This window comes from Puntigrus tetrazona, chromosome 15 (genome assembly GCF_018831695.1).
Source record: "Puntigrus tetrazona isolate hp1 chromosome 15, ASM1883169v1, whole genome shotgun sequence".
Lineage (NCBI taxonomy): Eukaryota > Metazoa > Chordata > Actinopteri > Cypriniformes > Cyprinidae > Puntigrus > Puntigrus tetrazona.
This window is the reverse complement of record NC_056713.1, coordinates 5,426,866-5,498,954: the sequence shown is the minus strand read 5'-3', so window position 1 is coordinate 5,498,954 and position 72,089 is coordinate 5,426,866. Positions and strand designations below refer to the sequence as shown.

General features: G+C 39.7%; 8 protein-coding genes across 8 annotated transcripts; all 8 read right to left on the bottom strand.

Moving 5' to 3' along the window:
* Nucleotides 1-895: 895 nt before the first annotated feature.
* On the bottom strand, nucleotides 896-3,770 carry LOC122359388 (olfactory receptor 52D1-like). Its single transcript, XM_043259674.1, has 2 exons — nucleotides 2,934-3,770; nucleotides 896-931 (listed from the first exon to the last, which is right to left on the bottom strand). The coding sequence occupies exons 1-2, from the start codon at nucleotides 3,768-3,770 to the stop codon at nucleotides 896-898; spliced, it is 873 nt and encodes a 290-aa protein (XP_043115609.1).
* Nucleotides 3,771-10,702: 6,932 nt separating this feature from the next.
* Nucleotides 10,703-11,650, bottom strand: LOC122359440 (olfactory receptor 4S2-like). Its single transcript, XM_043259741.1, has one exon. It carries the CDS (start codon nucleotides 11,648-11,650, stop codon nucleotides 10,703-10,705), a length of 948 nt encoding a protein of 315 aa, XP_043115676.1.
* A 4,281-nt stretch (nucleotides 11,651-15,931) lies between these two features.
* On the bottom strand, nucleotides 15,932-16,849 carry LOC122359541 (putative gustatory receptor clone PTE03). The gene has a single exon (XM_043259868.1). It carries the CDS (start codon nucleotides 16,847-16,849, stop codon nucleotides 15,932-15,934), a length of 918 nt encoding a protein of 305 aa, XP_043115803.1.
* A 9,056-nt stretch (nucleotides 16,850-25,905) lies between these two features.
* Nucleotides 25,906-26,823, bottom strand: LOC122359538 (putative gustatory receptor clone PTE03). Its single transcript, XM_043259865.1, has one exon. The coding sequence runs from the start codon at nucleotides 26,821-26,823 to the stop codon at nucleotides 25,906-25,908; it is 918 nt and encodes a 305-aa protein (XP_043115800.1).
* Nucleotides 26,824-32,869: 6,046 nt separating this feature from the next.
* On the bottom strand, nucleotides 32,870-33,796 carry LOC122359384 (putative gustatory receptor clone PTE03). The gene has a single exon (XM_043259669.1). It carries the CDS (start codon nucleotides 33,794-33,796, stop codon nucleotides 32,870-32,872), a length of 927 nt encoding a protein of 308 aa, XP_043115604.1.
* Nucleotides 33,797-43,581: 9,785 nt separating this feature from the next.
* LOC122359383 (olfactory receptor 6N1-like) lies at nucleotides 43,582-45,476 on the bottom strand. Its single transcript, XM_043259668.1, has 2 exons — nucleotides 44,558-45,476; nucleotides 43,582-43,598 (listed from the first exon to the last, which is right to left on the bottom strand). Exons 1-2 carry the CDS (start codon nucleotides 45,474-45,476, stop codon nucleotides 43,582-43,584), a joined length of 936 nt encoding a protein of 311 aa, XP_043115603.1.
* Nucleotides 45,477-54,107: 8,631 nt separating this feature from the next.
* Nucleotides 54,108-57,696, bottom strand: LOC122359382 (olfactory receptor 6N1-like). Its single transcript, XM_043259667.1, is given in 4 exon segments — nucleotides 54,108-54,353; nucleotides 54,924-54,994; nucleotides 56,779-57,606; nucleotides 57,609-57,696. Coding segments are annotated over 4 exon segments (1,233 nt in total).
* A 5,596-nt stretch (nucleotides 57,697-63,292) lies between these two features.
* LOC122359381 (olfactory receptor 52E8-like) lies at nucleotides 63,293-70,034 on the bottom strand. The gene is made up of 4 exons (XM_043259666.1): nucleotides 69,478-70,034; nucleotides 69,113-69,430; nucleotides 65,696-65,771; nucleotides 63,293-63,547 (listed from the first exon to the last, which is right to left on the bottom strand). The coding sequence occupies exons 1-4, from the start codon at nucleotides 70,032-70,034 to the stop codon at nucleotides 63,293-63,295; spliced, it is 1,206 nt and encodes a 401-aa protein (XP_043115601.1).
* Between the last annotated feature and the right edge of the window lie 2,055 nt (nucleotides 70,035-72,089).

The window sequence follows — 72,089 nt, the reverse complement described above, 5'->3', positions numbered from 1 at the left end:
AAGCATGCAAATTATTGTTCGAGAGGTGCCTCTCGCAGGGCGGTAAGCACCTACTATCTAAATCTGTCATAACGTTTTAATTTTTTTTTTTTAAAGAACGTTAGCTTTCTTTCTTTCACACATGCACACAATGCAGTCCTTGAAGACAAAAGACCTGAGGATGTTTGTTTCATGTCTATTTATAACTTCCAAGTACGCATAATGAAATTATGTCACCTAACCAAGGTTACATGAGCCAAACTTTGGCAAGTCAAACAAAGGATGCATCATAGAGAGTAGCTTTTGAAAGGTTTATATTTTGAAATTACTTCATGAACTACTTTAAAGGTGCTGGTCATTTAATTAGAATCATAAAAAAGTAGATTTATTTCACTAATTCTGTTCAAAAAGTGAATATATAAGTGTATATTATATTCATTTATTACACACAAACTGATATATTTCAAGTATATATTTCAGTTTATTTCTTTTAATTTTGATTATTATAACTGACAACTAAACAAATTCAGTATATACCATATAGACCAATACAAAGAAAGGATATTTAGAAATCTTGGCTAACTAAAAAGTATGAGCCTGTACAGCACTTACTACTTAGTTTGGGCTCCTTTTGCCTAAATTACTACAGCAATGCGGTGTGGCATTATAGGAGAGAACCTTCTAAACTAACAACATGTTGTCACACTGCATCACGTAACACCAGTCCCAGTTCCCAGGATCAAGCACCGCCCACACAATCTCCTACTCAACGTACCCGTGAACCTTCCATTTCATCCTCGGCTGGAATCGAAGTTACAAGCACACTTCTTCTGGTACTCTCTCCTTCATTGTTCGTGGTCTCCCTGTGCTCCAAGGATGTGTACCCCATTTACCTGTGGATGTATCAATACCTGACTTAAGGAAAGTACTCCTTCATCCGTTGAAACATTCTCTGTTTACGATCTTACCTTATGTTCCTGTGGATGAAGATGTCTCCACTGTTCCCTACTTACAGAATTCACCCTTGTATATATTGTGCACTGAAATAAATACCACAAACCTTATACCTTCTCCTTCTCTTTTGTGTGTGGATGTGACATGTTTGTTATACCCTATTCCATCTAAACTATTAAAAGAGCTGCCTCCAGAAGTCATAGATCCTCTTTTGACTATTATTTATTCATCATTGTCATTATGTCCCCAAAACCTTCAAACTGGCTATTGTTAAGCCTCTAATGAAAAAAAAGAGAAAAGTGACCATACCATAGTATTGGGACTGCTCTCATTAGAGTTATAAATTACCTGCTTCTATCATCTGATCGTGGTTGTATATCTTTATTCTATATTTCTTTGTGGCCTGGTGCATTACACCAAATTAAAAAACTAACAAGATGCATATCCGATATAAAAAACTGAATGATGAGTAATTTCTTAATGGTAAATTCTGAAAAAACAGAGATGCAAATTTTTGGACCCAAAAACCCACATGTAATAACCTAGAACACTGTCTAACACTTGAGGGCTGATCTGTTAATTCTTCTTTATCAGTTAAGAACCTAGGTGTGCTGTTTAACAGCAATCTTTTCATTTGAAAACCATGTTTTTAGCATCTGTAACTTAACTCAACTTAATTTTCCATCTCGAAAACGTATCTAAATTGCGACCCATGCTCTCAACATCAAATGCAGAAATATTAATTCATACGTTTATGACCTCAAGGTTAGAGAGTTGTGATGCTTTATTGGGTGGTTGTTCTGCGCACTTGAACAACCTTCAGCTGTTTCACAATGCAGTCCTTACTAGAACCAGGAAGTATGACCATATCAGCCTGGTTCTGTCAACACTGCTCGGCTCCCTATCAAGCATCAAATAGATTTTAAAATCTTAATTACTTATAGAGTGAGCTCTTATCAAATAATAGTCCTCCACATCCGCTGCATTTCCAAAACTCTGGCCATTTAATAATACCTAGAATATCAATATTGACTTATTAGTATATGCTGCCAATACAGCATTCTTAGTATATGCTGCCAATACAGCGACAGGAGCCTCATCCCTTATCGCCATCTTGCCTAGCACTGGCCAGTGAGAGTTGCAACTTCACTGGCATTGTGCATTAAGATTTCAGGCACAATAAGAAGGAAGGGAGTGTCCAAGGCATTTCACATCACACCTTGTTCCTGTCTCTCAGGGAGGTTATAGTAACAGGAGACTTTCCAATGTGTTTCTACTTCATTGATAAGTTGAAGGACAGGTCTGTACAATTCTTGCTGCATCTGAGTCAGCTTTCTTTGGCAGTGGTGCTACATCAGAAAGCTGACAATTTTAATAGCCTTCGTATGGATGTTATGGCTGGCTGGTATGGAACAATTTTTAACCATTAAATTAAGTACATGTGCACAAGTAATCATATTGCTGCAGCATATGTGACAAGGCAATTGACCTTTGCCTTGATTTTCCCAAATCCTCCATATACCTTTTTTTTTTTTGCAAGGTATTTTAAACACTTTGATTAGCTGGTTCTGGTTTGTGTGATTAGGGTTGAAGTGGAAATCTGCAGGACATTAACTATCCAGGAGCAGGGATGGAAACCTCTGAAATACTACTTATTACTTGTTGGCTAATATATATATGGTTTTGTACGTTTTGTTGTATGTACAGACAATAAAGTAAAATGGTACTAATGTATGCGTCATTACCACACAATGAAATAGTACTTTTATTTTAACTTAAAATGTGTTGTTTTACACATCCTTGTGTTGTTAAAGCTGTGCAATGCAGATGTTTTATTGTGGCTGGAACCCTTCACTTCACTTCATCTAAAATGTACAGCAGATTCTTAATTTAGACATTTTCATTTCACAAACATTGTGAAACACAGAAGGCGGTGAGGTCAAATGAGGTGAAATTCATTTAAATATATTGACTTGTTTCTTGAAAAACAGTCTAATTACTTGTTGCCGTACTGCTGTCAGATTTAAACCATAAATAAGAGGATTTAAAATTGGTGGTACGAGTAAGAATTCCAGGGCCATGAAATTGCGCAGACTTTGGTGCACATTCCTTGAACCATAGCGACTGTACAGTACATCAAACATAAATGCAACTGTGACATTGATCAGTGCAAGCAGATGAGGTACACACGTTTGTATGAATTTGTGTCTGCCTTCTATTGATTTCCTGCACTTTCTGATTAAGTAAATGTATGAGCAAAATATCAATATTGCATCTCCAAAATATGTAAGAATAACAATGTACCCAAACACATTATTTACTGTTGTAGAAAAACAAGAGAGTTTTGCAACTGCCCAAATCTCACAATATAACTTTTCAATAGTAATGCCACATAAAGTAAGTCTGTATAATAACATAATTAGGAAGAACATGCAAACAAATGAATTCAGCCAACAGAAAATTATAAATTTAAGAATTTTGTCTTTTGTCATTATGGAATGATACTCCAGTGGTCTACATAGTGCCACATACCTGTCATATGCCATTACTGTTAATGTTGAGTAGTCACACATAAGAGATGAATAAATGACAAATATCTGAATCATACATCCAGCATAGGAAATCACATGGTCCTGCGCTAATAAATCATACATAAATTTAGGGTAAAATGCAGAAGTGCCAAAAAGGCCATTTACACACAGATTACATATGAACAGATACATTGGCTCATGAAGCTTCTTATGTAAGAGTATAGTAATAATTACAGTGACATTACAAAAGATTATCAGAGGATAATACAGAGCAGTAAAAGATAACAAAACATATCTGTTCTCCATTGTTTCATTCAGACCAGAGAGTGTAAATACAAAAACACTGGACTCATTCTTAAGTGGTGGCTGCATCTTGAATGATATACAGTTGAGGATTCTATAACTGGACAGTTATTGAAAACTAAATAGGTAGTTAGAAGGGTGTTGTCATAGTAAGAAGTTTATAAATGATAATACACTCAGTTAAGAGCAGCTGAAATCTTACCAAGTTCTCTGTTTTGTGGTTCCTGTAGTGTTTTGCAAAGGTTTGATTTGGTTCACTATATATGGATACTGGTCTCAAGCTAATTGCCTTGATAACATACAAAGAAAACAATTTTAACCCTCTGGGGTCAGAGGGTGTTTTGGGGGCCTGGAAAAGTTTTGACATGCCCTGAAATTTGTGCTTTTTTCAGTTGATTATGAACATATAAGTGGTTAAAGTCTAACACTGTAAACAACACAAACTGGTCTACAATAATAAGTTAGTAGGAATTATGTACATGATTCTGGTTTTGAGAAAGCAGTGCTCATGCATAGTTAGTGAAAAACACAAATTTTGAAGTCACTCTCTAAAGACTAATTTCTCTCAAGATAAATAAATACCCACATACATTAAATGTGTTCTCTCTATTGCATGTGTTGGAATTATTGTCCAGCATAAATTAACCAGTCACTTTTATTTATATAACACTTTTTACAATACACAAAGCACTCCAAGGTAAAACAAGTACACTTCCATAATGTAATTAAAGTGCTCTATTTTTGCACACTAATTTTGTACTTAATATACTAAAAAAAAAAAAATTTAATAGAGCATATTATGGAAAAAAGAGCACATTATGGAAATTTACTTGTTTTTTTTACCTGGGCTGAACAATATCAAATAGGAGAATAGAGTGATAGTAATGTATAATGACAAGATTAAACACTGATTTTTTATTAAATGCAGAGATGCAGAATGGAGCAAAAAAACCTTGGGAGAAGCCAGACTCAGTTGGGGGCCAGTTATCCTCTGGCCAGACGACAAGCACTTAATTTTCTAGTTAAGTTTTATACGCAGCCATGTCAGATTGTGTAAAGACTTACCCACAAGGCTAATGTAGGTGTTCTGGTCTTTGATGAAGGTAATTTCTTGGTGCTGATCCACCATCTGATCAGGATACAAACTGAAAAACAGAATAAAAAAATAGACTAATATTAACATAGATGCTATTCTTTTTATGACGACTAGGTGCTCTTCCCAAAACTCAGAGTGAACGACAACATAGTTGAGGTAAGCCACATTATAGACCTGGTGCGGTCTTAACACCACATCCATAATCGTTTGGAAGGTAGCTGAAGCCCTGTGAAGTTTGAAGGGAACGGTCTGGTTCTGCCAATGGCCGCTGGGAGTGTAAAATGCAATCTTTGGTTTCGCATCTTCAGTTATTGGGACCCCTTTGTGAAATCTAGCGTGGAGATGTACCGGGCCCTTTCCAAGCGATCCAGCAGCTTATCCACTCATGGCATTGGGTACCTGTCAAACTCTGAGATCTCATTGAGGCATCTGAATTTGTTGAAGAAGCAGAGAGTGCTGTGGGGTTTTGGGACCATGATGATAGAGCTAGACCATGGGCTGTTAAAAGGCTTGATCACCCCTAAGCTCAGCATCTGCTGGATGAGCCTCTGGTGGCATGCATGTGTTGGAGCTCTGTAAAGAGAAGGCTGAGGTCTACAAGCACGCGCTCTCTCTGCAAAGGCCATGAGCTGGTCTCCGGTCCTGAGCAATTTCTTTAGCAAGTTCCTGGCTGTCGCACTCAGACCAGACCGATTTTCTCAAGCACAGTATATGGACCCTGCCAAATAGCCAAAAACTTGCAAGCTAAATTTGTGACTGGAACCAGGACCATCACTCAGTCTCCCTGCTGGAATTTGTGGTGCTGGGCTGGGCTGGGTGGTTGTAGTACCGCTCCTGCGCTTACTGAGCCTTGACTAGATGTACCTGGACTAAAGTCAGTGTCAGACAAAGAGGAGTTTGAAAGTAGACATCAAAGTAGACATTAGAATTATGGGAAGGAGACTCACCACCTCTCCCACTGTCCAAGGCCAGAAGGGCAGCGTGTCGTCTGGATCCTGGATGTCATCAGCCCCCTTTTGGCCTGACCTGCTGTGTGGCACCGACGAGGAGGTGGTAAAAACCGGCCAGTCTCTTCCAAGCAGATTGGACACTGGAAGATTGTTTAGCACCCCCACCTCTACCAGCCAGCCATCCAGGCCAGCTGAAATCGTGACCCTCCGGGCTGGTACTTGGTGCACTTCTCCTTGCACACAGATAATCAGGATAGACGTCTTTGATTCTTATTGAGGGTCCAAGATGTGGGAGTGCACTAGGCTTAGATTGCTGTAAAGCTTTAACTGGCCGCCTGTTGACCTTTATCTCTGTCTCCAGTGCCCTCGCTGGCAGGTCCTGGTATACAACACTGCTGGCCAGCTAGGTCTTTGCTGGTGGTTCAGGGACTTCCGTGGGTATGGGCTCGCCTCACAGAGCAGGGGCAGCCAGCCTGCTTACTGGTCATGAGGTGCCCTCCGAGACACCTCTCCTGGGAGCTCCAGACTCTCTATGTTGGGCCGCCTCTGCCAGTTCCACTGCCTTCACTATCTCTGTGATGTGACGTGGTTCTGCATGCCCACAACCTGACAGTGAGAGCAAGGGAGGGCTCAGAGAAGCCGGTCAATGACAACACACTCTACCAGAGTGGCACTGGGATCCCCATCCAACAGCGAGCCTCGAATGTTCAACGGCTTGAGCTCAGGCTGGGAGGCGGGGCTTGTACTCCCACTCATGGAAAAGCTGCACAGCACAGATTGAGAAGAGCCCCATGCAGGCGAGGATTTAAAGACGAGAACCGACAATTAAACAGAATCAAACTGGCACTTAAATACACACAGGCACAGCTGACGACAAATTAGACAATTATCAAAGTAGGTTACACGGAACACATGGCACAAGACAAAAACATCAACAAAGGAGTCCACATGTATGACATATCGCACTGGAGGGAGCTCTTGGGAACAGTCTTTCAGGGGGGCCAGAACCAGGAACTCAGGATACAGGGGAGGTGAGTCTAAACCACATCTCCAGCTCTTCTTGGAGCAGCCCCAGATATATAATCAGCTCATCCTCAGCTGAGGTGAGGCAGGCATTCAGGACGGCTGGACGGAACCAGCGGGCATTCAGGGCAGCTGGACAGAACCAGGAACTCAGGATACAGGGGAGGTGCCAGGTCTAATTCCAGGTCCACATCATCCAGCTCTTCTTGTAGATCCAGCAGCCCCAGATATATAATCAGTATAGTTAATGGTTTGTTAATGGGGTAACACTTTACTTAATGGTGTGCATATTGGTGTCTTGTACTTGGTGATGTTTTTCAGACCTTTACACACAGAAGCTGTGTCACCAGAGGAGAACTGAGTGCGAAGCTTTTCCGAATAATTCCTCTTTGCCACTCTGATCTCCTTTTCTAGTGTGTACTTGGCCTGTCTCCCCCCTATCCTGTGAGCATCTTCTTTGGCTTGACGGAGCTGACTGAGTTTAGCAGGGAACCATGGTTTGTCATTGTTATGAGTTAAATAAGTCCTGGTAGGAATGCATATGTCCTCACAGAAACTGATATATGATGTTAACATTTCTTTGAGCTCGTTCAAATCTGTGGCAGCAGCTTCAAAGACAGTCCAATCAGTGAGAGAGAAGCAGGTTTGTAAATCCCACTCTGCTTCGTTTGTCCATCTTTTTACAGTCCTAAGTATAGGTCGGTATGAGATGGACCAAACAGTGAACAGAAAGTCCCAAGGCAGCTCATTGGACAGAGTGATATGCATCATTTAGTACGGTGTAGCAGTGATCCAGTATATTACTGTCTCTGGTTGGACAAATAACGTGCTGTCTGAATTTTGGCAGTTCACGTGGAAGATTGGCTTTATTAAAGTCAACAAGAATGATTAAAACAGAGTGCTGTTGCTCAGTCTCTGAGATCAGATCGGCGAGTTTTTGTAAAGCCAGGCTCACATGCGCTTGCAGAGGGATATAAATTCACATCAGAATGAATGAGTAAAACTCCCGCGGTGAGTAGAAAGGCTTACAGTTAATGAAGAGTGCTTCTACATCGGCACAGCACATCTTCTTTAACACAGTTACATCTGTACACCACCTTTCATTGATGTAAAAGCATGTTGCGCCGCCGCACAATTTCCCCGTTAATTCTGCGTCACGATCCGCTCTAAACTGCTGAAAGCCCAACCGACTGTCTGGAATGGCGTCATTTAGCCAGGTTTCCGTGAAACACAGAGCAGCAGAGTTTGAAAAATTCCTATTAGTCCGGGTGAGCAGAAGAAGTTTGTCCATTTTGTTGGGTAGAGAGCGGAGGTTCGTTCAAGTGAATGCAGCATTGCTGCTCCGCTAACTACGATGTTCAGCAAAACGTCTGAATAATCAAAAAACGGTGAAAGACTTTGTAGAGTGGTCTGCCGAATGTTCAGCAAGTTCATCCCTGGTAAAAACCATGGTGTTTGAGAAACAGAAAACAGGAGAAACTAACAAAAACAATACAAGCACTTGAGAGCTAAGCACTGTGGCTGCCATTCGCAGCGCCATCGTGATCGCTTCTTGGTTTGTCTTTCGAAAATGTGACTATAAAAAAAATGCTACAGATTCAAAACTATAATAACCTTGAAATGAACCACTTAATTTTCATTTGAAAAGCATTCAGATAATATTTTTAAAAAAGCTTATCAATTATATCGACATGGGTTGTATGGGGCACTATCTGATAAAATACCCTGGGATGCCACAGTACAGACACTGGTTGCAAGGCATCATGCTTGTTCCATGCAAGGGATGCATTGGGCATCCAACTTCATGGACTCTGGTACTGGAAGGCAGGCAGCGGTCAGGGACATCGGAGGGTGAGCAGTTTCATTCGGAAGACAATCAGACAAACACTGATATACTCAAACTGCTTTCTGTAGGAAACTCTCTATGATTACAATGTAGTCATATATGTAGCTATTTGTGCTCAAGTCCAGTTGTATGATATTGATAAAATAATGTCTGTATTTGTAAACGTCTGTAACCCTCATTCCCTGATGGAGGGAATAGAGATGTTATGTAGTGACGATAGATTGCGATCTGTAAAGCCATATTCAAGTCAAATAGTTTATTTTTGGACTGCACTTTTGATAATAAACTGCACTTGGGTTCTTCTAAGCTTGCCTTCAGTGGGCAGTATGCTGGTTCAACTCTCTTCCTTTGAAAAGCAAAAACAAACTTTTAAGGATTATTAATGTGGTGAGTTAAATAATTGGTAAAATTATAAAAATCTTTATCTGATCTTTTTACTGTGGCATTAAAAATGTAAGCCTCTAAATAAAAAGTTTTGAACTGAACTGAATTTAATTTTACTTACATAATTACAGTATTGCTATTTACAATACACCTGCTGGCTGATTTAGCTATTTATCGTTCCCTTTCACTTTGCTTTATTTGATGTTTGATTCATTGCTGGTTCCCTTTTCTGTCATACTCTGGTGTTCCTTTTGTGCTCATGCACACTCTTCAAAAACTGCATCAATGCATGCATCAATACATACAGTAAATTAAAATGCATTTATATTTTCATAGAATGGAAGAAATAGATTGTACTGCATGTTAGCTTGCTTATTGTGTCTAAGAGCATAATTTAAATAAACCCATGTCTTACTAACAAGAAGCTATATTTCAAACCAGGTTGAGAGCTGTAGTTCCAACTACATAAGCTATTTAATCACTCCACATTAAATTATAGAACTATTAGTTTCAGTGAATCAAGAAATTACAAAAAAATAAAAACAAGCAAAAAAAGAATATTATTTTAAAACAACACAAGTGTTGTTGTTGTTTTCACTTAGGTAGCAATTAGTAATAATAAACATTTACAATTAAAGATAAAAATTTTAGCATAAAATCAGGATGTTGGATAAGTCTTAGCTGAATCCATTGTATACATCAAGTGAATTCCACATGAATATAATAGTTAATATCACAGTTGCTAGAAACTATAACGTTAAAAAATGTTAACATTTAATTTTAAGGATGAATTGTCACAATTAACTAGTAGCAATATATGTTGGCTATGTATTACTGTGTATTAGTGTGTTATGTTATGTTAGTAATGTTAATTATGCAAACATATTTTAGATCCCTTAATCCCACACAATAACCCAACTTCACAAATACCTTCCCAACTATAAATAAGCAGCAAATTTTATTAAGAGTGAGTTTAAGGCAAAAGGCAAAAGGTTTTACTTGCGCCTTTAACACCATCTGTTAGTACTGTAAGTAATGTTGCTCCTGCATATCTACTAACTTTTATTAGATTGTTTGTGTATTAGTAGACTGATTTAGGGTTAGAATAAGTTGACATGATCTTGCAAAGTTACTTGTAGTCAGAGTGTCTGTTAGAAGACCATCACAATAAATAATTTGCTTATATTAAGAAGACTAATGCTCTAATGAGAGTTAGGTGACATGTACTGTAGGTGCAACATTAAGTTTTTGTCAACATAATGTTTAAAAGGCAACATCAAAATTAAGCATTAGCAAAAGTCATAGGTAATAATTAATAATCAGAATTGGTCCCTAAACTAAAAGTGTGACCATAACAATAATACTTCATGGAATAATTGTTTGTGATTAATATAGCTAATCACTCTGTGTCTATTAATATATCAATGTTAACAATGTTAAAAATCAACAGGTCAGTCAAAGCTGTACATATTTTATTGTGGTTTAGTCTTCATCTCATACCTAAGATGAACACCCCTTAAACAAAATAAACCTCTTGAGGTTTACCATCTTATACTTAAAAACAACAGCTCAACAATTAATAACAACGGTCAACATTTTCAAAAGCTCAAAACAGCATAGACTTTTGACAAAATATTCACTCAGATATTCCCACTTGTTTCTTGAAAAACAGTCTAATAACCTGTTGGCGCACTGTCGACAGATTTAGTCCATAAATAAGGGGGTTTAAAATGGGTGGTATGAGTAGGAATTCTAAAGCCATGAAATTACGTAGACTTTGAGGAACATTTCTTGAGCCATAACGACTGTACAGTACATCAAAAAACAATGCAATAGCCACAATGAACAATGAGAGCAAATGTGGCACACATGTTTGCATGAATTTGTGCCTGACCTCTATTGACTTAATGCATTTTCTGATCAGTTGAATATATGAGCAATATATCAATACTGCATGTCCAAAGTATCCTATAATAACAATGTACCCAAACACATTATTTACTGTCGTAGAAAAACAAGAAAGCTTTGCAACTGCCCAAATCTCACAATACAACTTTTCAATAGTAGAGCCACATAAAGTGAGTCTGGCTGTTAATACAATTAGAACAGACATGCAAAAAAATGGAGTCATCCAGCAGAAAAGGATCCATTGAAGAACTCTCTGATTGGTCATTATGGAATGATACTCCAGTGGTCTGCATATTGCCACATACCTGTCATATGCCATCACTGTTAGTGTTGAAAGGTCACATAAAACAGATGAATAAATTACAAATATCTGAATCATACATCCAACATAAGAAATCACATGATCTTCAGATAATAAATCATACATAAATTTAGGGTAGAATCCGACAGTGCCATAAATCGCATTTATACACAAGTTACATATAAAAATATACATTGGCTCATGAAGTGTGTTATGTGAGATTATAGTGAAAATTACAACTATATTACACAACACCATTAGGGGATAAAAAAGTGCTGTTAAAGAAAAAAACAAATATCTGTTTTCCATAGTTTCATTCAGACCAGAGAGTGTAAATACCAAGACTCTAGACACATTCTCCAGTGGTGGCTGCATCTAGAAATGATATGCAGTTATTATGCAGAAATTAGTAGTAGTAGTAATAGTGTTAGTTTTATTGTTACATTATTGCAAGACTTATGTATACTTTATTTATTATTACTTTGCAGAACAGGTGAAATCTTACCATGTTCTCCGCTTGCATGTTTCCCATTGTGCTCCGTAAAGATTTGATTTGGTTTTGCTATATATGAGCACTGGTCTCGTGGCAATTATCTTGATCAGAGTTTTTGAAAACAGTTTTAATAAGCTCTCCAAAGGCTACTTTCCTCTGAAGTTAAAATAAATACATGTCTATGACAATCTATGCTCACTGGTAGAATTGTAGGTGGGTGCTGAGCCTATTAAAATTGAGTTGACGTCAAGATCTTGCTCCTGGCAAACGCTATGTCAAGACTTACAAAGTTACATCACACAATTTTTTTTAATCTGTAAGGCTGTTTGACCCGAAAGTAAATTAACTTCAGAAGGCCTTAATTAACCCAATCAGAGCCATGTTGTGTATATTTCTGATGGATATAAGCTCATGGCAGCCATTCACAGCTATTAAAAGGCCTGAAAGAGCCAGAATGTTTATTGATTGTGTCTGAAAGAGTAAAGTCAACATTTTTGAATGTCTTTATTTGTTCAAGTGTTGATGGAAAAAAAAAAACATTTATTGAAAATAAATGTTGGACAGTCTATCACAACAAACTAAAGGTCTGTAAAAGTGAATTTGTACCTCTTGGAATTGGATGCGAGCCAACCAGTACAAAGTAATAAAGTGTGTCACATTCACACTGTTCAGCTCATTAAAGGCTTCAGTGCCAGATGCTGGGTTAGTCGCAGAGGCTTGGGAGAACATGCTGGAAGGTCTGCTAAGAGAGCAGAATAATACACCAGTCTGAAGAGAACAAGGGCTTGGACAATGAGCTCTGTAAAATGCCCCATAAGGAAGGGTATGATCTTCCGAATGTTGTACAGGGTAAATCTACTGGACTGAGCCAACTGTAACACCAAGGTTGTGTTGGCAGAAAACGTCTCCAGGTTATGAATATAACCATGGTTCCTTGAGGGAACGAGACACTGCATCCAAAAAAGCTATGGGAACGCCTCCTGCATCACTATGCTCTGAATTTGCTGTAGAATCTGTCCAAAGGAAGGGCGTGAAGTCCTAGGCAGGTGACGTCAGCGACCAAGAAAGCATAAAAGCATGAGCAGCAAAGCCGGAATTAGCTTCAAAGTCATGAAGATCTGCGCTGGCAGGGATGCCGGAAGTATGGCAACAGGATGGAGTGTTATATTTGTAACCTTCAGAGATGTGATTCCAAGTAAGAACACAGTCCTAATACTGAGATGGTGATCAGAAATCTCTTCTATGGACTCGAAAGGGGACTTCTAGCACCACTGCCATGTCCCATGTGGGGACACAAGATCATACCGGCGGTCTCAAACTCAGCGCACCACGGAGGAACCACATTACTAGGTTGTGTTTACCCACAGTACCATTGGATGGTGAGTGGTAAGCTGTTAATGTCACAACGTCCACCTTCAGTGTGGAGTGGGATAACCCTGCAGAGAACCTAGCCTGCAGTTTAACTGGGTCTTGCTGGAAAGAAGAACTTTCACTTCAGGGCATTTACTTTCTTCGTTGAGGGAGTTCTGGGTTAGAGCAAGGTCTCTACCACCTCAGCTGGGAGACCAAAATCTATGAGCTGTACCCCCTCAGGGGCCACACTCACAGTTTCTATAAATCCAGGTAGGGGTGCAGAATGGTGCCCCCTGCTTGTGAGAGGAGATCAGGTCAAAGTACCATACTTGGGCTACTAACAGTAGGCGAACACCATATTAGCACATCTCATCCGAACTCCTAAAAACAGTACGATGGGCTGTGGTATTAGAGAGAGAGAGAGCGAGTGTGATGATTAACCTTTGCACAGAGATTGCACAATGCTTGCATAAATGCTATTGTATAAAAACTTGCCCTCATCTTTAGCTTGTCATATCAAACTTTAAGTGTGTGGGACAGACAACAATAAATAAGACTCACAGAACATGAAATTAAACAGCCACACAGAGAGCGTGATCTGAATGACATAAAGCTGACACCAGCTTTGCCTTTATACTTTCCTGGTCACTGACGTCACCCGCCCAGGACGTCACGCCCTTCTTTTGGACAGATTCTACATCAGATTCAGGGCATAGTCACGCAGGAGGCGTTCCCATAGTGTTTTTGGACGCAGTTCACGTTCCCAAAAAGGAACATGAGCAGTTCTGTCTTGTCAAGGTTGAGTCAATGGTCATTCAACATCCAGCAAGACATTTCTGTCCAGGAGGTAGAGCAGCAAATGATGTGAGCAGCAAACATCTGAACATCCAGCTGAAAAAAAAGGGAGAGATGTGTGTCATTACAATAGCAGTAATATAAAAGCATTTATTAGTAATGTATTATATTTATTAACATCTATGTTAATCTATTTTACCAGATTCCACTGCCAAGCAAAGTAAAATAAATGGTCACCATAGGCAGCCTGTTATTTCCGACAATACAGTCAAGCACAAACTCCAGACATAAAATTATGCTTTTTTTTATCTCTTATTAGATCAAAGAGCAAAGAAAAAAAAGCCCACCCAATCAGAAGTTGATCATTTTAAAATTAACGCAATTATGCAGATTGTGAGTCCAATCAGGCAAACAGAAGAGCAGGTCCTTGAATCGGTAATCAGGTAGAGGCAGGCAGAGATCATACGCATGGTAGGTAATCAGAACAATGAGATTGAATGCTTGCTAATGCAGTAGAACTGGCAATACTTCACATTGAGCTAATGGAGGGCCTCTGGTTATAAAGCCTTCAAACAGGAAATGGCCATAGAAGAAGCAGAGTGAGTGAGCACAGTTGGTACTCGGGCGACAGCTCCCTCTGCTGGCTTGGCGTTACACACTATAGCTTCATATATTTATTTAAAAATATATGTTTATTGCTTGTTTTCATGATTAATTTATTGGCATTCTTTTATTTTTTTCCTCTTCCTATAGATGCAGATCACCAGCCAGCGCTCAGCTTTAGCCTTACATTAGCCCATAGCTTGTAATAGTGTTTTCTAATTTGAGAGGTACAGGAACTTCTGCGTCATTTTGTCACGTCCGTGAACAAAGAAGCTGTTCTCAGCAAGTACAGGCTACATGGTAATACACTCGATACTGTGAAATGAGCTCATTCATGGAGCACAACCCACGCATATGATATAATTCCGCAAAACCTACTGACTGCAGAAATGAGGCCAGAGGGCCTCACCAGAGGGCACCCTCATCTAAGTATTAACTCTCACCGGATTCCATTAGCCACAATTTTGCAAAAAAAAATTTTCTTAAACACTTTAATCAACTACAATAATGTGAAGAATGTTAAGAAAATTAATTAATAATTAATAATTTTGTAAGGCTACGACCGATTCACGACCCCTGACCTATGGGAATACGACACCTACGTAAGCGTCCATATATATTCTCAATATAACCAGCAGTTTTTGCGTTCCTCAATATATATATTTAATCTGTATGTGTATAAATATACATATTAAAGACAAATGATGTTAGTACTGAGCACAGCATATATCAAAAAGGTGACAATGACTATGTTTAATAATAGTAGACACAGCTTACAAATAAATGTGGGTAGTAAGTTTGGAGTAACAGCAACGTAGGCAGTAATTAGTAATTATGGTCATCATAAAAGGCAGGATGTCGGAGCAGGCAACAAACACACAGAATATATAATTCAAACAAACCATTCAAACGGTCAAGATAACAAAAGTCAAACAAGTCAAAACCAAGCAATACAGTAAGAAATTAAAGCACAGAATATACCATGACAACACAAAACTTCACACTAACATAGCATGATCATTGTTGATATTGTCTATGAAATGCAGGAGAGATGTGAATGAAACAGTAGAGGCATATCGTTTCTGGGAAATGTAGTCCAGGATTCAATACTCAGGTGGGGGGACCTCTGGTGGTCACTGAGAGAATTTTCAGGGGTAATATTCATGACAAGAAACATAAGTTTATTTTCAGATGTATCCACTTTACAGATGGAACAATGTATATTTATTATTGTTATATAGGCCTTATGTAAAAAACTATTACATTAAAACTGCATATGTTGCTGTTTCAAGCTTCCACCAGCTGATTTCAATACAAAAGCATATTTGTTTTGTTTCTAGTTTTATTTTATTTGATTTTGCAATGTTCTACTTCAGCAACGTAGTAGTGCTCCTCATGGTCAATCTAAAAAACTACTTGAAAGGGTTAATGAGATAAAAAACTTTTTTGCGAATATCAGGCAGGTTTAAAGCATAAACAAGTGGGTTGAGGATGGGTGGTATGATAAGAAACTCCAGTGAAAGAAAAACTGACAACCCTACAGGAAGATTTAAAGTCACAACCCGACTCAAAGTAACATCAGAAATAACTGCAACTGAGAAATTCAAAAGGACCACTATATGTGGAATACATGTTTGATAGGCTTTGCCTTTGAATTGTGATGAGCTTCTTTGACAAATGATAAGAATTTTTATATAAGAATATAAAATTAAACTTAAAGGAATGACAGAAGTTACAATTATTATGAACATACCAAAAATATTATTAATTAAAGTGTTTTCACAGGAAAGCTTTACTATTTCATAACTGTGACAGTATACCTTAAACAATTTGTTTCCACACATTGCTAGTTTTGTAGTTAAAAGACCAGCGATGCCAAGCAAAATCATTGGATAACTTAAGTTTATAATTATTAAAATAGTTAGAAACTTTGGTGTAATTATGTTGTGATATTGTAAAGGTTTGCAGATTGCAGCAAATCTGTCAAATGCCATTAACATTAATATTGTATACTCATTTGCTGCATATGTGAAAATGACAAAAGACTGGAAGAAACATGCTTCACGGGAGATTGAGTGTATATCAGACAGTAAGTCTGTCAGTACTCTTGGGAAAAAGGCAGATGTACCAAACACAGAGTTGGCAGACAAACATGAAATCAAAATGTACATGGGCTGGTGTAATGTCCTTTCCAGAAATATTGCAAGAATAATAAAAACATTAAACAATATGATAGCACAATACATAATAAATCCCAAACTGAATAAAGCATATCTTAAATTCCCAAGGTTTTCAAACACAGTGAAATAAAAAAATGTTGAATTTTCCATTTTGCATTAGCCAAAGTGTTCTGTCATTCACCTGATGAAAAAAAATACATACATACAAGTTAATATAAGAGAACAATACAGTTACATTTGCTACATTCAACAATTTACAGCATTTAATAATGTAGGTAATATACATTTGTGAATATTCTAGATTTATAATAGATTTATAAGATTAATTAATATGGTAATGAATTTTGAACAAACATTAATAAGCAACAACACTAAGCAAAAATATATTGCATATTTACATTATAAACTTAGATTAATAAATGCTGTAAAGAATTGTGTGAGAACTTTAATCAGTCTACATTTTATTAACAAACAAAAATTATTCACATCAGTCAAATATCAAACATTCACCTGATGAAAAAAGTTCCTATGATTTAACTTGAGATCTTCTTAGCCAAGTTGTCTCATATAAACTATAAGAGAACATGTTTAAATCTGTTACATCCAACAATTTACAGCATTTAATAATGTAGTTGATATACATTTCTGAATATTCTAATAGACTTCTAACATGAATTATGTCATGAATGGTCAAAAAGCAACATCATATGTATTTACATTGTAAAGTTACATTAATAAATGCAGTAAAGAACTGTGTAAGAACATATAGTTTCTTTTGGTGTAATCAGTCTACATTATGTTAATTTTAAAGCAAATTTATTTATTCACATCAGTCAAATGTTTAGTAACTTTTAAAATGCACATTACATGATTTAAATACCTTGCGTGATACCTTGAAATTATTATCTTTTCTTCATTCATTGTGTAAGAATAAACCCCACTGTATTTTAGAGGAACTGTGGGTCACCAGTATATGCTAGTGTTTTTATAGGATCAAACATGTCTCAGGAGGACCATCTGTTCTTTTGCATTAAGTGCACATACCCCTCTTAAATTTTTACTTTACTATACAAAAGTATGTGTAATTTTATATATATATATATATATATATATATATATATATATATATATATATATATATATATATATATATATATATACACACTGTATATATATATTATTTGTACTTTGTACTCAAGGACCATTGGACATTATTCAGAATTACTGGACATTATATATTAAACTTCAGAAGATGGCTGCCAGCCCTGAGCCACTGCACAAAATGGCCACCACACCAGAGGCTTCAGCCCTCATGGAAGTCAAACCTCAGTCTTCAACCACCATGGATGCCTCCTGTATTTCTGAGTGTCATGATATCCAATTTGGTTGGCTGATGTTAGGGCATGCAGCAGACGTACCCAGGGCTGCAGCACAGGCCAGGTCTGAGACTGTCAGCTTGTTCCGTAGATCACCTGAAGGATGTCTGCAAGTCCTTGTTCTACCCTGTCATGGCTATGGAAGTCGTCTCTGAGTCCTTGTTCTGCTTAGCCATAGCCTTGGAGGCCTCCTGTAAAGTTTCACCCTGCCCAGACATGACTGTAGAGGCCATTCCTAAGTCCTCCTCTTGCCCTGTCATGACTATGGAGGCTGTGTGGCTTGTGTACTGTACTATTCTTGTGCCTCTCCTTCACTATACCTGTGTAGTGCCTAACCAGCAGAGTGAGCCGTCGCCCAAGTACTAACTGTGCTCAACCATCAGACGTCCTCTGCATCTACTTCCTGTTACTTCCAGTCAAAGACTGTAAGCTTTGCCCTCCCTGACAAGTTTGATGGCACTGCTAAACAATGCAAGTGTTTTGTTCGCCAAGTTAGAGTATACTTCAATAATCAGGGAGAAAGATTTGAATCGGAGGAAAAGAAGTGTGCTTTCTTGTTAACCTTATTGACTAGCAGAGTGATTGATTGGGCAGCAGCCGTTTGGGACTCGGACTCACAAATTAAATACTCGCTCAACTATTGCATACAGCAACTCAGAGAAGTGTTTGAATGTCCCACTGGCGGCCAAGCTATATCAACCCAAATCATTTGTACCTCCCAAGGCAACCAAACTGCCACAGAGTATACAATTGAATTCAGAACCCTAGTGGCTCAGAGTGACTGGAATGATGTCGCTTTGAAAGCTATGTTTCAGCGTAGTCTATGTGTTGAACTACAGACAGAGCTAGCTTGCAAAGGAGAGGATATGTCTTTTTCTGGTTTCCCCACTTCCTGAAGGAGAGAGAGAGAGAGATACCGGCAACTGCGTTTGTGTTTGTACTGTGGACCTCCGGGCCATCTAAGTGTAGAATGTCCTCAAAAACATCATTCCACAACTAGGGTGAATATTGAACACTTCTCTCTGACCTGTAATAAGATTTTCTCATTGCCCGTTATCTTCAAGATTGACGATTTATCTCTTGAATTGACAGTGATAATAGATTCTGGAGCTGCCCTGAATCTAATTTATAGTAGCATCATCACAAAATTTAACATTCCCATTCAACCATGCACTCCACCTATCAAGACCACCCAAGGCAATCCACCCATTCCAAGTCATCACAGATCACAAGAATTTGGAATATATCAAGAGCACAAAATGCCTGAATCCTTCGTAAATGCCAATGCTCTCTCTAGGCATTACAATCCTCAACCTGAACATCATAACCCAGAACCCACCCTCCCACCATCTGTCATTGTGGCTCCCAATTCCTGGGATATCATGGAGAATTTACAACAAGCTCAACAGCATGACCCACCTCCAGCTCAATGCTCTCCAAACAAACAGTGTGTACCATCCGGCCTCAGACAGCACATTATGCAGTGGGTCCATACGTCCCTCATTTCCCATACCATTTATCTGGTTCAAAACACTTTCTGGTGGCCCACCATGTCCAGAGACATTACCACGTATGTCAAGTCCTGTCCTGTCTGTGCCCAATCCAAACCCCCTAAGGAAATAACCTCTGGTCTCCTTCAACCATTACCCATCCTACAATGCCCTTGGTTCCATTTATCCATAGACTTTGTCACTGATCTACCAATGACTTCACTACCATTCTGGTTATCATTGATCAATTCTCCAAGTCACGTTGCCTCATACCCTTGAAAAGACTTTGCACAGCCATGGAAACAGCCCTAGCCCTCTTTCACAATGTCTTCCGAGTTTATGGACTTCCAGAGGATATAGTTAGTGACTGAGGTACCCAATTCAAGAAGAACTTACTGCATTTAAGAACTTACTGCAGCAGAGAACAACATAGATGATCGGAATTCCTACCCTGCATAGAGTACACACGAAACTCACTGACGCACACTTTCACTGGCCTCACCCCCTTTCAATGCGTCCTGGGGTTCCATCCTACCCTGTTCCCATGGTCTGGAGAACCCTCTTCTGTTCCATCTGTGGATGGCTGGATTCTACATAGTGAGAAGGTGTGGGACAGTGCTCACGTCTGTCTCAAGCGAGTTATAGGCCAACAGACAATGTTGCCCACACCCCCCTACCAACGAGGTCAACGGGTCTGGCTCTCAACGAGGGACATCAAATTGTGGCTACCAAGCAGGAAGCTCAGTCCGAGGTATGTTGGCCCCTTTAAGGTTCTTGAAAGAATAAATTAGGTCACTTACAAATTAGAGCTTTCTGATAACTATCGTATCTCTCCATCTTTTCATGTTTCCCTCCTGAAACCGGTCCACTTGAATGCTGACCCCGGCCATGAGACCCTACAACTGCCACCACCACTGAATATTGACAGGGCTCCTGCTTATCAGGTAAATGAGTTACTGGACTGAAGAAGAGAGGGTCAGATCTAATATTTGGTGGGACTCCCATAATATCTGTCACCGCTCAAATAAACAAACCCAACTGTGCCTATAGTACAGTACTATAGATTACACAATGTTATATTATATATCTCAAGAATCACACAACAAGGAGAGCTCAAAATAAAGACCCCGGAGGGTGAATTTATTTTAGTGACAATACAAGGAAGTGCTGAAGTGGTGAAGGCTCAGCGCTCCGGTGATTTAAGGTGCTCTTTATCCCAGTCTCCGTGGTGCCGTAGGTGCTCTGGTGCAGAGGTCGGTCACACGCTGCTGTCTGAGAGGGAAAGAGAGAAATAACATTAGTCCGTTTGCCATGAAGTCGTAGCTCAACCCATTGTTCCTCCACGTGGGGCTTTATAGCCCTAACTTGATGATTTGCAGGTGTGACCGATCTCTGATGATTAGTGCAGCCAGGTGTCCTGCTGTAGTGGCGCTGCTGGGCTTGCTGGGCTTTGCTCATGCGGTCCTGGACTAATGGCATGACTCGGTCGATTCGATCTCTCATCAACATGTTCAATCACGGTGTGGTGGGCTGCCGGCTGCTGCTCCCAGGCCTCTTTGACGACATCTAGGAACCCACGAGGTTGGCGGTCAAAGAGGAGCTAGAAGGGGGAGAAGCCAGTCGCTTGAGGCACCTCCCGGATGCCGAACAACACATAGGGGAGCATGAGGTCCCAATCTCTTCTATCTTCAGCTTCTACACACTGTAACATCTGTTTTAGCGTTTTTGTTGAACCGTTCGACAAGTCCATCAGTTTGTGGGTGGTATACCATGGTCCGGAGTTGCTTCACCCTCAGCAGTCGGCAGAGGTCAGCCATTAGACGGGACATGAAGGGGGTACCCTGATTGGTCAATATCTCCCTGGGGATGCCGACTTGGCTGAAGAGCAGGAAGAGTTTGTGGGCGATGGACTTGGCCATGGCTTTGCGCAGAGGGACTGCTTCAAGGTACCGGGTGGCGTAATCGACAACCACCAGGATGTGTTAATATCTCCGGGCAGACTTTGGCAGCGGCCCCACAAGGTCCATCCCAATGCGCTCAAAGGGCACCTCGATGATGGGTAGTGGGATTAGCGGACTGGGGGGAGGAGTCCTGGGCGATGTGCTCTTGATCTCGGCCTCAAGGCCTGGCCAGTGAAACCGGTCCTGGATGGTGTTGGCGGCGTCAAGGTGACCTGCCATTGGGTGAGAATGGGCCAGCTCCAGAACAGTCTCCGTATTGCAGCGGGGCACGGCTAACAGTTTCTTCTCCTCCCCCCTTCGCTCGGCGACGCAGTAAAGCAGACCATTTTCCACAAAGTGCGAGAGAGAATGGGGCCCAGGCCGCACCTCCTTTCCTTCCAAAATCCTCACTTGGGGCCAGTAGTGTTTCAAGCGGTCATTTTTTTGGGCCCGGGCAAGGGAGCCCCCTTCCATCACCTGTTGGAAAATATCCAGAAAAGGGTTAAAATTTTGGCTAGAAGGGCTGGTTGACGGCGTGGTCCTCGGATCGGTTTCTGCCTTCGACGGTTACCTCGGGGGCTGGCAGGCTGGATGACGGTTGACAATAGGCGATCGAACCCCGGCCAGTCTCGGCCAATGAGCACAGGAATCCTTCAGTTTCCCCACCTCCACTGTCCAGGAGCCCAGAGCGGAACGAACAAGGACTTGCCGTGTGTCTCCGTGCACACACATGATCGGCAGGAGAGTTTTGCTGTCACATTGGGGTCCCGCCACTAGAGGCTGCAGGCACTGCCGGAGTCGAGAAGTGCCCAGTAGGGCAGTCCATTTAGGTCCGCCACTGGACCTCCGGTTGGAGGACCAGCATGTAGAATGCACGCCATCCTCGGTGGGCATGGGTTCAATCGCAGTGCAAGGGAGCCGCTGGCCTGTTTACTGGCCGCAAGGTGCCCTCTGGCGCGCATCGCTCCTGGACCACCATCCGGCTCCCGGGGGTTGAGCCGCATCTGCCCGTTCAATTGTCTCGACCAGCTCCAGGGTGCTGTTAGGATTCCTCATCCTCACAGCCTGTCAATGAGTTCAAGGAAGGGCTCATAGGAAGCGATTGACGACAACATGCTCCGCTACCTGGCTTGCTGATGGTGACTCCTCCAGGAGCCAGTGTTGGGCCAGTCGTGTGAGCTCAGCGGCCTGAGCCCTGGCTGGTTGGTGGGGCTTGTACTCCCACTCATGAAACTGCCGTGCCGCACAGACAGAGCACAGACCTAAACAGGAGAGTATTTCTCGTTTAAAGTCGTCATAGCGACCAGCAGATGTGAGTGGGAGTGAAAAATAGGCACGCTGAGCTTCAGCCCTGGTTGCCGTGTTCTCAAACATGGTGAGGTAGGACTTAACGTCATCGTGCACCATCATTCTGGCCAATAGCTTGGTGGCCTTGGCGCGGAACGCATTGGGCAGCCGCAGTCCTGAGGGCAGCGACCACTTGTTCGGTCTCTCCCTGGTGGCTGACGAGGTGCTCCATCATTTGTTGCTGGCGGATGCTGAGCTCGTTAAGACACTGTACAAACTCCTCCATTGTGGGGAAAGAGCACTTTGCCCGGGGACTAAAAACACCGGAACACGGGGGGATCACTTGCCAGTGATTCTTCAAACTCTCGCTCGCATTCTCCACCAGTGTAACGGGGTGAAGAATCCCACGACAAGGAGAGCTCAAAATAAAGACCACGGAGGGTGGATTTATTTTAGTGACAATATAAGGAAGTGCTGAAGTGGTGTCTTTATCTCAGTCTCTGTGGTGCCGTGGGTGCTCTGGTGCAGAGGTCGGTCACACACTGCTGTCTGAGAGGGAAAGAGAGAAATAACATTAGTCCGTTTGCCATGGAGTCGTAGCTCAACCCGTTGTTCCTCCATGTGGGGCTTTATAGCCCTAACTTGATGATTTGCAGGTGTGACCGATCTCTGCTGATTAGTGCAGCCAGGTGTCCTGCGTTGGTTTCCAGGGCACCGCTGATCTCCTCTCGGGACACTCGTCACAATATATATTTATATATTTTTTTGATTGATGTACCTGGATCAGTCAAAATGATCTTGTAATAAAGTAATAGTGTCTGGGATAGATTTGAAGTATCAGTTCTGTTAATAAAGCCACCATCTAATCCTGTTTACATGAAACCAGAGCAGAGTTAAGCTAATGGACTTGTTGCTTTGACAGCAAGTCCAGGATGAGCATGGAAGAACTAGACAATCCAAGATCCCAAATCCAGCTAATTGAGTTAGCAAAGTACAAAGAATGGACCCCAGCAGAACACTACAGTCTGTTTTGTCTAACGTCACCTTGGACATACCAACAAAACGGAGATCTTTTTAGTATAATCTATACAAGCCGATGCATGTGGGCAGAAATACATAAGCAGGTGCTTATTGTCCCGGTGCCTAAGAAGTCTGTGGTTTCCTGCCTCAATGACTATAGTCCCGTCGCACTCAAACCAATTGTGATGAAAAGACTTGTCATGACACATCAAGTCACAGCTACCACCTTCTCCTGAATCATTACAGTTTGCATATCGTCCAAACGGCTCTACGGACAGTGCTATCACCACAACCCTCCATCTCACCCTCTCACATCTGGATTCAAATGGAAACTATGTCCGAATGCTGTTCATTGACTTCAGTTCAGCATTCAACACCATCATCCCTCAGTAGCTTATAGAGAAGCTGAGCCTGCTGGGCCTGAACACCACTCTCTGTAAATGGATCCTGGACTTTCTGACAGGCAGACCTCAGTCAGTCCTGATCGGGAACAGCATCTCCAGCACCACCACACTGAACACTGGAGCTCCTCAGGGCTGTGTGCTCAGTCCACTGCTATTCACTCTGTTCACAGCTTACAACTTAGTGTAGAGCCAACAATCTATCTCTGAACGTTGACAAGACCAAGGAGATGATTGTTGACTTAAAGTGAGCAAAGAGTGACTATTCTCCGCTGTCCATCGACAGATCCAGGGTGGAGACCGTCAAGAGCACCAAATTCCTTGGTGTCCATCTGGCGGATAATTACACCTGATCAGTCAACACCAGCTCCATCACCAAGAAAGCCCAGCAGCGCCTCTACTTCTTGAGGAGGCTAAGGAAAGCTCACCTCCCTCCACCCATCCTGACTTTGTTTTATAGAGGGACCACTGAGAACGTCATGTGCAGCTGCATCACTGCCTGGTTTGGGAATTGCACCATATCAGATCGCAAGACCCTTCAGAGGATTGTGAGCACAGCTGAAAAGATCATTGGCATCTCTCTGCCCTCTATCATGGACATTTACACCACACGCTGCATCCGCAATGCCCACAAGATAGCACATGACTTTTACACACATTATTCACCCTCCTGCCATCTGGAAAGAGGTACCGGAGCATTCGGCCCTCACAACCAGACTGCTGAACAGTTTCTTCCCAGAAGCCATCAGATTCTTCAATAATCACACCTGAATGGACTTTCTGTTCCAAAGGGATTCTTTGTACTTCATATTTATTGTTGTTTGTATTTTGTATTCTTGCACTGTTTGCACTAGTCTGCACATTTTGCACTTTATGTGGCTAAGACACTGTCTTACCTCAGTATGTACATTTTTTTAACAATAAAAAGCCACTTGACTTGACTTGAAGTATTCAGGTGCTAAACTATTCAGGGCTTTATCTATTCAGTAATTATCAAGATTTAAAAATCTATGCAATGTTTGATAGGGAGACAATGCAGTGTTGACAGAAACGGGCTAATGTGATCATACTTTGTAGTTCCAGTAAGGACTCTAGCTGCTGCGTTTTGGACCAGCTGAAGTTTGTTTATCAAGCGTGCAGAACAACCACCCAATAAAGCATTACAATAGTCTAACCTTGAGGTCATAAACTCATGAATTAACATTTCTGCATTTGACGTTGAGAGCATAGCTAGTATTTCGGATATATTTTTGAGATGGAGAATGTGACAATGGATATGTTTAATAATAGCAAAGACAACTTACAAACAAATGTGGGTAGTAATATCTGGAGAAATAGCAACATAGGCAGAACAGACTGACATTATAATGTTGGGGCAGGCAGCAAACACACAAAATAAACAGTTCAAAACCAAGCACTGAGCGGATTTTCAGAGACAAGAAACATCAGATGATTTTTTTAGATGGTTTCCACTTTTCAGTGAGGTGGAACAAAGTATATTTATTACTGTTATATAGGCCTCATATAAAATATTAACATTAAAAATTGCTTCCAGCATACTTCAATACAAAACCATTCTTGTTTCTTGCGCTTCCAATTAGTAAAAGTATGAAACGAGAGTCATTTTAGAATGGATGGGACATGTGTGAAACTTCTAATTTAACTGGTTTAAAAAAAAAAAAAAAAAAAAAACTACTTGAATCGGTTAATGAGAAAAATTACTTTTTTGCGAATATCAGGCAGGTTTAAAGCATAAACAAGTGGGTTGAGGATGGGTGGTATGATAAGAAACTCCAGTGAAAGAAAAACTGACAACCCTACAGGAAGATTTAAAGTCACAACCCGACTTAAAGTGACATCAGAAAAAAAAGCAAATGAGAAATTCAAAAGGACCACTATATGTGGAATACATGTTTGATATGCTTTGCCTTTGAATTGTGATGAGCTTCTTTGACAAATGATAAGAATTTTTATGTAAGAATACAATATGAAACTTAGGGGAATTACACATGTTACAATTACTATAAACATGCCAAAAACATTATTAACTATAGTGTTTTCACAGGAAAGCTTGACTATTTCATAACTGTGGCAGTATACCTTAAACAATTTGTTTCCACACATTGTAAGTTTTGTAGTTAAAAGACCAGCAATGCCAAGCAAAATCATTGGATAACTTAGGTTCATAACTATTAAAATAGTCAGAAACTTTGGTGTAATTATGTTGTGATATTGTAAAGGTTTGCAGATTGCTGCAAATCTGTCAAATGCCATTAACATTAATATTGTATATTCGTTTGCTGCATATGTGAAAATGACAAAAGACTGAAAGAAACATGCTTCACGGGAGATTAAGTGTATATCAGACAGTAAGTCTGTCAGTACTCTTGGGAAAAAGCCAGCTGTACCAAATACAGAGTTAACAGACAAACATGAAATCAAAATGTACATGGGCTGGTGTAATGTCCTTTCCAGAAATATTGTAAGAATAATAAAAACATTAAACAATATAATAGCACAATACACGATAACTCCAAAGATGAATAAAGCATATCTTAAATACCCAAGGTTTTCAAACACCATGAAATAAAAATATGTTGAATTTTCCATTTTGCATTAGCCAAAGTGTTCTGTCATTCACCTGATGAAAAAAAATACATACATACAATTCATATAAGAGAACAATACAGTTACATTTGCTACATTCAACAATTTACAGCATTTAATAATGTAGCTAATATACATTTGTGAATATTCTAGATTTATAATAGATTTATAACATTAATATGGTAATGAATTTTGGTAATGAACAAACATTAATAAGCAACAACACTTAGCAATAATATATTGCATATTTACATTATAAACTTAAAATAATAAATGCTGTAAAGAATTGTGTGAGAACTTTAATCAGTCTTCATTTTATTAAACAAAAATTATTATTCACATCAGATATTTCAGTAGCTTTAAAATGCACATTACGATTTAAATACCTTGTATGATACATTGTCTTTTCTTCATTTATTGTGCGAGAAAAACCCTACTGTGTTTTAGAAGAACTGTGGATCACCAGTATGCTAGTGTTTTTATATGATCTAACATGTCTCAGGAGGACCATGCTCTTTTGCATTAACTCTTTCCCAGGCAGCATTTTTGATGATTTTCAACCAAAGGTTTAATATTTTGAATATTCGACCCTTTAGAATATTTTCTGCTATGCATGTATGCACATATTGTATATCAAAATAAAGAACCAAGCCTCTGCTTTATTCTATCTGTGTGTTAACTTGAATGCAGATAAATTTCAGCAGAGATGTAATACATTTTTGTACTGCATTATTAAGAAAAATAAATTCAGATATATTCTTTCACCTGTAAATTGCATTCCTAAAATATGATGTACTTGTGACATAGTAAAAAGAATGGCATCTACGCTAATATCAGTCCTGTCTCTTTTTCAATCTGTTTTCACAGTTTGTATCCAGACTAGATGGTGGATCAGCACCCAGAGATTATGTTTTTCAGCGACCAGAACAACTAGATGCGCCCCGTGGACAGATCACCAGATCCTGATGCACACACACACACTAAGTCATTGACACTACCTGACACAGCTGCGTTTAAAATTGAACTGTTAAGTGCTGGGCGTCCGGTCAGAGGAGAACTGACCCCAACTGAGTCTGGTTTCTCCCAAGATTTTTTTTTCTCCATTCTGTATGCATGGGGTTTTGTTTCCTTGCCGCTGTCACCTCTGGCTTGCTTGGTTGGGGACACTTAAGTTCTAGTGATTATCGTCGAATTGATTACAGAGACCGTCTCTGCATTTAATAACAAATTGGTCACTCTCGTCATTATACATCCCTGTCATTGTAATCTTATACTGTACAGTGATTGATTGATTGATTGATTGATTGATTGATTGATTGATTGATTGATTGATTGATTCAGTAAACAGAACAAAAACATACATTTAGGATACATACATACATACATATTCTATTTATATACAGATCATGCACACACACACAAATACATATTCCTATTGCCGGGTTATCAATCTATCAATGACATAATTAAAAGTGTTTATGTGTCTGTAAGGGCATCTCTATCACAGACTAGCCTACTTCATCCTGATCAGATTCAAAATGGTCAAAACACGATCTACATGCATGACATACATATATGATCTATATTGTCTCTAATCCTTCTGTTTATGATGATTATCTTTATTTTTGAGCCTGGTAAACCCAGGAAGTCAAATAACTCATTTAAAACATGCGCTAGGGCTTTCCTTTCTGTAATGCTCCTAAAACAGGAATTACCATAAAAATGTGTCCAGTATAAAAAGGTCATTAAACTGATGCCTAGTTCCATTTATGATGACCGCTACACAACTGTTGTGAATAACTGTTGTTTCCGATGCAGACACACTTAGACAGTGTCGGCTCTGTCGCAAATCATTTTAATTTTAACATAACAGCATCACAAGATAAAAAGAAAGGACTGAACAAAAAAAAAATTTCAACTCTGTCCTTACATCCATGATACTTGCAGTGATACTTTGGATGGTTTGATACATGATGGACTAGCAAAAACTAAAATAAATTGAGGTCTTAACAAATATTAAGGTAATCCTGCTTTTTGAAGCCTAAATCTGTAACTATTGATTATTTGTGCCAGGTCTTGCAGCCTTGACTCCATTCAACCAAACATCCTTGGATCACAACAGAGCTCTTTTCACTTTATACCTGGGAAGAAACTTTCAATCTTCATGAGTCAGAACATCTTTGGAGTTCATGACTCTTCAAACCAGAAGAATGTGAGTGCAAGTCCAAAACCTTGGGACCTTCAAGATCTTCCTCCGAGACGATTTAGTATTACTTATAGACCCAGTTTTAAACGGTGCTGATGGTTGACAGGTGGTTAACTGACTTTCCATAGCTTCATTCCCTGCTTTTCCTGACGGTTTACCATCAAGCATTTGCTTGTGTGTATATATGCTTGTGTGTTTAATTATGTGAGTTAATGTTTAGTTAATAAAACTTTTGTTTTGTTAGAGAAGAGAGAGAGTCTTTCTTACCCCAGCAGGAGGCGGCAGGCTCTTCTGGGGGAATGACAGGACAGTGACACTTCACTTTTTTAATAAAAGTTGATGCAGTGTTTTGCTGTAGAACAAGGTCCCTTGGTAGCAATTGGTCTTCTTCAATAAAGAGTTCCTGTAGTTCAGAGTCAGAGTCAGAGACTCCAGATTCCTGTTGTAGTCAGGTTTGTTTTTGTTGCTTGTAAGATTTTAATCTGATTATAATAATAATAATAATAATAATAATAATAATAATAATAATAATAATAATTCATGGCATGTTTTACATTTTTCTATAAATACAGTATAGAGATCTTTTATGGGGACACTTGGATCTGAAAACTAGCAAAACTTTGAAGAGTGCCACAGACACAGGTCGGGTTTGGTATTAGTTGCGTATCGGATAATTTAAGAAATTTATTTTAAAGAGTAATTAAAATGTATTAAAAAGCAAAAGACAGTGTCTTTTGTAACTGGTAGTAAGCTGTTACTCTGTGTTATATCATGTTGTAGGACAGTCATTAACAAAAAACACATGTGTGTGGTGGTGTCCAGGTTTTAAACGAATAAAGCAGAGTAGTGACAAGTATCTTCATTTTCCAACTCGCAACACAGGACGTCTTGCTAAAACACACATGTGGTAGACGTAATGGATAAAAATAGCTAAAATAAATAAAACATTATGCCCATTAAGGGCATCCCAGCAAACATTGGTCTAACGGAAATGTCTTGTCCCTGGCCAAAAAAGTCACGGTAGCACAACATAAATATGCAAACAAACTGGTCTGATGTAAGGGTTCTTCCAAAAAGAATATATTTTATACTCAAACAAAAAATGGTGTTTCTCTTTAGCCTGTTTTCAAACAATATACGCATTTGGTCAGATACAAACTCCAAACTCTGCAAGTCATAATACATAATACAAAAATATATACCTTTAATTACATTAAGTTCACCATGAGTTCGAGATGTTGAAATGGTCAGCACAGTATACTGCAGGATGAGACCATAGTTCATAAAATAAAGAAAACCAGTCCTATCTGTCGATGAATACAATTAGGAGGGCTATTGATGATGTCCTGAACTTGGATGTTTGCATCACTATATATGCTTTAAACCATACTTGCACTTTTTTTAGACAACTGTTCCTATTTCATCCGTATTTCACCTTTATAGGTTTAAAAGAAGCAAACTAATAGTACATGATAGTATCTTTTTTAAGCATCAGCCAACCTAGCACTTCATTACAACCTCACTATTCAAATATGTCCATCAACCATAACTCCATCAAGAACAGCCAGGAACCTTGGAGTTTTCTTACAGTTCTTTACAGACCATGTTGCTACAATGATCTGGTCCTGCATGTTAGCCTTATACAACATTAGGAAAATCAGACCCTTCCTAATAGAGCAGTCATCACAACTCCTTCTCCATGCTATTGTTCTCTCCAGGTTGGACTTTTGTAATACTCTTTTGTTGGGCCTTCCTGCATGTACTATCAAGCCTCTGCAACTGATCCAGAATGCAGCAGATCTTCAATGAACCAAAAAAAAAGCTCATGTCACACCTTTCTTCATCAGCTTGCACTTACTGCCAACAGCCACTCACAAACTAATGCTAAAGGTACTAATGCTTGCCTACAAGACAATCACTGGCACTGTACCATTACCTAACCTCGCTAGTTCAGACCTGCACACCCTCCTGAAGCTTGTGTTCTGCATATGAATGACGCCTCACGGTACCTTCCCAAAGAGGCACAAAATCACACAGTTTGCTTTTCTGGACAGTCCCCAGCTGGTGGAATCTTTAGCCAGTTTAAAAAAACATCTGAAGACACATTTTTTCCCCTACCTAATACTAGCACTTAGCATTGCAGAAGTTGAATTTAAAGCTGAGGAGAAGCTTGTTACGTGAGGAGAAATTATGCTGAACAATGACGTGCTGTGATCAAATACAGGCGCGCTAATGCAGCAAAATGTTGCAGTGTAAAAGCTGTAAAAAGAGTCTGAGAAAGACGATACAATCATTATAAGGAGGACTGACAGCAAGAGACTGTTTAGCACTGCATCTCATGTCTCCGATGGTAAGAGGAAGGATGCTGTTGCTGGTTGACTACTGAATTCATGAAATGGCCTCAAATGGTTAGCAAATAAACTGCAGACATGTTTCTAATACAGACACAATTGCATGTTGCCAAAGACTGAAGCCCTCTATGATGTAGCCCATTCAAACAGCGCTGCAGAGCTCACTGGCTATCTGTTTGTTAACCAGGGTTCAAAGTCCAAATCGGCACTAAAAGAGTGTTAGTCGTCAGCTGCTATGTAACAATTTCTTGCATTTTTAAAAGAAAAAAACAAAAGTATGACGATAATAAAAATTATCATGTGTGAAATAAGTCACACACAGTGTTTAAATTAGGATCTGTAATATTTTTAATGTTTTTAAAAAAAGATTTCTGCTCAGCAAGTCTGCGTTTATTTGTACGGTAAAAAAATGCATGCTTTATTCAAGAACGGGCTCTCAAAAATGGCCAATGGTGTTAATTGTTGTTTTGTGATGATTTTCAGCACAGTTACTAGAACACAACTTAAACGTAACATAATGTTATATTATAAAAAAACTATGTATAATAGCAATAATTATAAAATGTGTGTGTATATTTATTTAGTTATTGTCACTGGTATCATTATTGCAATAAATACCTGAAATTATCAAGATTATAATTTTTTAGGCCTTATCGCCCATGCCTAGTTAACTTATGTATATATACTCTGTGTGTGTGTGTGTATTTAAATGTGCTCATAAATGTGTGTGTTTTGTGTGTCTGTTTGCTCTGTTTACTGAATGCAATTTCAATAATTCATATAATTTTTACAGGTAAAGAATTCAATATTTGAATGTATGTTGCTTGATAATGCAGTACTCTGATAAAAATGCTTTTTGACTCAGTTTTTTTGTTCAAATTTTTTAATTTTTGATGAAATCTATCTGCATTCAATTGACGATAAAACATGAACACACAGATTAAAATAGTTTAGTTATTTTTATAATTTTTTTTGAAAGGAGAGGATTGGATCTTTCTTTTAATATGTTTATATATGCATAAAAAATGTTGGCGGTGGGGAGCAACATAACTTATTACATTTGATTGCTTTTAGTCATTTTTAGCATTTAGCACTTTTCTAAACGTGTAATATTTTCAACTGTAAATCATTTTGAAAGATTTAAATTGTCCTTACAGTAGCACTCAACACTTCCCGTCAGTTTTTCACAATCCTTTGAATTAAGATTATAATAAGTAAGCAATATTGCACTGGCTCGTCGTACATTATCCCACTTCTTACACAAGTAGTAAATGACTAGACATAAAACACTTATCCAAGTTGAAATATGTGAATAAAAAGCTTCCATGAAGAAAGCTTTTGTGGAAAGCAGCATGTTCAAACTAGATGGATATTTATGGGATATGCAATTTCAAGTTTTCCTTTTTCTTTGGAGTGTTACAAGTGCATAGATAAGATCCCTAAATTTGCAAAGAATAAAGTTTCAAAACCAGAGATATTCTTTATTAAAACCTTAAGGCATCTGCTTGAATGGGTTTATGAGGCAACTTATTTTTTTGCGAATATCAGGCAGGTTTAAAGCATAAACAAGTGGGTTGAGGATGGGTGGTATGATAAGAAACTCCAGTGAAAGAAAAACTGACAACCCTACAGGAAGATTTAAAGTCACAACCCGACTCAAAGTGACATCAGAAATAACTGCAACAGAGAAATTCAAAAGGACCACTATATGTGGAATACATGTTTGATAGGCTTTGCCTTTGAATTGTGAGGAGCTTCTTTGACAAATGATAAGAATTTTTATATAAGAGTAGAATATCAAGCTTAAAGGGATGACAGAAGTTACAATTATTATGAACATACCAAAAACATTATTAATTATAGTGTTTTCACATGAAAGCTTAGCTATTTCATAACTGTGACAGTATACCTTAAACAGTTTGTTTCCACATATTTTCAGTTTCAGTGTTAAAAGACCAGAAATACCAAGCAAAATCATTGGATAACTCAAATTTATAACAATTAAAATAGTTAGAAACTTTGGTGTAATTATGTTGTGATATTGTAAAGGTTTACAGATTGCTGTAAATCTGTCAAATGCCATTAACATTAATATTGTATACTCATTTGCTGCATATGTAAAAATCACAAAAGACTGAAAGATACATACTTCATGGGAGATTGAGTGTATATCAGACAATAAGTCTGTCAGTACTCTTGGGAAAAAGGCAGCTGTACCAAATACAGAGTTAACAGACAAACATGAAATCAGAATGTACATGGGCTGGTGTAATGTCCTTTCCAGCAATATTGCAAGAATAATAAGAACATTAAAAAATATTATAGCACAATACAGAATAAATCCCAAAATAAATAACGCATATTTTATATATCCAATGTTTTCAAACAACATGAAGTAAAAATATGTTGCATTTTCCATATTGCATTAGCCAAAGTTTTGTCACCAACCTGTGTGAAAAATAAATAAAGTTCTTATGATTTTTATATAGCTTACAAATGAGCATTTTACATTATTAACATTAACATTATATTCTAATATAAACTACAACAAGGGAACAGCAAGATTTAATTTATTAAAGCCAACAGTTTACATCATTTATTAATCTAGGCAATGCACCTTTCTAAATATTCTAATAGTTTTCTAAGGTGAATTACTGTGATTGAGTTATGAACAAACAAATCATTATCAATAAACAATAGTACATTTACAAATGAACATTAACTTACATTAATAATTACTGTGAAGAGTAGTTTATGCTTATAATACTATGTGCTTGTCAAACTATTATCAAAATATATTTTTAAGCAAGCATGCAAATGTTTCAGTACCTTTAAAACTGACTATTGCTGATTCTTCATTTAATGTGTAAAAATAAACTACTACTGTGTTTTAGAAGACACTTTAGAAGTCCCTGCTATGCTAGTGTTTTTATAGTATCTAACATGTCTCAGGTGGCCCATCTGTTGTTTTGCAATAAGTGTTAGAAAGGAAAGTTTAACATTTGAGCTTGCAAACCCAACTGATCCCAACTCAACCCAAGTGAGCTCAGTGATGATAGTGAGTTTTGGCCAGATGGTAAGTGCTTAGATTTTATCAAGGTCAGTCTCCACACTGTTTTCAGAAACAATGTGTCCAAGGTACTTTACAGACTTTACTTTGTCTGGGGGTAGCTTCAGACCAAACTAGTAGTTTTTCTAGACCTTCATGAGGCATTCCCCGTGCCTAATTTTTTTTTGCTGCAATTATGTTTCTTCCACTTTAGAGAGAGGTCACTCAGTGAAATCAAAGGCGATTCAATGATTGTGATACTTCTTTTTGCACTGGGCCCCAGTATGTCCCATTACTGAAACCCAACCTCATTTAACACTATTCCATTCCTCTTTGCCCAGTTGTCCTGTTCTGCCTTGAGCTCCTTGTACTTTTGATTTACTAGAGCTTTGTTGTTGGAGCCTTCACAAAATTTGGCTACATGGCCATCTTCCCCACATCGGAAGCAGACCATGGCTTTGGAGATTTATTTGTAATTTGCTGTGCATTTATCTCTGCTTTGCCTGGAGTAGCTTTTGGGCTTTCCCTTAAAACTGGCTGATATCTTTCTTTTTAGACCTTGAGGACAAATCAGTTATGTCAATGCCTTAATATCTGACAGGCAGACTTGGAGCACACCGGGGTCACCATAAGCATAGATATCAGTAGCAAACTGTGTGTTACATGTAGCTTTATGTTTGGAAATACCTATGTGTCTCAGCATCCTGTCAAGTTTAGCAGCTCTTCTGTCCTCTTCAGTTCTCAGCAGTAATAGCAGCTTGGCGAAGTCAGGTGGTGTCCTTGTTTTAGACTCAAGCTAAATGATAAGTACAAGGGAATAATTGAAGGCACCCATGCTGTAACTGTTTCAGCAAATGGTGATTTGCAGACTACTTCGCTCCTTTCCGCAGTGCTAAGGATTGTCTGCAGTCCTTGTAAGTAGTCAGAAGCTTTTTCACCACTGTCCTGATGAGTGTTAAAAAACCTGACAAAGATTTCATTGCCATCTTCCACCAGTCCATAAGCAGAATCAAGAAGTTTCATATAATCTCATGGAGGGGCGGTAGAACCAAGCTGCTTAACCACGTCTAAGGCTAGTGGTAAGAGACTTTGAAGGATCCTCTGCAGTGGGAGAATCTTGTAGCAAAAGGTTAAAATGGAGACACTATGTGTCAAAAAATAAAGAATGCAAACATTTTGAATGGTGTCTTCTGCCTGCACTGCAGAAGCATAATTTCTGATGACGTGTTCAACTACTATAGGTTGCACCTCGGGGTAAGCGCGTTCAATATAGAGACTGGAGTCTTTTTTCTCGCTTCTCAATCTGATGCTCTGTCTGAAATTTGGGTGATTTTTTTAGGCTGATTTTTTTTTTTGTACAGTACTAAGGGCTACTCTCACTATTCTCACCATGACTACATATTTTGTAATGGTTTTAGCAATTTCATCATCGTCATATGTATCATTAATGCCGGTATCATTAATCACACATGACACATTTTGCTTTGATATTGTAACATCTTTAAATTTCTGAAACATTCTTTTTTTTAATCACAAACTTTAAAATATCACTCAGTTCATTAAAATAAATATATATATATATATATATATATATATATATATATATATATATATATATATATATATATATATATATATATATATTGTAAGGAGCAAAATCAAAAAACCTGTAATACAATAAGACTAATCTGAAAAGGGATATCCAAAGCAACAAAAGGACTTCAAAAAGAGAGTAAACAACACCATCCCTCCCTGTTGCTTTTATGACACCCTCCTCACCTCTGCTCTTCCTGCTTCCCCTCCTTCTGCCCAAAAGACTTGGCTTAAAGTTCATTAGGAATAAGGCATTATATGTCATGTGTCTTATGAACCTATTGTTCTTCACTTTCATGTTTGGTCTTATTTGAAAGGTCTCAGTGCGATTGGTAAATTGGTCTCAATTTCACAGTAATCACTTATATTATGGAAAAGATTAAGAACTGTGTTCTGTGGAAAAGGGGATGTGTCTTCCTTTTGGGTCTCTGAAAGTGTTCAAGCCAGGTGTGACCGTGGAGCACGGGAACCTAAACACCAAAAGGTTTTTACAACTAAATTTGGGACCTCTTTGTCTGGTCTGAGTATATAAGGAAAGTGACAAAACACCACAAGGCACGATTCTGTAGTCAGATCAGCCCGTAGTGTGGTGTGTGTCTCCATACACCACACTATGTACTTTCTCAAGACCAGGGATAATAACCTTTTATGTTTGTTTTATTTTGTGTTATTTTTGTACTGCTGATCAGTTGTGCAAATGTTTATGAATTATACCAATTTGGAAAATATTCTTGCCTGGCAAAACAAATGTTAATCTTGGTTAACTTTTCTAGTAGGTTCTGAGGTTTTCTGCATTGTTGGCGTGCTAGGGTGAGTCAGATCAACGATCAATGGTTGGAGCCGGCACGTTTTTGAGATCTTGACTTCTGGCCACCAAACTGGCTTAGCATGCTATTACTTAAGGAACGCATAAAAATTACTCTTTTTGAGTCTTTTGAGGAAATGGCTGCATTAAGGTAAGCGATCTAAGGGGTAGCCTCTGACTAAGACCTGGACTAGCCCAGATGTGTCGAGAGTCTGTTCTGGCCAAACATGTTCCACTGCCGGATCCGCGCACCCAAGCTACCCGCTTGCTTCCTAACGTCGAGGCCTACGTCCAAATGTTTGAAGCCACAGCCCCTACGGAAGGATGGCCCCCAGACGAATGGGCACGGATTCTAATACCGCTACTGACGGGAGTACTCCAGCGTGCATATTAATTCGCTTCCAAGGGAAGAGGAAAAATTATGTCACGCTACGGCGGGAAATTCTTTCACGCTTGGGGCTTTCTCCCATATCTGCTGCACAGCAGTTCCACTCCTGAGAGTATAACCCCCACACACCACCATGAGACCAAGCGGCCAAACTTACCCGTCTAGCGCACCGGTGATAACTAGAGGGGACTCCATCGACTGGACAGGTATCGGAGCAGGTAGTCGTCGATCGGCAGGCGGTCCGGATGAGAAACCCCACGACAATTTCCGAGTTGGTAGGAGCGGTGGAGCTGGTGGATGCTGGCCAACATCGAGAGATTGGGGAGCAAGCACCGCCGTTGTATCGTCTATCACAACCTCCACGAGGAGCACCAAAAATGGTAGTAAGGATAACCGTTCAAGGCCCTCCTCGACTCCGGTTGCGGCGTCACGCTGGTCCAAGCCAACATCCTGGCCCCCCTGTTCCAAATTTATCTATGTGCATGGCGACACGCGACAAGTACCGTCAAGACGAGTCAACCTATCGGCCGCCTCAGGAACTTGGCCCTTAAAGGTGGGTATGCTGAAAGACCTGCTGGGTCCCGTCCTACTCAGCCGAAACTGGCCGGGGGTCGACCAGCTGCTCGCGGCCACTTTGGCCAAACGGCCAAACATGGGGGGGACCGCCGATGAAGGAGGCCAGTGAAAGGACCATCGCAGCCAACGCTCCTGGCCTCCAATAGCGGGAGAGATGGTGAGTCCTCCTCCCAAAACCCTAACCTTTTCTATGATGTGTTTCAGCAGGTTACCGGGGAGGCCTATTCGCAAAAGCTCAGAAGGAAGACGATCGTTTGAAGCACTGTTGGCCGCAATTGTGTCAAATCGAAGACCATGAAGTGTGTCCTGGGCCCCATCCTCTCCCTCATTTCATTGTCAAGAACGGCCTGCTGTACTGCGTCACCCAGCGAAGGGGGGAGGAGAAACTGCTACTAGTAGTGCCACATTTGAAGACTGAGGCCATTCTCGAGCTGGCACACACACACCCAATGGCAGGATATCTCGGCGTACAGAACACCTGTCAGCGGATCCACGATAGGTTCCACTGGCCTGGAGGCCAATGTGAAGCTGTTCTTCCAGGCGTGCCCGACCTGCCTACTCACCACGCCAGGGACTCCTCCCCCCAGTCCGCTTATACTGCTACCCATCATAGGGGTACCCTTTGAGCTCATCCAGATGGATCTGGTGGGGCCGCTGCCAAAGTCTGCTCTGGGTTACAAACACATTCTAGTCATAGTTGACTACGCCACCCGGTATCCCGAAGCCGTACCGTTGAGGAAGGCCACTGCTAAGACCATCTCAAAAGAGCTCTTCGGAATACCCAGCAAGATTCTGACCGACCAGGGTACCCCCTTCATGTCCCGGCTGCTGAAGGTCAAGCAAATACGTACCACGGTCTACCATCCCCAGACCGATGGGTTAGTCGAAAGATTCAACCAAACCCTTAAACAGATGTTACAGCGGGTGGTGGCGGAAGACCGGAGTGACTGGGACCTCTTGATTCCCTTCGTGTTTTTCGGAATCAGAGAAGTACCTCAGGCTTCCACAGGATTTTCCGCCTTCAAGCTTCATTTTGGCCGACAGCTACGGAGCCTCCTGGACGTCGCCAAAGAGGCCTGGGAACAGCAGCCGGCAGCCCATCGAAGCGTGATCGAACATGTCAAGGAGATGAGGGAAAGAATCGACCGGGTCATGCCATTAGTCCGGGAACACTTGGTTAAAGCGCAACAGGCCCAACAACGCCACTATAACTGGGCAGTCCAATCACGGGAATTCCAGCCCGGAGACAAGGTGATGGTCCTCGTTCCCACAGCCGCATGCAAGTTCCTGGCAACATGGCAAGGACCATATATGGTCATCGAACGGATCGGCCCAGTCATTTACAGGTTACGTCAACCGGGCCGAATACGAACTGATCAGCTGTACCACATAAACCTGCTAAAGAAGTGGAGAGGGAACAAGGACCAGCTCAATGCCCTTGCGTCTACCGATCCTGTGGTTGTGGACATCAACCCCCACCTCTCGGCTGCCCAGAAGGGGGAGCTCCAGCACCTGGTCGGTCAGTTCTCTGATGTGTTCTCTTCGTGCCCCGGGAGGACCCAAGTCATCAAGCACAAGATCCATACGGTACCCGGAGTTATCGTCCGGCAGCGGCCCTATCGGGTCCCCGAGGCTCATCGGCAAGCTATCGAAGAGGAGGTCCAACAAATGATAGCCCGTGGTCCAGCCCCATCGTGATGGTCCCCAAGCCTGATGGCACCCTCCGCTGCAACGACTTCCGGCGATTAAACGAAGTTTCGAAATTCGACGGATATCCCATGCCCCGGGTGGATGCACACATATATATACATATACATATATATATATACATATACATATATATATATATGACTCATCAGTCACCGCCAGCACTTCTTTGCCTATGATCAACTCCAGTCCCATGATCCATCCAGCACCCTACTCGGTGGAGGCGTGCTTGCTAGTATTTGAGATGCAACCCACACTCTAACCCTCTTTTTTCTTGCTATCTGGGGCAGCACTTCAATGGGCCAAGACATTATGGAAGCAAGGTGGACCGTTAATACATTTAGCGCTCATTTTAAAGTGTTTGGCCGTACAGATGGAGATGTCTCAGCGGGCAAGCAGCTGTATCACGTCTCAAGGTACCATGTCAATACAAGAATACTCCTACAGTCACAACCCTCCTCGATTCCGGGTCAGCAAGGAGCATTACCCTCTACTATCTATACTAAGGCATAATTCCATCCTCTTTTGGGAGACTGGGGAAGTCCTAAAGTGGGGTAGAAACTATCATCCATTGTTTTCCCTGTTTGCTGTTAACTGTTCTTCAAAGTCTACTGATCAATTCCACGTCCATTTAAAGTCCCCTGGAGAAGCAGTGGATATACCAGAATATTTAAAGACACATTCTGCCCCAAAAGAGCAGCCAAGTTACCACCACACCAACCATGGGACTGTGCCATCAATCTCATACTGGGTGAGCCAGTGCCCTCGTGGGAAGATTTACCCAGTCTCGCTTCCAGAACATATGGCCATGGAGCGTGCAAACAAGAATTTACAAATACACCTTGATTCTGGGCTCCCCCTCATCATATAGGTTGACTCATCCACTACTGGGGTAGGAGCCATGCTGTCCCAGCAGCAGGGGAAACCATCGACTCCATCCATGTGCCTACTTACCCCTCAAAGATTTACCCACTGCCCAGGAAACAGTGGAACTGCTGTTTAACCAAGTATTCCGGTTGTTCGGATTCCTTGAAAACATTATATTTGATAGTGGACCCCAGTTTATAGCCAAGGTATGTGATGCATTCTTTTCTCTCCTAGGTGTGACCATCAGTCTCTACTCTGGATATCATCCCCTATCTAATGGACAGACAGAGAGGAAAATCCAGGAGGTGGGATGATTCTTCCGTACCTTCTGATTCCAGTCAATGACTTTCTAAGGACAATATACTCACCTGATTCCTCTGCCATAGACTTTCCATGCTCACCCGTGCAAATAAACCTTACTATCATTTGTGGTGAGAAGGGAAACAAGAGATAAACATTATTCTCAAACCAAGTGGAGGAATTTCTCAGACACTGGTGTCCTCGTGCTGCTTATAAAGCCCAGCCTTGAAGGCTTGCAGATGCAACCAACCAGCCAGTGAGGGGTGTGGCCAGGTGCTCCTTGTTTGTTTCCAGGGCGATGCTGATGATCTCTCGGGACACTCGTCACATTCCCCTTCCCCCTTCCTGGTCTTGTAGCGAACTGTGAGAATAGGGGAGAAAAAGGGGTGGGTAGGCAGTGACCCCTGACAGGCCTCAGGTAGCCGCCCAGATCCGAGAATGACCATTGACATTAGCATTTGTCACACCAGCTTGGTGATGCACAACGAAGTGGAAGTCCTGGAGCTCAAGGAACCATCGAGTCACCCTGGTGTTGGTGTCCTTGGCCCGGGCCATCCATTGAAGGACCAAGAAGTAGTAGTGAAGCTCCAGAACTGCCCACTTGAAGGCCAGGGCCTACTTTTCCACCACTGCATAGTTTCTCGCGGCCGGGGTCAGCTTTCGACTGATGTACAGAACTGGGGTCCCATGAAGACCGAAGGGAAGGGTCCGGTAATGCCAGTGCCCACTAGGAATGGAGAAGGCAGTTTTAGGTTTTCCAGACGCAAAAAGTGGTCCTTGCCAGTAGCCTTTTGTTAGGTCTAGGTCTGTCGACAAGCTTCAGGGACACGGTAGGGCTGCTGCCGAAAGATGACTCCTGGGTTGGTCTTGGTGTCATGCTCGATCACGTAGGTCCGCCCAGGTTTATAGGAGAACATGGCGAGAACTGATTAATTAGGTGCTGGAGTTCCCCCTGTTGGGCAGCCAAGAGATATGGGTTGCTGTTGACAACCATGGGGTCGGAGACTGGCGCTGCCAGCTGGTTCTCATTACCCACCCATCTCTTCAGCAGGTTGATGTGATAGAGCTTATCATTTCAAGTGACTGCCCCGATTCTTTCCACCGCCATATAAGGCCCTTGCCAAGTAGTCAGAAAATTGCAGGCAGCGGTGGGCACGAGAATCATCTCCCGGCTGGATCTCCCGTGAAGAAAAAACAAAAATATGACTAAAATTAACACAGTGGAAAAACCCTTAATAACTGTCAAACAATCTCAGGAACAAATGGTGGGTGGTATGTGCTATTGCTGTATGTGCTATTGCACTACACCAACTCTACATCTAAACCTATCCATACAGGAAACTTTTTCCAAAAAAACATAATTTAGTATTTTTTTTTCTTTTCTTTAATTTTTTTTGGACTTATGGGGACATCGGCAGTGTCCTTATAAACCACCTTCAAATAGTAATACCTCTGTCATACCCATGTCATTAAACAAATTTGTGTCCCTATAAACCACAAAATACAGCACACACACACACACACATTTCTTTTTTAAATGATGTTTAGCTATAGACAAATTTTGGGTGGAGCGCGCACTGATAATTAACCCAGCTGGCTTCTCGTTTCCTAATCACGGCATTATCCAACCAGAGCAAGAGAAGCCTCCTATAAATTCACACAATCCTCTTACCTCGATATCTCGTTCATAGCATCCCTCCACCATCCCAATCTCCACTCCTCCTAGACGCCAAGCCCTGTCTGCTTTTCACGGACATGAGGAAAAAACTCTGGACTCGGTAGTCCTCTCCCTGATAGCACGCCAAACACGCTTACTTTAACCGCTACTATGATTAATTATATGTAAGTGCGAACTCATGAAATGTAATTTAATTCAGTGATCCACATCAGAATTTTCATCAGCCTTGACCTCAGTCTACAGTGTCACATTATTCTTCAGAAATCGTTCTAATATGTTGATTTGCTATCAATGCTGTTCTTTTTAGCTTTCTATTCATAAAAGATTTCTGAACAAAATATCACATGTTCCAAAAAATATTAGGCACAAAAACTGTTTCCAACACTGCAATAAATCATTATATTAGAATGATTTCTGAAGGATGTTATGCTATTTTAAAGTAAATTAATTATGCATTATAGGCTATATGTGTCACATAGTTAGACTCTTTTGTTGTTGTTTTCTTGTCCCATATGTCCTATTTTCAGTTAAATTGTATTCAGGTGAGTTCAGTTAACTATGTCATTTACATTTTACTGTCGTTTTTTTTTCCCTCATGAATTACCCCACTCAGGATCCAGAGCCCAGCCCACCACTTCAACGTGACAGGGAGCAACAGCCAGAGCCCACCGCTGATGGAGTTTCGGGTTTGCAGAGACCACAGAGCCATTGCCAGGGAGACCGACAGAACCAAGGCTCACAGAACCTGCTCCCCATTGGCTCCTAGCTCCCTCCTCTCCACCGTGGCCCATCAATCAACCAGCTGCGCCAGGCTCCATCGTCCCTCTGGCTCCGCCTTGGTCTGTGGTCGACCATCCGTCGCCTCGGGATTCCACTCCTCCAGCTTCACCTCATCCCTCCATCCCTCCAGCTCTGTCAGGCTCCTCCATCCCCCAAGCTCCAACTCGGTCCTTGTCTTTCCGTTTCTGTTTTTGGTGCAGGGACACACCTTCTGGGAGGCGGGCGATATGTCACGTAGTTGGACTCTTTTGTTTTTTTTTCCTGTCCCATGTGCTGTGTGTGCCCTACCTTCAGTTAACTGTCTAATTGTATTTAGGTGTGTTCAGTTAATTATTTCATACTTTAGGCTTCATAAGTTCCTGTTTGTCCTTTGTTAGATCGTCCGTTCACATCTCTTAATGCATGTGGTTATAGTCTGTCTTTCTGCCTGCCTGCCTGCCTGTATGTTTATTTTCTCTTTCTCATAACATCTGAACATCTGAAGGAAACAAATTCACATTGACAGATCTTATTCCATCTGTTTTGCAAAATGTAAATGTGTATATTTCTGTAAGTGTGAATATTAATCTCTAACAATAGTCAAAAGCATTCCCAAGAACACGCACACCGCTGCTTGCAGCTAATGGAGGTTTGTTTATGATCAGGTTAGGTGCTTCTACACCCTTTTTAAATAAACAATGTCAAGATATGATATATTCTATTATAAATTAAGTAGATTTTATATGGTGTTAATTGTGTGTTATAAATAATCATACTTAAAAATCCAAAAAAGTAAATATTATATTGTGATATGAGCTATTCATGAGATGTCATTGTAATGCCTTAAAAATACCCTTATAATGTATTATAAACACAGGATTTGTAGAAAGGTTTACCAAAATTGTGAATGCAGTTTCATTCTTCCCCCTAAACATTTGTTTAGAAACATATATAATTAATCAGACAACAATAATGGAAGTGGTTGTCCCATTAACACCTTCAAAAAAAATATTTCTTTGGTTTTCTGTTTTTAATGTAATTTGTTAAAATATTGCCACACATTTTGGACATTTTAGCATTTAATTTGCATATGTTATTAGTAACAGCATGGGTGTTTCAATGGCTAGTATTGTTGCCTCACAGCAAATATATCATTAATACAACAATTTTCAAAGTCATCATCAGCAACATGACAGTTAACCTAAATCAATAGTTTAATACATATGACAATCTTTTATATGGCTGAAAAAAAACTAATAGCATCACAATTTATATAATTGTTTTCATCAAACAGAGGAGGGAAAAATGCTTTTTCAAAAATGTCTTAATCTAGTATTAGAGTGTTTAGGATAACAAAAAGCTACACTTGTGGTTATTATTTAAATGTAAACATATTATACATATTTTTAATAAGAAAATCTTACTCAAGTATTTTTACTTTTTTAAAAAGAAATAAACAAAAAAGTCTCATTACTTCTTTCCGCAGTTTTGTCAGATTTAGTCCATAAATAAGGGGGTTTAATATGGGAGGAATTATTAAAAATTCTAGAGCCATGAAATTCCGCAAATCTTGTGGCAAGCTTTTAGAACCATACCGAGTGTACAGCACATCAAAAAGCAAAGCAACAGTCACATTGATAAGCGCAAGCAGATGTGGTACACAAGTTTGCATGAATTTGTTTCTGCCCTCTGTTGATTTTTTGCATTTTCTAATCAAGTGCATGTACGAGCAAAATATCAATACTGCATGTCCAAAATATAAAATAATAATTACATACCCAATCACATTATTTACTGTTGTAGAAAAACAAGAGAGTTTAACAACTGACCAGTTTTCACAATATAATTTTTCAATGCTAGAGCCACATAAGGTTAGCCTTGATGTTAATACAACTGAAACACACATGCAAAAAAATGGAGTCAGCCAGCAGAAGAGGATGCATTGAAGAATCCTCCGACTAGTCATTACTGAATGATACTCCAGTGGTCTGCATATTGCCACATACCTGTCATATGCCATCACTGTTAATGTTGAAATGTCACACATAACAGATGAATAAATTACAAATATCTGAAACAAACATCCAGCATAAGAAATCATGTGATAATGGGATAATAAATCATACAGGAATTTAGGGTAGAATCCAGCAGTGCCATAAAGTCCATTTATACACAAATTGCATATAAACACATACATTGGCTCATGAAGTTTCTTATGTGAGATTACAGTGAAAATTATGGTCACATTACAAAACACAATTAATGGATAATACAATGCAGTCAAGGAAAAAAACACAAATCTGTTTGTCATGGTTTCATTTAGTCCAGAAAGTGTAAATACTAAGACAATGGACTCATTCTCTAGTGGTGGCTGCATCTGCAATAATATGCAAAGACTAATTATAATACTATAAAGTTATTTGTAATTTCATTTGAAATAATTTGGGATTAATATATATATAATAATTATACAAAAAAAATCTTACCGCTATCTCTGTTTTCATGTTTGACAAAGTGTTCTGTAGAAGGTTGGTTTGGTTGGATATATATGGAGGCTGATCTCATGCTAATTAGCTTGTTTACAAAAAAAAAAAAAAATGGATACACTGTAAAGAAACACTCTTGGGGGTGTTAAATACAACCCATGAAAATCAGTTACATTTTATTTAAATATATTAGTTAAAAAGTAAAATATTAAATATTAGGTAAATTCTACTTATTGTTTATAATAATAACTGCAACACAAAACAATAAAGTAATATATACCCAAAAATATTAGCTCTAGCGTCTCAAAATGTGTGCATACATGATCCTACAGCTAGGAGGACCCACCTATAACAAACAAATGTTGAATCAATGCTAAAAAAGAGTTGATTTGTCAATGTTAATTGCATTGAATCAACACAACTTTTCCAGTTGCAATTAATGTTGACATTTCAACAAAGCACCATTATTATAATCCGTGTTTGCTGTATTTGGTTTTCATTGATTTTTATTCTTTCTTTTTGTTTTACTTTAATGTTTGAGTTTTATTGACATTTGTATCAATGTGCTAAAGACAATGCAAACTTAGATCAAGTGATGGTGACTAGTGCATGCTGGGTATCAACATAATACAAAATGAATTTAGCACTCCCAACCTGCATTGCAGTTGATCTGTTTTTCTGAATTACTTTGCTGATTGTCACTATTGTTGAGGTTTGTATGAAGAGTATTGATGTCTAAATCTTTCTGCATGTTTTGCCACAGTATCTTTGTATTTATGATCACAATCATTTACAGATCATTTACATCAGTAATGAAAGATCAACACTTTTTAAAATTATTTCTCTTTTACATCTTGACTTTTTTACATCTTGACACCCATCACAAAAAGCAGTCTACTTCATCTTAACTTTAAAACATTTTTTGTCCATGTGTTTATACTTAAACACCATACACTCAAAGCTTATTTCACTAAATAAAAAGCAAGAGACAAAAGCCTAAAGCAAATGCTTATCACAATAATGGTTTGTTGAAATTTCCACATTTTCTTATTGGCTAATTACTATGAATAATAAATTAGTAGATTAACTATTGCCTGCTAAAAATAGTTATTATTTATAGTTATTATTACAGAATTTTTATAGGTAATTTCTTTTGTAGTGTATTGAAAAATATTAGGTATAATTCTTTTTGGTTAGAGCTGTAAAATGTAGACATTATTTGCCCAAATATATAGAATAGAATCTACTCACACAAACTTTATTGAGTAGATTCTATATATTATTTTTTTAACAATGTTGTGTTCGAGTACAGCATCTGAGTCCAGTGTCGAGGACTTCTGCCAGGTAGGTGTCCACAAGAGGCAGAGTATTCCCATTGTCATAACCTGAGTCCTAAGCCATGCAGAATTACATCAATGAGGAGTTGGCTAAGGGCTTCATTCAACCATCCACCGTTCCAGCTTCAGCAGGCTTCTTCTTTGTCGAGAAGAAGGATGGGGGTCTGCAGCCGTGCATTGATTACCGAAGCCTCAATGACATTACAGTCCCATTCCGCTACCCATTACCACCTTTCACTCCACCAAACTTGATCTTTGTAGTGTCTATAATCTTATCCACATTCGGGAGGGATGATGATTGGAAATGCAGTTCGGGGTTTCTAATAGTCCATCCGTGTTCCAGTCCTTTATCAATGATGTGTTCTTGGACATGTTCAACTGGTGGGTCATTATATGCATAGACAGTATCTTGATCTATTCCGAATTCATGGAGGCACACATGCAAGCAGTCCTACAACTCTTAATTCAACATCAACTCTATGCCAAGAAAGTGAAATGTGAGTTCCATCAAATGGATATAGGAAAGTACAGTCCATTGTCAACAATGTATGATCATCGTAACCCGTACATCAGTTCAGCGAAACGTCTCAACCCACGACAGGCAAGATGGGCATTGTTTTTCTCGCACTTTCAGTTCAAGATCACCTATCATCTAGGTTCATAAAATGGCAAAGCTGACGTCTATCTGAAATTAAGTATTCCCCATCCATTCCCAAACCAGTCAAAGAACCCATTCTGCCCTCATCTATTGTTGTAGTGCCAGTCCCCATTCCAACCCCACTCCTCCACAGACTTCATAACTAATCTTTCAAACTCAAGGATACCACCCTCAGGCCAATACACAGGTAGAGAGATTCAAAGAAGGTTGGTCTGCCTTCAAACACGGAGACTAACAACCTGTGTCAGATGAGTCTGTCAAGACAATCTTCCTTCTGTATACCAATCCCAAAGTCACAGCCTGTTCAAACCACTGGGTTTTACCAGTGGGCCAGAGCTGTTATGTAGGCCTGGCTCACCCTGATGTAGGTCATGAGGCCCAGCATCTGTAAGCTGTAAGCTGCTGGATTGCCAGGACATGATCCGGTGCGAAAACTGCTCATAAGAATGAAGTTTGTAGCCTGGTTAACAGAGTGCTCTTGTTAAATTTGAAGGGCAGGGCTTGGAGGAGTGAGCGACCTTCACTTTTTATTAAATTGCAGTGGGAGCACAATGGTGCACAGCCGGTGCCTCCTTGAGAGGAGGCATCCTCTCGTAAATACTTTCTTCACCACTGTCCACTGAGGAGAGAATTAAAAAGGAGCAAAGGCGAGCTGAACAGGGAGCATGCCACAACTAAAATGCTTAAGATAATTTGATCATCTCAAATAAATTTAAATGATTGATCTGTACAAAAGCTTTGTATAAAGTTTAAGAAGTATGAGATCATTCTTTAACTCAGGGCTAACCACTGAAGTCATAATGAAGTAGGCAAATGATATAATTCATCCTCATATGGCCTAATTTGACTTGATAAACATGGTCGTTAAAGGTCATTATGTTTCCACTCTCCTGTTCCCTTAAAGGCTTCTCTGTCCAGAGCTGCTCTCAGTGGGATCACTGAACAGATAATTATCTTGTAATGACAACACTTTAATTAAACCCCACTGACCATACAGTTACAGATGCAATAACTGATCATAACTTGAATTGACCTATTTTTGAAAAGAAAAGTAGCTTTTATATAGTTTTAATATTTTTTATTTAAAAATTGTTTATCGCTCAAGACTAAACAAACATTCTAAATCTAAGAGTTGCATATAATTCATATGGCTCACAAAAAATATTATACACCTTTAAGCACATATTATACATTGTGTTTTATTAAATACAATATACACTTGACATCGTTTGAGATTTTATTTATTATAATTTTACAATATAAATGGTAATAAAGGTGGTTCAGTTTGCAGACTCAAGTGAAATTTCAGGACAAGGTTTAAATACTTCCCGTTATATACCTTCCAGCCAATATGGCTTACATTAACCAAAAATTCACTTTTGTAAATTTAAATATCTTTAACCATTTAATCAATTACAGTTAACAATTAACCAAATTTTCCTGAATTAATTTACTGTTTGCAAATTTTAATTTGACTTATACGGTGGCTGAAAGAACTGCATTTTTCAATGCTCTGCAAATGAAAAAAATTAAACCACATGTGCTGCAAATATTCACAACATAACTAAATACAGAAATGTACACATACATTGGTTTATTATTTACCAATTCACGTTCTACAAATGGTTTCTAAGAAATGGCATCAGACACATTCACCAGGTTTTGTCTGATTAGTTTGTAACCCCATATTGGCACTATGTTAGTCAGCATTTGTTGCACAGAATGAACTTGTTTGTCAGATTTTAGAATGTCTGACTACGTGACACACTGTACTTGCTCAGCTGTTGGTGTTGTATACACACACACACACACACACATACTGTAGAAATAACACACAATGTATGTAAAGAACGGTATCTACACTAATATTACACTGTTTTTTATTCAGATTTTCAGTTCATATCCAGATCAGATGGTGGATCAGCACCAAGAGATAATCTTCATTGGAGACCGGAAAACCTAGATGAGGCCTGTGGACAGATCATAGGAACCAGACACACACACACACACACACACACACACACACAATAAAGCCTTTAGGCAATCTGACAGCTGCGTTTAGCATTGAACTAGAAATTCAGTACTGGTCATCCAGCCAGAGGTGAACCAACTGAACCTGGTTCCTCTGAACATTTTTATATATATATTTTTTTTGCATTCTGTCATAAATGGGGTTTTGGTTCCTCGCCTCTGTTGCCAACTGTTGCCTTACTGTTGGCTTACTTATATAGGGACACTTAATTTCTAGCAATTATCATTGATTTGATTACACTGTCTCTGTATTTAATAAAACAAAAAGGGTTTAATAATTATACATTATTATCACTCTACTCTATTTGATACTGCTCAGTGCTTTGACACAATCTGTATTGTTAAAAGTGCTATATAAAGAAAGTTTTTTTTTTCAGATTTGTCTATAAGTATGTTTCAATTCATTTAAAATGTATAAATGTATTATATTTCTCTTTTCAATTTCTAACAATAATAGTATTATGTACTAAGCATTAAATTATTTGATTAAATTTTAGTTATTTTGTTATATTAGAAAATATGACATACTGAAATATGAAAACTGCTTAAAAATCTTGTAGTGCTTGTAATTTTATATTTACTTATTTAATTGGTGAATATGCTACTGTCTTGAATATTTAGGTCAAACATAATTCACTGGTATGGTAGTAAATACTAATCTTTTAGTGCATCATATAATGATGGTTATAATCAAAACATGTAGTTTTCACTCCTGATATTGTCCCTTGACCATTTCAGCAAAGCATCTTGACCATCAAATCTCCCAGTGGGGCAATGTTAATGGACCCTAAGGTTTAATTAGCCATTGTAACCACAAATTAGGTCCCTCTGGTCATAAGGTCAAAAGACCAGTCCCAGTGAGGCTTATGACTGATGATTTAGATGAACAATATTGCATCATTATGTAGATGATGAAATGTTTCTCAGTTTTCTTATTGCATATATTATATAATGCATATTATTGTTTAATTATCAACTCATTATTATTAATTATCAGCTCATAGATTGTGCTTACTAAGCGCGGGTAAGCACGTTCAATATAGAGACTGAAGTCTTTTTCTCGCTTCTCAATCTGATGCTCTGTCTGAATTTTGGGTGATTTTTTTAGGCTTTTTTTTTTTTTTGTACAGTACTAAGGGCTACTCTCACTATTCTGACCATGACTACATATTTTAGTTTTAGTTTAATGGTTTTAGCAATTTCATCATCGCCATCTGTATCATTAATGCGGTATCATTAATCACACATGACACATTTTGTTTTGATATTGTAACATCTTTCAATTTCTGAAACATTCTTTTTTTACGTTTTTAATAACTGGCGATCCAGTTGTTATTTTTTTATTTTATTTTTTTGTAAGAAGCAAAATCAAAAACCTGTAATACAATAAGACTAATCTGAAAAGGGATATCCAAAGCAACAAAAGGACTTCAAAAAGAGAGTAAACAACACCATCCCTCCCTGTTGCTTTTATGACACCCTCCTCACCTCTGCTCTTCCTGCTTCCCCTCCTTCTGCCCAAAAGATTTGGCTTAAAGTTCATTAGGAATAAGGCATTATATGTCATGTGTCTTATGAACCTATTGTTCTTCACTTTCATGTTTGGTCTAATTTGAAAGGTCTCACTGTGAAATTGAGACCAATTTACCAATCGCACTAATCACTTATATTATGGAAAAGATTAAGAACTGTGTTCTGTGGAAAAGGGGATGTGTCTTCCTTTTGGGTCTCTGAAAGTGTTCAAGCCAGGGAGCACGGGAACCTAAACACCAAAAGGTTTTTACAACTAAATTTGGGACCTCTTTGTCTGGTCTGAGTATATAAGGAAAGTGACAAAACACCACAAGGCACGATTCTGTAGCCAGATCAGCCCGTAGTGTGGTGTGTGTCTCCATACACCACACTATGTACTTTCTCAAGACCAGGGATAATAACCTTTTATGTTTGTTTTATTTTGTGTTATTTTTGTACTGCTGATCAGTTGTGCAAATGTTTATGAATTATACCAATTTGGAAAATATTCTTGCCTGGCAAAACAAATGTTAATCTTGGTTAATTTATATTGTCTGAAATAACTTTTCTAGTAGGTTAGTGACTTCTGAGGTTTTCCGCATTGTTGGCGTGCTAGGGTGAGTCAGATCAACGATCAATGTTTGGAGCCGGCACGTTTTTGAGATCTTGACTTCTGGCCACCAAACTGGCTTAGCATGCTATTACTTAGGGAACGCATAAAAATTACTCTTTTTGAGTCTTTTGAGGAAATGGCTGCATTAAGGTAAGCGATCTAGCCCTTTGACTAAGACCTGGACTAGACCAGATGTGTTGAGAGTCTGTTCTAGCCAAACAGGTTCCACTGCCGGATCCGCACACCCAAGCTACCCGCTTGCTTCCTAACGTCGAGGCCTACGTCCAAATGTTTGAAGCCACAGCCCCTACGGAAGGATGGCCCCCAGACAAGTGGGCATGGATTCTAATACCGCTACTGACGGAGTACCCCAGCGTGCATATTAATTCGCTTCCAAGGGAAGAGCCGAAAAATTTGGTCACGCTAAGGCGGGAAATTCTTTCACTCTTGGGGCTTTCTCCCATATCTGCTGCACAGCAGTTCCACTCCTGAGAGTATAACCCCGCACACCACCATAAGCCCAACGCACCCGTCTAGCGCACCACTGGTTACTACAGGGGACTCCATCGACTGGACAGGTATCAGAGCGGTAGTCGCGTCGATTGGTTTCTCCGAGCCCTGCACTGGGCCTATTGGCAGGCGGTCCGGATGAGAAACCCCACGACAATTTCTGAGTTGGTAGGAGCGGTGGAGCTGGTGGATGCTGGCCAACATCGAGAGATTGGGGAGCGAGCACTGCCGTTGTTCATCACAACCTCCACAAGGAGCACTGAAAATGGTAGTAAGGATAATTGTTCAAGGCCCTCCTCGACTCTGGTAGCGGTGTCACGCTGGTCCGAGCCAACATCCTGGCCCCTGTTCTGTTTTTACCTATGTGAATGGCGACACGCGACAAGTACCGTCAAGACGAGTCAACCTATCGGCCGCCTCAGGAGCTTGGCCCTTAGAGGTGGGCATGCTGAAAGACCTGCCGGTTCCTGTCCTACTCAGCTGAGACTGGCGGGGATCGACCACCTGTTTGCGCCCACTTTGGCTAGACGGCCAAACATGGGGACCGCCCGACGAAGGAGGCCAGTGAAAGGACTGAGGCAGCCAACGCTCCTGGCCTCCGATAGCGGGAGAGATGGTGAGTCCTCCTCCCAAAACCCTAACCTTTTCTATGATGTGTTTCAGCAGGTTACGGGGAGGCCTATTCGCAAAAGCTCAGAAGGAAGACGATCTTTTAAAGCACTGTTGGCTGCAAGTGTGTCAAATCGAAGACCAGGAAGTGTGGCCTGGGCCCCATCCTCTCCCGCATTTCATTGTCAAGAACGGCCTGCTGTACTGTGTCACCCAGCGAAGGGGGAGGAGAAACTGCTACTAGTAGTGCCACGTTTGAAGACTGAGGCCATTCTCGACGTACAGAACACCTGTCAGCGGATCCACGATAGGTTCCACTGGCCTGGCCTGGAGGTCGATGTGAAGCTTTCTTCCAGGCATGCCCGACCTGCCAACTCACCACGCCACGGACTCCTCACCCCAGTCCGCTTATACTGCTACCCATCATAGGGGTACCCTTTGAGCTCATCGAGATGGATCTGGTGGGGCCGCTGCTGCGAAGTCTGCTTGGGGTTATGAACATATTCTAGTCATAGTTGACTACGCCACCCGTATCCCGAAGCCGCACCGTTGAGAAAGGCCACTGCCAAGGCCATCTCAAAAGAGCTCTTCCTCCTCTTCAAACGGGTCGGAATACCCAGCAAGATTCTGACCGACCAGGGTACCCCTTCATGTCCCGGCTAATGGCTGACCTCAGCCGGCTGCTGAAGGTCAAGCAAATACACGTACCATGGTCTACCATCCCCAGACCGATGGGTTAGTCGAAAGATTCAACCAAACCTTTAAACAGATGTTATGGCGAGTGGTGGCGGAAGACCGTAGAGACTGGGACCTCATGATTCCCTACGTGTTTTTCGGAATCAGAGAAGTACCTCAGGCTTCCACAGGTTTTACCTCCTTCAAGCTTAATTTTGGCCAACAGCTACGGGCCTCCTGGACGCCGCCAAAGAGGCCTGGGAACAGCAGCCGGCAGCCCATCGAGCGTGATCGAACATGTCAAGGAGATGAGGGAAAGAATCGACCGGGTCATGCCATTAGTCCGGGAACACTTGGTTAAAGCGCAACAGGCCCAACAACGCCACTATAACTGGGCAGTCCAATCACGGGAATTCCAGCCCGGAGACAAGGTGATGGTCCTCGTTCCCACAGCCGCATGCAAGTTCCTGGCAACATGGCAAGGACCATATATGGTCATCGAACGGATCGGCCCAGTCATTTACAGGTTACGTCAACCGGGCGAATACGAACTGATCAGCTGTACCACATAAACCTGCTAAAGAAGTGGAGAGGGAACAAGGACCAGCTCAATGCCCTTGCGTCTACCGATCCTGTGGTTGTGGACATCAACCCCCACCTCTCGGCTGCCCAGAAGGGGGAGCTCCAGCACCTGGTCGGTCAGTTCTCTGATGTGTTCTCTTCGTGCCCCGGGAGGACCCAAGTCATCAAGCACAAGATCCATACGGTACCCGGAGTTATCGTCCGCTATGGCCCTATCGGGTCCCTGAGGCTCATCGGCAAGCTATCGAAGAGGAGGTCCAACAAATGGTAGCCCGTGGTCCAGCCCCATCATGATGGTCCCCAAGCCTGATGGCACCCTCCGCTGCAACGACTTCCTGCAATTAAACGGAAGTGTCGAAAATTTGACGGATATCCCATGCCCCGGTGGATGAGCTGCTGGATCGGCTGGGAAGGGCCTGGTACATCTCAACCCTAGACCTCACAAAGGGGTATTGGCAAGTGCCAGCACTCCAAGGCCATACAGGAAACTCTTTCAAAAAAACATCATTTAGTATTTTTTTTTTTCTTTAATTTTTTTGTGACTTATGGGGACATCGGCAGTGTCCTTATAAACCACCTTCAAATAGTAAAACCTCTGTCATACCCATGTCATTAAACAAATTTGTGTCCCTATAAACCACAAAAACAGCACACACACATACACATTTCTTTTTGAATGATGTTTAGCTATAAACAAATTTTGGGTGGAGCGTGCACTGATAATTAACCCAGCTGGCTTCTCCTTTCCTAATCACGGCATTATCCAACCAGAGCAAGAGAAGCCTCCTATAAATTCAGACAATCCTCTTACCTTGATATCTTGTTCATAGCATCCCTCCACCATCCCAATCTCCACTCCTCCTAGACGGCAAGCCCTGTCTGCTTTTCACGGACATGAGGAAAAAACTCTGGACTCAGTAGTCTGCCGAGTTCTGAGTCCTCTCCTGATAGCACACCAAACACGCTTACTTTAACCGTTACTATAATTAATTATATGTAAGTGCGAACTCGTGAAATGTAATTTCATTCAGTGATCTACATCAGAATTTTCATCAGCCTTGACCTCAGTCTACAGTGTCACATTATTCTTCAGAAATTGTTCTAATATGTTGATTTGCTATCAATGCTGTTCTTTTTAGCTTTCTAACTCTTAGACTCTTTTGTTGTTGTTTTCTTGTCCCATATGTCCTATTTTCAGTTAATTGTCTAATTGTATTCAGGTGAGTTCAGTTAACTATGTCATTTACTCACAGAACCTGCTCCCAATTGGCTCCTAGCTCCCTCCTCTGCTTTGGTCTGTGGTCGACCATCCGTCGCCTCGGGATTCCACTCCTCCAGCTTCACCTCATCCCTCCAGCTCTGTCAGGCTCCTCCATCCCCCAGCTCCACCTCGGTCCTCGTCTTTCCGTTTCTGTTTTTGGTGCAGGGACACACCTTCTGGGAGGGGGCGATATGTCACGTAGTTGGACTCTTTTGTTGTTTTTTTTTGTCCCATGTGCTGTGTGTGCCCTACCTTCAGTTAACTAATTGTATTTAGGTGTGTTCAATTAATTATTTCATACTTTAGGCTTCATAAGTTCCTGTTTGCCCTTTGTTAGATCGTCTGTTCACATCTCTTAATGCATGTGGTTATAGTCTGTCCGTCTGCCTGTCTGCCTGCCTGTATGTTTATTTGCTCTTTCTCATCTGAGTGCTCCTTCTCATAACATCTGAAGGAAACAAATTCACATTCAGATCTTTTTCCATCTGTTCTGCAAAATGTAAATGTGTATATTTCTGTAAGTGTGAATATTAATCTCTAACAATAGTCAAAAGCATTCCCAAGAACATGTACGCGCTGCTTGCAGCTAATGGAGGTTTGTTTATGATCAGATTAGGTGCTTATACACCCTTTTAAATAAACAATGTCAAGATATGATATATTCTATTATAAATTAAGTAGATTTTATATGGTGTTCATTGTGTGTTATAAATAATCATACTTAAAAATCCCAAAAAGTAAATATTATATTGTGATATGAGATATTCATGAGATGTCATTGTAATGCCTTAAAAATACCCTTATAATGTATTATAAACACAGGATTTGTAGAAAGGTTTACCAAAACATTGTGAATGCAGTTTCATTCTTCCCCTAAACATTTGTTTAGAAACATATATAATTAATCAGACAACTATACAATAATGGAAGTGGTTGTCCCATTAACACCTTCAAAAAATATTTCTTTGGTTTTCTGCTTTAATGTAATTTGTTAAAATATTGCCACACATTTTGGACATTTTAGCATTTAATTTGCATATGTTATTAGTAACAGCATGGGTGTTTCAATGGCTAGTATTGTTGCCTCACAGCAAATATATCATTAATACAACAATTTTCAAAGTCATCATCAGCAACATGACAGTTAACCTAAATCAATAGTTTAATACATATGACATAATGTTTTATATGGCTGAAAAAAAAACTAATAGCATCACAATTTATATAATTATTTTCAACAGAGGAGGGAAAAATGCTTTTTCAAAAATGTCTTAATCTAGTATTAGAGTGCTTAGGATAACAAAAAGCTACACTTGTGGTTATTATTTAAATGTAAACATATTATACATATTTTTAATAAGAAAATCTTACTCAAGTATTTTTACTTTTTTAAAAAGAAATAAACAAAAAAGTCTCATTACTTCTTTCCGCAGTTTTGTCAGATTTAGTCCATAAATAAGGGGGTTTAATATGGGAGGAATTATTAAAAATTCTAGAGCCATGAAATTCCGCAAATCTTGTGGCAAGCTTTTAGAACCATACCGAGTGTACAGCACATCAAAAAGCAAAGCAACAGTCACATTGATAAGCGCAAGCAGATGTGGTACACAAGTTTGCATGAATTTGTTTCTGCCCTCTGTTGACTTTTTGCATTTTCCAATCAAGTGTATGTAAGAGCAAAATATCAATACTGCATGTCCAAAATATATAATAATAATTACATACCCAATCACATTATTTACTGTTGTAGAAAAACAAGAGAGTTTAACAACTGACCAGTTTTCACAATATAATTTTTCAATGCTAGAGCCACATAAGGTTAGCCTTGATGTTAATACAACTGAAACACACATGCAAAAAAATGGAGTCAGCCAGCAGAAGAGGATGCATTGAAGAATCCTCCGACTAGTCATTATGGAATGATACTCCAGTGGTCTGCATATTGCCACATACCTGTCATATGCCATCACTGTTAATGTTGAAATGTCACACATAACAGATGAATAAATTACAAATATCTGAAACAAACATCCAGCATAAGAAATCATGTGATAATGGGATAATAAATCATACAGGAATTTAGGGTAGAATCCAGCTGTGCCATAAAGTCCATTCATACACAAATTGCATATAAACACATACATTGGCTCATGAAGTTTCTTATGTGAGATTACAGTGTAAATTATGGTCACATTACAAAACACAATTAATGGATAATACAATGCAGTCAAGGAAAAAACACAAATCTGTTTGTCATGGTTTCATTTAGTCCAGAAAGTGTAAATACTAAGACAATGGACTCATTCTCTAGTGGTGGCTGCATCTGCAATAATATGCAAAGACTAATTATAATAAAGTTATTTGTAATTCGTTTGAAATTAATTTGGGATTAATATATATATAAAATTAAACAAAAAAATCTTACCGCTATCTCTGTTTGCATGTTTGACAAAGTGTTCTGTAGAAGGTTGGTTTGGTTGGATATATATGGAGGCTGATCTCATGCTAATTAGCTTGTTTACAAAAAAAAAAATGGATACACTGTAAAGAAACACTCTTGGGGTGTTAAATACAACCCATGAAAATCAGTTACATTTTATTTAAATATATTAGTTAAAAAGTAAAATATTAAATATTAGGTAAATTCTACTTATTGTTTATAATAATAACTGCAACACAAAACAATAAAGTAATATATACCCAAAAATATTAGCTGTATATTAAAATGTATTATTAAATATTAAAATATTAATATTAATATTAAAATGTGTGCATACATGATCCTACAGCTAGGAGGACCCACCTATAACAAACAAATGTTGAATCAATGCTAAAAAGAGTTGATTTGTCAATGTTAATTGCATTGAATCAACACAACTTTTCCAGTTGCAATTAATGTTGACATTTCAACAAAGCACCATTATTATAATCCGTGTTTGCTGTATTTGGTTTTCATTGATTTTTATTCTTTATTTTTGTTTTACTTTAATGTTTGAGTTTTATTGACATTTGTATCAATGTGCTAAAGACAATGCAAACTTAGATCAAGTGATGGTGACTAGTGCATGCTGGGTATCAACATAATACAAAATGAATTTAGCATTCCCAACCTGCATTGCAGTTGATCTGTTTTTCTGAATTACTTTGCTGATTGTCACTATTGTTGAGGTTTGTATGAAGAGTTGTAATGATCTGCCTGAGATTCCTGGGTTCACCACTGGATGGCGCACTTTCTGCTCCAGATCACCACCCTGTTAGAGACTTGTAGCACACCTGTTTTTGATCATTCCTAATGACAAATCTTATTTAAATGTCTCCCTGCCTATTGTTCTTGTTCAGTCCTCATGTCTTTCTCAGAATCATGCTGCCGAGTTTTTGCTGTAAGAGACTTTCTTGTTTTCTGTGTTCTTTGTGATTTTTCTCCTGCCTGAGGTCTAAGGACAGCTTTCTGTTTGGATTCCCTTTTTTTTTGTATTTTGTACCAAGGAGTGTTTTGAGTTCCTCAGTAGCTATTCTTGTTGTAAGTCTCAAAGACTTTTTCTTGGTTCTTGGTATTCATTCATCTTTATATTTTTGCTTGAGTAAAGAACCTCAGAAGTCTCTTTAAGCCTCCTCATTTATTTCCTCTGCAATTGGGTTTCACCTGCTCCAGTGGAGTAGGAGTAAGTGCCACACTAATACATCCCGGAGACCTGAGTTCGATCCCCATTGGGATCGTAACAGTAGGACTGAACCATGGATACGAACCCAGCAGAGGAGACTCAACCTTTATCGAATGCAGAACGCATCCTTGCAGCTGTCTCAAGTCAGGCAGCCACCATGGAACGACATGAACAAGTCCTTGCACAACAAGAGGCGGCTGTTTCAAAACTGGGTCAGGCAGTCACTGAAATTCTGCATCACCTTCAGTCTATTTCAAGCCCACAGCAGGGAGCACAGGGAGCTCAGTCTCAACCTCAGGCTCCACTGCCACCTCCTAGCGTAGCAGTGCAAGGCTCTGATATCCACCTGCCTCATCCTGAGAGGTATGATGGAAGCCCTGGCAGATGTAAGGGATTCCTCACCCAGTGTTCACTGAACTTTGAACTGCAGCCGAACAAATTCCTAACTGCCCGTAGCAAGGTGGCTTACGTCATTACTCTTTTATCTGGGAAAGCCCTTGCCTGGGCAACTGCCTTGTGGGAGCAGTCCCCTCAACCAAGGGTTTGTTCAGATTATAACAGTTTTATTGAGGAGATGAGACGAGTATTTGATCATCCAGTGAGCGGGCGTGAGGCAGCCAGCCGCTTACTTCAGTTAACTCAAGGGTCTCAAAGTGTAGCGGAATTAGCGGTGGAATTTCGAACACTTGCTATGGAGAGTGGCTGGAATCAGGAGGCATTAACTGTTGCTTTCAATCGGGCACTGTCTGATGAGATCAAGGATGAGTTAGCAGCCCGGGACCCTGCAATAGACCTAGAATCCTTGATTGCTATGGCCATTCGACTAGACAATCGCCTTCGAGAGAGACGTCGAGAGCGTACAGAGACTTCTAGATATGTACACAGTCAGTATCCCTCTGCACTTCCCCCGTCTCCTGATCTCCCTGCCTCATATGTAGCAGGATCTGAGGAACCCATGCAGCTGGGTCGGTCACGGCTTTCCCGGTCTGAGCGAGACCGCAGGATGAAAGAAAGATGCTGTCTGTACTGCGGAGAATCTGGCCACTTTCGTGCCTCCTGCCCTATTCTTTCGGGAAAAGCCAACTCTCGTCCAGGGAAGGGAGGACTGTGACGAGAGAAGCAACCACTCCCCACTCAGCATCTTCTGGGGCTCTTTTGAATACTTATCTTCTATGGAATGATCAGTCACATCCCCTGAAGGCCTTCATAGACTCTGGGGCAGCTGGCAACTTTATGGATTTGGAAGTCGCTAGACATCTTGGTGTGCCACTCACTAACCTTGATGAACCCCTGACTATTACTGCACTAGATGGGAGGCCTCTAGGGTCTGGGCAGGTGAGTCTGCGCACTATTCCCTTATATCTCCGGGTTGGGGGTCACCTAGAAACTATACAGTTTTATGTAATCAAGTCACCAGAATTCCCTTTAATCCTGGGTTTCCCTTGGTTAGTCCATCATAATCCCCAGATAGACTGGTCCTCTAGTAACATTCTCAGATGGGGGCCTGACTGTAATAAGGGTCACTGTGCTTTATCTCTTGAACCTTCTGTTTCTCCTAAGTTACTTCAGGCCACCCCAGGGCTATTAATGACTGCTCTACAGTTACCCAGGACTTCTTCAGAGCTATCACATGTTCCTCTAGACTATGCAGACCTGTTAGAGGTGTTCAGTAAGAAGAAGGCCTTATCTTTACCACCACACAGACCTTATGATTGTGCCATTGACTTGCTGCCTGGAATGTGCCCTCCAAGAGGGAGGTTGTTCTCTCTTTCAGCACCAGAGAGGAGGGCCATGGAGGATTATATACAGGAGTCCCTGGCATCTGGCTTTATACGCCCCTCAACGTCACCAGCGGGAGCTGGCTTCTTCTTTGTTGCTAAGAAAGATGGTGGGCTCCGACCTTGTATAGATTACAGGGGACTCAATAAGATCACTATTAAGAATCGTTATCCTCTTCCACTAATGTCTGCTGCTTTTGAGTTGCTTCAGGGGGCTACTATATTTACTAAATTGGACCTTCGCAATGCATATCATCTGGTCCGCATTCGTGCTGGTGATGAATGGAAGACTGCTTTTAATACACCCACTGGCCATTATGAGTATCAAGTCATGCCTTTTGGTTTGGTAAATGCCCTGCAGTATTTCAGGCTTTGATTAATGACGTGTTAAGAGACATGCTGAACAGATTTGTGTTTGTATACTTGGATGATATTCTTATTTTTTCCAAAGACCTCAAGGAACACGTGCAGCATGTTCGCCTGGTCCTCCAGCAGCTTCTAAAGAACCATCTATTCGTCAAGTTGGAGAAGAGTGAATTTCATGTGGAGGAGGTTTCCTTTTTGGCTTTCATTGTTTCTAAGGGTCAGATCCAGATGGATCCTGCAAAGACTCGAGCAGTTAGAGATTGGCAGGTACAACGCGTTTTCTTGGTTTTTCGAATTTCTATTGGCGATTCATTCGAAATTTCAGTGCAATTGCTGCTCCACTAACTGCTCTCACTAGGAAGAATGTTAAGGGTTTCCGGTGGACATAGGAGGCTGAAGAGGCTTTCGGGAGACTGAAATATCTGTTTACCTCAGCACCCATACTAACTATTCCAGATCCTGAGCTGCCCTTCATAGTGGAGGTGGATGCTTCTGAGGTAGGAGTGGGAGCTGTTCTCTCCCAGCGTACCATAAGAGATAACAAATTGCATCCATGTGCTTTTTTCACACAAGCTCTCGCTGCATGGAAAGGAACTATGATATTGGGAACAGGGAGCTATTAGCGGTCAAACTAGCATTGGAGGAATGGAGGCACTGGTTGAGGGAGCCAAACACTCTTTTATTGTATGGACTGATCACAAGAATTTAGCCTATATCCAGGAGGCTAAGAGGCTAAACTCTCGCCAGGCCCGGTGGGCTTTATTCTTTAATCGCTTTGATTTTGTTCTCTCCAAAACCAGGGTCAAAGAATCAGAAGCCTGATGTGCTCTCCAGGCAGTTTGATCTAACAAATAAGGTTTCAACTCCGGTGAGGATCATTCACCCTCCAGGATTGTGGCACCAGTCAGATGGGGTGTAGAGACTACGGTTAGAAAGGCACAGGAGCAGGAGGCTGACCCAGGTAATGGGCCTCCAGGCCGTCTCTTTGTACCTAAAGCTGTGCGCTCTGACGTTTTGCAGTGGGGACATTCCTCATCATTTGCATGCCACCCTGGAGCTAGTAGGACCCTAGAGTTCATTGGCAGACGTTTCTGGTGGCCAAAGATGGCGGAAGACATCAGAGCCTATATCGCTGCCTGCTCCATTTGTGCTCAGAATAAGGATTCCAGATCCCGCCCTCAAGGTCTCCTGCTACCCCTCCCTGTTCCTGCTCGCCCGTGGTCACATATTTCTATGGACTTTGTAACTGGCCTACCACCTTCCCAAGGTAACACGGTCATTTTTGTAGTGGTTGACAGATTTTCAAAGGCTTGCCATCTTATACCACTGCCAAAACTCCCTTCAGCTCCACAGACTGCTGAGATTGTTTTGCAGCATGTCTTTAGGTTGCATGGCTTTCCCGAGATGTTGTCAGATCGTGGTCCTCAGTTTGCATCCAGGTTCTGGAGGTCATTCTGCCAGCTGATTGGAGCTACAGCCAGTCTATCGTCGGGGTTTCATCCCCAGTCTAATGGACAGACAGAACGTACCAACCAAGAGATTGAAACAACCTTGAGGTGTCTGGTGTCATCCAATCCTACGTCCTGGAGTAAACATCTGATTTGGGCAGAATTTGCACACAATACTCTTCGCCATTCCTCAACAGGTATGTCACCTTCGAGTGCCAATATGGTTTTCAACCTCCTATGTTTTCTGAGCAGGAGTTCAAGTGGGGTTCGGCTGCTCAGCAACTGGTTCAACGGTGTCGCAGGATATGGAGAAAGGCCCGGCTGCTCTTCTTAAGTCTTCACAGCTACAACAGCAACGGGCTAACCGTGAGACGCAGACCAGCGCCAATTCTACGCCCAGGGCAGAAAGTCTGGCTTTCAAGCAGGGACATTCCTCTCAAGGTTGAGTCACGCAAATTAGCTCCCAGGTTCATAGGACCATTCAAAGTTTTAAGGAAAGTAAATTTTGTTTCCTACCGTCTCTTGCTACCCAAGTCTTTGCGCATTCACCCCACCTTTCATATCTCACGCTTAAAGCCTGTCAAATACAGCCCTCTGTCTCCTGTCACCAGGCCACCCCCAGCACCACGAATAATTGGGGTCAGCCAGTATACACAGTTCGGCGGCTACTGGACACTCGACTGGTTCGGGAAGACGACAGTTTCTTGTGGACTGGGAGGATTTGGCCGGAGGAGCGAACCTGGGTCCCTGCTCGCCACATCCTGGACAAGGCTCTTATTAGGGACTTTTACCGTCTTCATGGGAACAAGGCCATTGGGAACGTCAGGAGCCGTTCCTAAAGGAGGGGGTCCTGTAATGATCTGCCTGAGATTCCCTGGGTTCACCACTGGATGGCGCACTTTCTGCTCCAGATCACCACCCTGTTAGAGACTTGTAGCACACCTGTTTTTGATCACTCCTAATGACCAATCTTATTTAAATGTCTCCCTGCCTATTGTTCTTGTTCAGTCCTCATGTCTTTCTCAGAATCATGCTGCCGAGTTTGTTGCTGTAAGAGACTTTCTTGTTTTCTGTGTTTTTTGTGATTTTTCTCCTGCCTGAGGTCTAAGGACAGCTTTCTGTTTGGATTACTTTTTTTTGTATTTTGTACCAAGGAGTGTTTTGAGTTCCTCAGTAGCTATTCTTGTTGTAAGTCTCTAAGACTTTTTCTTGGTTCTTGGGATTCATTCATCTTTATATTTTTGCTTGAGTAAAGAACCTCAGAAGTCTCTCTAAGCCTTCTCATTATTTCCTCTGCAACTGGGTTTCACCTGCTCCAGTGGAGTAGGAGTAAGTGCCACACTAATACATCCCGGAGACCTGAGTTCGATCCCCATCTGGACTGTAACAGAGTGTTGATGTCTAAATCTTTCTGCATGTTTTGCCACAGTATCTTTGTATTTATGATCACAATCATTTACAGATCATTTACATCAGTAATGAAAGATCAACACTTTTTAAAATTATTTCTTTTACATCTTGACTTTTTACATCTTGACACCCATCACAAAAAGCAGTCTACTTCATCTTAACTTTAAAACATTTTTGTCCATGCATAAGTGTTTATACTTAAACACCATACACTCAAAGCTTATTTCACTAAATAAAAAGCAAGAGACAAAAGCCTAATTAAAGCAAATGCCGATCACAATAATGGTTTGTTGAAATTTCCACATTTTCTTATTGGCTAATTACTATGAATAATAAATTAGTAGATTAACTATTGCCTGCTAAAAATAGTTATTATTTATAGTTATTATTACAGAATTTTTATAGGTAATTTCTTTTGTAGTGTATTGAAAAATATTAGGTATAATTCTTTTGGTTAGAGCTGTAAAATGTAGATATTATTTGCCCAAATATATAGAATAGAATCTACTCACACAAACTTTATTGAGTAGATTCTATATATTATTTTTTTAACAATGTTGTGTTCGAGTACAGCATCTGAGTCCAGTGTCGAGGACTTCTGCCAGGTAGGTGTCCACAAGAGGCAGAGTATTCCCATTGTCATAACCTGAGTCCTAAGCCATGCAGAATTACATCAATGAGGAGTTGGCTAAGGGCTTCATTCAACCATCCACCTCTCCAGCTTCAGCAGGCTTCTTCTTTGTCGAGAAGAAGGATGGGGGTCTGCAGCCGTGCATTGATTACCGAAGCCTCAATGATATTACAGTCCCATTCCGCTACCCATTACCACCTTTCACTCCACCAAACTTGATCTTTGTAGTGTCTATAATCTTATCCACATTCGGGAGGGATGATGATTGGAAATCTGCCTTCTCAAATGTGTCTGAGCACTCTGAATATCTCGTTATGCAGTTCGGGGTTTCTAATAGTCCATCCGTGTTCCAGTCCTTTATCAATGATGTGTTCTTGGACATTGTTTAACTGGTGGGTCATTATATGCATAGACAGTATCTTGATCTATTCCGAATTCATGGAGGCACACATGCAAGCAGTCCTACAAGTCTTAATTCAACATCAACTCTATGCCAAGAAAGTGAAATGTGAGTTCCAACAAATGGATATAGGAAAGTACAGTCCATTGTCAACGATGTATGATCATCGTAACCCGTACATCAGTTCAGCGAAACGTCTCAACCCACGACAGGCAAGATGGGCATTGTTTTTCTCGCACTTTCAGTTCAAGATCACCTATCATCTAGGTTCAAAAAATGGCAAAGCTGACGTCTATCTGAAATTAAGTATTCCCCATCCATTCCCAAACCAGTCAAAGAACCCATTCTTCCTTCATCTATTGTTGTAGTGCCAGTCCCCATTCCAACCCCACACCTCCACAGACTTCATAACTAATCTTTCAAACTCAAGGATACCACCCTCAGGCCAATACACAGATAGAGAGATTCAAAGAAGGTTGGTCTGCCTTCAAACACGGAGACTAACAACCTGTGTCAGATGAGTCTGTCAAGACAATCTTCCTTCTGTATACCAATCCCAAAGTCACAGCCTGTTCAAACCACTGGGTTTTACCAGTGGGCCAGAGCTGTTATGTAGGCCTGGCTCACCCTGATGTAGGTCATGAGGCCCAGCATCTGTAAGCTGTAAGCTGCTGGATTGCCAGGACATGATCCGGTGCGAAAACTGCTCATAAGAATGAAGTTTGTAGCCTGGTTAACAGAGTGCTCTTGTTAAATTTGAAGGGCAGGGCTTGGAGGAGTGAGCGACCTTCACTTTTTATTAAATTGCAGTGGGAGCACAATGGTGCACAGCCGGTGCCTCTTTGAGAGGAGGCATCCTCTCGTAAATACTTTCTTCACCACTGTCCACTGAGGAGAGAATTAAAAAGGAGCAAAGGCGAGCTGAACAGGGAGCATGCCACAACTAAAATGCTTAAGATAATTTGATCATCTCAAATAAATTTAAATGATTGATCTGTACAAAAGCTTTGTATAAAGTTTAAGAAGTATGAGATAATTCTTTAACTCAGGGCTAACCACTGAAGTCATAATGAAGTAGGCAAAATGATGTAATTCATCCTCATATGGCCTAATTTGACTTGATAAACATGGTCGTTAAAGGTCATTATGTTTCCACTCTCCTATTCCCTTAAAGGCTTCTCTGTCCAGAGCTGCTCTCAGTGGGATCACTGAACAGATAATTATCTTGTAATGACAACACTTTAATTAAACCCCACTGACCATACAGTTACAGATGCAATCTGTCTGATCATAACTTGAATTTACCTATTTTTGAAAAGAAAAATAGCTTTTATATAGTTTTAATATTTTTATTTAAAAAATTGTTTATCGTTCAAGACTAAACAAACATTCTAAATCTAAGAGTTGCATATAATTCATATGGCTCACAAAAATATTATACACCTTTAAGCACATATTATACATTGTGTTTTATTAAATACAATATACACTTGACATCGTTTGAGTTTTTATTTATTATAATTTTACAATATAAATGGTAATAAAGGTGGTTCAGTTTGCAGACTCAAGTGAAATTTCAGGACAAGGTTTAAATACTTCCCATCATATACCTTCCAGCCAATATGGCTTACATTAACCAAAAATTCACTTTTGTAGATTTAAATATCTTTAACCATTTAATCAATTACAGTTAACAATTTTCCTGAATTAATTTACTGTTTGCAAATTTTTATTTGACTAATATGGTGGCTGAAAGAACCGCATTTTTCAATGCTCTGCAAATGAAAAAATTAAACCACATGTGCTGCAAATATTCACAACATAACTAAATACAGAAATGTACACATACATTGGTTTATTATTTACCAATTCACGTTCTACAAATGGTTTCTAAGAAATGGCATCAGACACATTCACCAGGTTTTGTCTGATTAGTTTGTAACCCCATATTGGCACTATGTTAGTCAGCATTTGTTGCACAGAATGAACTTGTTTGTCAGATTTTAGAATGTCTGACTACGTGACACACTGTACTTGCTCAGCTGTTGGTGTTGTATACACACACACACACACACACATACTGTAGAAATAACACACAATGTATGTAAAGAACGGTATCTACACTAATATTACACTGTTTTTATTCAGATTTTCAGTTCATATCCAGATCAGATGGTGGATCAGCACCAAGAGATAATCTTCATTGAGACCGGAAAACCTAGATGAGGCCTGTGGACAGATCATAGGAACCAGACACACACACACACACACACACAATAAAGCCTTTAGGCAATCTGACAGCTGCGTTTAGCATTGAACTAGAAATTCAGTACTGGTCATCCAGCCAGAGGTGAACCAACTGAACCTGGTTCCTCTGAACATTTTTATATATATATTTTTTTGCATTCTGTCATAAATGGGGTTTTGGTTCCTCGCCTCTGTTGCCAACTGTTGCCTTACTGTTGGCTTACTTATATAGGGACACTTAATTTCTAGCAATTATCATTGATTTGATTACACTGTCTCTGTATTTAATAAAACAAAAAGGGTTTAATAATTATACATTATTATCACTCTACTCTATTTGATACTGCTCAGTGCTTTGACACAATCTGTATTGTTAAAAGTGCTATATAAAGAAAAGTTTTTTTTTCAGATTTGTCTATAAGTATGTTTCAATTCATTTAAAATGTATAAATGTATTATATTTCTCTTTTCAATTTCTAACAATAATAGTATTATGTACTAAGCATTAAATTATTTGATTAAATTTTAGTTATTTTGTTATATTAGAAAATATGACATACTGAAATATGAAAACTGCTTAAAAATCTTGTAGTGCTTGTAATTTTATATTTACTTATTTAATTGGTGAATATGCTACTGTCTTGAATATTTAGGTCAAACATAATTCACTGGTATGGTAGTAAATACTAATCTTTTTAGTGCATCATATAATGATGGTTATAATCAAAACATGTAGTTTTCACTCCTGATATTGTCCCTTGACCATTTCAGCAAAGCATCTTGACCATCAAATCTCCCAGTGGGGCAATGTTAATGGACCCTAAGGTTTAATTAGCCATTGTAACCACAAATTAGGTCCCTCTGGTCATAAGGTCAAAAGACCAGTCCCAGTGAGGCTTATGTTTGATGACTTAGATGAACAATATTGCATCATTATGTAGATGATGAAAGGTTTCTCAGTTTTCTTATTGCATATATTATAATGCATATTATTGTTTAATTATCAAATAAATAAATAAAAAAGTTGACCCAAAAGGCTGAAAATGTTTCCCAATTATGTTTGTCAGGCCTCAGAGTTGTGTGTGTGATAGCTCCATGCAAGAAAATGTACTAATCATGTTCAAATTTACAATGCAAAAGAAAGTATTAAAATAAAAATAGTTTTAGGGCTTTTGACTGTATATTTCTATAAAATCTGAATATTAAACTTTTCACCGGATTAGTGTGGACAGACGAGCTTGACACATTGCGCAATGTCAGTTACAGTCCACGCTGTCAAAAAAATTGCCTAAAACGGCATGATTGTCTGTTTCTATTTGGTGTGCCTATGATACGCACTTTCCACACACCTCTAAACCTAACGCCTCCACACTTTTCCAAGCAAATAAGCAAATCACAACACATCACAATGACATAAAAAATTCGGGTGCGCCTAACTTTTGTGCTGGTGCACCTCAGAAAAGAAGTTAGGTGCAAAATGTAAAAATAGTCCATAGCCCTTCATATAGTTACAACTGTACTTATAGCAAAAGAGAAAGAAATAAAGAAATATTTGAACACAATAAAGTACTATGTGCCATAACTATTTTTATTAAATATTAGAGTTGAAATTGTTACAGAACATCAAGAACTTGATTAGTTTTATAAAGACATCAGAAGTATGGCCTCATCATTAAGGACTAAATAAATAATTGTAGAAAATTCAGTTTTATCATATAAAACACTGTAAAACCAGTAGGTAGCCTTTAAAATAATCCTATGTTATGTTTTAAGTAATTATTAAGGAAAAGGGCCAACTTTAAATCGCTGAAACAAGCATGCAATGTTTTTCGAATTTCTAGTAAATTTAAGCCATAAATAAGGGGATTCAGAACAGGAGGGATAACCAGGAATTCCACTGAAAAAATGATAGCCACAATCTTAAATTTGTCTGAATCATACCGACTTAAAGCAATATCACAAAATGAAGCTATAGAGTAGTTAACAAAGCTTATAATGTGAGGAAGACATGTTTGAAATGCTTTTCCCCTAAATTCCTTGGGGCTTTTTTGACAAATTATCAAAATTCTGGCATAAGTATAGAAGATGAAGAAGGCAGGAGAAAAACTGTTGTTGCTGAGACAAAAGACCAATTATGTTGTTACTCAAAGTGGAAGTCCCACAAGATAGTCGAATCCAGAGACCAGTTGGAGCAGTACAGTCTTGCTATGTCAGTCCCACACAAAGGCAACCTGGCTGAGAAGAAAATAACCAGACTCATAGAAAAGACTGTATAAAGTGATGCTAGTCCCATGTACAGTATTGTCACTTTGGGGGTCATAATTGTATGATATTTTAAAGGATTGCATATGGCGACATATCTGTCATATGCCATCAGAGTTAATATTGTATATTCAGACATTGCATAAGTATAAATGATAAAAATCTGAACAAAACACCCTGGCCTAGAAATTGTGTTTGCATCAAAAAGGAGATCAACCATTAGCCTAGGAAAGAATCCAGCTGAGCCATAGAGATCATTGGCAGACAAACAAGATATCAGTATGTACATTGGCTCATGAAGAGATCTCTCTTTAAACACCACAAACAAAATGATGGCATTAAATAATACAATTGCTAAATAAACTGAAAGTGTCAAAATTAGGATGGGATATCTCATGTGAACAAAATCCTTGAACAAAGTGAAATAAAAATAGTAAGGCATGGTTCCATTTTCCATTCGGTGATCAAAAAAGACAGCGAAAGTGCCACTAAAAAGAAATATTTAGGTTCAGTTTCTGTCTGTTAGTTGAAGAGTAAAGCATCCAAATAGTTTTTGATGTCCCTTGTCCACTCTAAAATATATTTCCTTGCTCCAGCTATTTTTAAAGCAACAGTCAAGTTGAAGAAAGCTGATTGTAGCTGCTGATCTGATGCAACTGCTCAGTTTTCTGTAAGCGGATTTTATAAACAGAGCTGACACCATCTGGGTCTTTACAAACTGTACACATGAGAATTAGCAACATTCATTTTTGCTGTTCATTAGGTTCGACTACAATAACAACGTGTATCTTTTATAGGATGGATGTTGGATTTTATTTAATAGCATGTTTCTGGGTCAAGTACTATCATGTATAATCTGAACACGCAAAAACTATGTAAGTAGCGGGAAAATGGCACAAATTGCTTTAAGCTACACAATATGTTAGACTGATTGTAGCTATATGTGTATATTGACAAAATGTGTGATATGAATATATTACTCAGCAACAGAACCCAATATAAGTAGGATAAAATGGAATAAAAATATAATAAAGCCAGGTTTAGCACTGCCTTTGTAATCTTGACTGAATTGCAATACAACTTTTAGAAGGTTTTGTTGTTTACTAAATATTATTATCTAATAACTATTATTTCGTTGAAAGTATTTAAAAATTTTATAATAGTATTTGATATTTAGAAAATCTGAGTGTTAGTGATGGTGATTTTGGCTACATTGTTCTGCCATTGGATGGTGACGAGACTTCAAGTGTGACACTTATATTTAAAGAAAATGAAAGTTGTAAACAGCAAAAATTATTTACAACAAAATTTAGTAAGGAACAAACCAACAAACATTGACTATCACTATTGTCGAAAAAATCTCCTCAACACCTGAAAGGATACTACAACAAAATATATCACTTTCCTCAGTTGAGATTACTAATGTTTTATTTTGAACATGAGACTGAGCTGAAGAATCATATGCAGGTAACCAGTCTTGCTCCACTGTAGTAACTGCAGCTTTTTTTTAAAGGTTCAAATCAACTGAATTGTTTCAAATGGTTCAATGACACACTCCTGCTTCTCAGAACTGTGTAAATGCATCTAACACTTAGGACAGAAATGCATGAAAACAGCTACAAACCCATTGCAATCTCTGAGATCTTAAGATTTATGGGTTCACAGAGGAAACTGTGATTTGAAACATTCTTAAAGGTTTCAAAGCTTCATGAAGAAATGCTTTGAAAGTATCCAGAACTCTATGTAGTACAATAAGCTTTAAATTAAGCAACTAATACCTCTTTTACACCAACATAAACCAGGTGCTATAGTTCAGAGCCAGTGCTATTGCCGGTATTGGTTTAACTAAGAACTGGGAAAATATCAACCTGAATTTGTGGTAGAAGAAAGTAGTATTGCAAAGGTTTAAGGCACTCTGTGGCTATTTAGTATTTATTTACTGCTGTATTAAAGCAATATCATAATTGTATAGCAATGTGATATCTTTCTATATGTCACATTGTGGTTTGGCATGGGAAGGAGCAGACGACAAGTAAAATAAACTTAAACAGATTTAATCTCCAATGGGCAAAATAAAAATATACAAACAGGTAGGTAGGCAGGCAGGCAGAACATAAACCACAAGTAGGTAACCTCGACAATCTGGACCAACTGAAGACAAACACACAGGACTTAAATATACAACATAATTGACTAAACTAACGAGACACGGCTGAAGACAATTATACAATTACTCTGAAGGGAAGGTAGGGGCACAGAGAGCACATGGCACGAGACAAAACAACAACAAAAGAGTCAGAGACGTGACACTGTATTAACCAGGGTCAATATGATGCTACTCTGGGAATGGACCAGCACCCTTAACTTTGGAGACCCTTAACACAAGTCTATCTAATTTTTAAAAGTTACTTAAGATAATTTTAAGAAGGTTTATTTAATTTTTTTATTAAGTTTTGTCATACCACATATATACAGTAAATTATAACACTAGGAAAATAGCAGTAATAGTTTT

Excerpts from the sequence above, each read along its gene's own strand:
- LOC122359388 (XM_043259674.1), bottom strand. The coding sequence starts at position 3,770 with ATGGAGAACAGATATGTTTTGTTATCTTTTACTGCTCTGTATTATCCT. Across the intron at positions 932-2,933 it reads TGACAGCAGTACGGCAACAA|AGAATGTTTCAACGGATGAA; the intron begins GTAATTAGACTG and ends GATCGTAAACAG.
- LOC122359440 (XM_043259741.1), bottom strand. The coding sequence starts at position 11,650 with ATGCAGCCACCACTGGAGAATGTGTCTAGAGTCTTGGTATTTACACTC.
- LOC122359541 (XM_043259868.1), bottom strand. The coding sequence starts at position 16,849 with ATGGAAAATTCAACATTTTTTTATTTCACTGTGTTTGAAAACCTTGGG.
- LOC122359538 (XM_043259865.1), bottom strand. The coding sequence starts at position 26,823 with ATGGAAAATTCAACATATTTTTATTTCATGGTGTTTGAAAACCTTGGG.
- LOC122359384 (XM_043259669.1), bottom strand. The coding sequence starts at position 33,796 with ATGGAAAATGCAACATATTTTTACTTCATGTTGTTTGAAAACATTGGA.
- LOC122359383 (XM_043259668.1), bottom strand. The coding sequence starts at position 45,476 with ATGCAGCCACCACTAGAGAATGAGTCCATTGTCTTAGTATTTACACTT.
- LOC122359381 (XM_043259666.1), bottom strand. The coding sequence starts at position 70,034 with ATGGAAAATGGAACCATGCCTTACTATTTTTATTTCACTTTGTTCAAG. Across the intron at positions 69,431-69,477 it reads TCTCTGGATTCGACTATCTT|CAACAACAGTTTTTCTCCTG; the intron begins GTGGGACTTCCA and ends CTTTTGTCTCAG. Across the intron at positions 65,772-69,112 it reads GCTTGTTTCAGCGATTTAAA|TTTTCGCACCGGATCATGTC; the intron begins GTTGGCCCTTTT and ends TCTTATGAGCAG.